Source organism: Zingiber officinale, chromosome 11A, assembly GCF_018446385.1.
Source record: "Zingiber officinale cultivar Zhangliang chromosome 11A, Zo_v1.1, whole genome shotgun sequence".
NCBI classification, from domain to species: domain Eukaryota; kingdom Viridiplantae; phylum Streptophyta; class Magnoliopsida; order Zingiberales; family Zingiberaceae; genus Zingiber; species Zingiber officinale.
Window position 1 is genome coordinate 11,703,281 of NC_056006.1, and position 72,089 is coordinate 11,775,369.

Genomic DNA, 72,089 nt, shown 5'->3' on the forward strand with positions numbered 1-72,089 from the left:
CCAAATAATAGTTAAATCATAAGGTTATTTGATAAATAATCTTATAAAAATTTTTAGGAATTTTTAGAAATTTTCTGGGAATTTTTCGGAGCTCTTTTGACATATTTTAAGGGGATCAATTATTGGGTTTAGAGAAAGCCTGTTTGGAATACCCTTTAGTGGGAGTTGATTGAGGAAACCAACTTAGGGTTTAATTGATTAACCCTAAGTTTAAAACCTCACCTATTCCTAACCCGTGCCCTAATTTCACGCCGACCACCTCACTTCTCGATTCCTCCCCCCTCCTCTCTCGCGTCGCTGCCGACCACCTCAGCCCGACGCCGATCGCCAGCAACCTGTGCTCCGAACCACTCCTCTTTCGTCTCTGCCAAGCGTCGCCGATTCCATATCCCTTACGCACCGCCTTCTCCCAATCCTCCATCACTGACGCCTGATCGACGTTCATTGTACCCCTCGGCGTTGAGCCCTCGCGACTTCACCGCAAGTCGACGCTCCTGCTAAGCTTGTGTTCCGATTTCCCTTCTATCTCACTCTCCTCTGCCGACACGAGTCACTTGCAGAGCGATCTCGACGTCGTAGCTGCGCCGACACAATTTCTCCATCGACTGTGCCCTAGATCCCTTAAATTGACCTCCGGTAACCTCTATCTGTGCCCTAATCCGATTCAGTGAGGTGTTTAGTCTTGGCCGAGACCAACAGTGCGGGAAGCCGACTACGACTGAGAGATAGCTTGGTTCTGTACCCCTTGCGCGGCTGAGCTATTAGCTTGAGATCCATTGCCCTTCGAGTTTGGAGAAAAGGATAACCATCGGTGATACTCTCCTTGTCAGATCTGAAGTGGAGGGTTCTTTCTTCCTCGCAATTGCATCTGGATCTCTTCATCGAGTAGTGTTGGATCAGATTAAGGTAAGGTATGTTCAGTAGTTAATTAATAGAGGATTTGTTCTGTTGTTGTATTGGATTGATTCTTGGAAGGAATTGAATCTTTGCTAGGGTTGATTTAAATTGAACAATGTTTGGCTGAGGGATAGGCATCTGATCGCTGTTCGCACATCAGGGTAAGTGTGTTTCTTCTGATCTGTTATTGATATGTTTTGTTAGGATTGCTAATGGCTATTAGATTTTGTCTAATTTAGATTACATAGAAGCATGTGGAAGGACTATGTCGATTAAGGATTATTGGAGTTTTTGGATGGTGTAATGAGTTTTGATTAGTAGTTAATTTGTGGGAATTAAAGAATTAATCTGTGGAGTAAGGATGGAATTATCAACTAATTGGGTTTGGATTAAGTGGAATTAAATAGGATTATCTAATCGAATTAGGATTGAGTTTTGAATTTAACAAGTTGTCGTATACGTGATTAGCTAAACTGTATATCATGTGATTTGCAGGGCGTTAGTTCGAGACGAGCGTCTCAACGGGGGATTGTTTAGCTCGATCTACATTTAAGGCGGGTACTTCTTGTCTTATCTCTTTAGTACATTGATCTTAGCGCATGAGTTATATTTTTAGATAGCTCCTATATTTATCTTGACTCCACTCATATTTTTCTAGCGTTTGATACTTCCACTCAATCTTTGAGCTACTCGTTTCTGTATCTATACAGTCTCTCGTTGCTATTCATGATATGTAGCAGATACCGGACACCAGATGCTAGTTACTAGATATTGGATATATAGATACTAGATACCATGTTTACTTGCTTAGACTGCTATTTATTCATGTTTCTTATTGAGCATGCTGGCTTCATGTAGCATACCTGTTTCTGTTTATATATATATGATGACTACTGCATTGTTTGCATCATGTCATTGCATGCATTGCCGGCGACTTTGGCTCCCTTGTGGTTGAGATGGTCGTTGGCCTGGGCCACACGCTCGACCACTCATGGGTAGTGGTAGCTGGAGCGTGCCGCTTGTCCTGTCGTGCCCCCCACTCGCACACTCATGGGTAGTGATAGCTGGAGTCGCGGGCAGGAGGGACCCTCGTCGCAGACGTAGCTATTCAGCTACTATGCACCTGTCCATCCGGTCACTCGAGAGTAGTGGCGGCCTTTGGGTGGTACAGTTGTCATCGATCCGGCCTCTCGACCATACAAGGGTCATGGTGCAGAGAGGTGGGCGGGGTGACCATTCGTGCATACGATGTTATTATTATATTCGTTGGTTGCTTGTTTATGCTGCTGTTATTTATGCTATTATTGCTAGTTTATGGTGCTGTTGTTTATGTTGTTATGCTTACATATGTTGAGATATACATCAGTTGTATGTGTGTTTAGACACTGACTCACTTATTGGTATTATGTATATACCTCACATGTTATCCTTGTAGTATGAGCAGTATGGTAGCAGATCTTTGCTACTTGTGACCTGTTACTAGCCTAGGATATGGTTTCAGATTGGACACTTATTATGATATCACTGTAGTATCTGCTATTTCCATATGAGACTGTATACCTTTGTATCTCTAGTTCTTTACTATACTCATGTACTATCAGTCTATTACCTGCTGAGTCTTTATACTCACCACCCCGTATATTGGTAATTTCACTAGGTAGCAGGTAAATGATTATGGAGTCGCCTGGAGACCCTGTCCGCCAGTCCCACATCACACTCGAGGATGATATTATGTTTTTTTTGTATACCGTACGTTGTGTTTTGGTTTTGTTTCTTGTTCTTGTATTTGTGTATCTTGTATTGGGTTTGATATTATTGTGTCAAGCCGAGCCGGCTCGCAGTTAGTTGATTTGTATTTTGTGATCGTTGTTTGTGATTTCTGCTGTGTTGGTTTCTAGTACAGCCGTGTGAGTTGATTAATATATTTATATAACTGTGTGGTTGTGTTTATTTCTGTTTCAGCCAAGTGGCCTGATTATATAACTGTGTGGTTGTGTAAATATATTCCAACCGTATGTGGCTGATGTATTTTGTATGTATGTATGTCTCAGATTGTCACCGATACAGGGGAGATGCTGTCGAAATTTTTCGGTAGGAACTCCTTTGGGGGCGTGATAATTTCTGTTTCTTTTCCGTTTACTGCTTTAATTACTTTACTGTTTTATTTACTATTGCACTAATTGAGTTGAAAGAACGAGGAGGGTATAGTTTATTTTTGTTTTAAGCAATTCACCCCCCCTCTTGCCAGCCTCCGCTTCACCTATAATCATAAAAACTAGAAGAACCCATAAGATTTGGTTTCACTTCATTCGGAACTCTCTAAGTCTATCAACTGATTTTGATCGAATGAACCTATATTGATTTTATTTAGGTTCATTCGGCTATAGTTTCAAAAAAATCACTGCTCTTAATATATTGCGTCAAATTGATATTTGATAGTACTTTTATAATCAAGAGAAATAGACGAATACATAAGAATTGATTCATGTCATCCCGAGGTCTTTAGGTTGGTCGAAACTGATTGATAGATTTTTTTTTAAATAGAATAAAATTAATTCGATAGGAAAATAAATTAATCGACTGATTTATTTTTTTAGTCGAATTTATTTGAGGATGAAGGTAAAATAGAAAATAGGTATATTGTTTGGTAATTTTAAAATTACGTTGTGATTTAGATTTTTTGGAAAGTTATCTATTAGGTTTCAGTAAAAGCTGAATAAAATATGAATTGTCTTTTTTTTATTACAATTCTAATAATTACTTGCTGACTAGAAAGAAACGGCTTATCCAATACGCCCGCGTCATATTCCTTTGTGATTCGACGAATTATCCACCGTTGGTTTACCATCCAACGGCATCAGTGAACTCCTGGGTCATATTTTTTTCTCCACGGCTCTCCAGTCTCTCCGTCCCTCTCTAGTTCACCAGCTTTCCCTTTCAGTGCGCTCTCGCCTCGCCCGCTTCCATGGCTTCCTCCACCTTGAATCGCTGGGTGAGGCCCGAGGTATGTGATCTTTCCTTTCACAGATCTTTGCAGGTCTCTCTCCCTTGTGGCTTCTTCTCATCGCGTCGCTTGCAGATGTTTTTGTGCGTTTTTTTTTAAATTTTTGTATCGGTGCTGTCGATCTTTTCGTTGTGATCAGGTGCTCCCTCTCTTTGCTGCGGTCGGTGTAGCGGTGGGGATCTGCGGATTCCAGCTTGTTCGCAACATATGCATCAACCCGGAAGTGAGGTACTTTGTAGATCTGAACTTCTAGTCCAGTTTATCTTGATGGAATTGAATTTTCCAACCTCTGGATCGACATAGGGTTAATACTCATGAATCAATTGTAGCCTATACGAGCAAAGAAATTTGAGGAAAAAACGGCATATAAAAATTCTTTAGGCGAAAGGGAAAAGGAATTAATGCTTGCCGAAGGTTGATGATCACAAACAGAAGAATCTTTGTCCCAAAAGAGGAATATATGAACCCAACATAATTTAAGAAAAGTATTAGAAATTAAGAAGAAATAGATTGAGAATAATCAGCGTTTTCATAAATACTTGTGTGAAATTTCAGATAAATTTTGGGTTGAACTTCTGTGGCATTTATTGCTTGTAGATGAAACTTGGTCGTCATTGATTTCATGCAGGAACATAAATGAGTAATCTCAAGATTCTCCACTGGTAAATAGTTGCGATTTATGCAAATCCTTGCATGGAAGGTTGATTTTAATATAAATTACGAACTAAAACTAATCCATTTTAGGAGCTCAAAAGATGAATAGTGCACAATACTGTTAATTCTTGTATTTCCTATTTATTTTTCTTGAATTTTTGAAATGTATCATTGCATGTTTCTTCTTCCCATAATTTTGAAAAACTTGCATTCGTTAATACGTATGACTCTAGTAGCTGTTTCACACTAGTTTCTCCCTGACTAGAATTTGTTGCTTGTTTTCTGTAGAAAGGAAAGGCTGTTTTTAGTTTTTTTTACAATGTTTCCTTGTATAGATGTTTTTGTATAGAGAGTTCAAGACGTCTCATGAATATCATTTATATTAATAGAACTCACATCTGACTTTATGTATATTTCACTCCTTACAACAAGTTGCTAAATCTCATGTGCTAAAAGATTGCAAATGTAATGTTAGTTCAAACTAAATGCTTTTATTGGTCAGTTATGTTCTTTTGAGGATTATCTTTCCGATGAAGGCAGTTGTTTTCCTTCCACAGATCATTAACGCAGTATGATGGTCCTGAAACTATGGTACTTTGGGGATTTTGGAAGAAATGGGACTTGCTTGTAGTAACATCATGATACACCGAAGTGTAGGATTTAACTTGCACCTTAGTTTCTACGACATCTGACTGTTAGAAATCTCTAAAGCATGAATTGTTCTCTGTACATGAATCTAAATAACTCATATAATTCTACACAGGATCTTTTCATCGATATGTAGCAAAATCGTGAAAACAGATAAATGCGGAAGCAAAATAAACTGTAAATCCGAACCTGAATCGAGGTTCTAAGCCATGATCTTGAAGTTGCCGAATCAACCCAATGATCAATAAGCAAACCAAAAGCGAGCTTGATCTTCCGTAGGGGTTAAGGTGAGCGTATCTCTTTTCCGGATGGAATGAAAAGGAGAGTCAAGATTCTCATAACCCTGTATATAATTTTAGACCTTGAATCTGTTATTAGCCCAACAACAATAATAGAAAAGTGAGTTAACGGATTTCTACCCATAATATCCACATCCAATAAACCAAACCCATAATGAATACATCCATTCGATCATTTGTTAGGTCTATCTGTAATGATGAGTTCATATGTTACAAAATAACATGTAACCCTACGGAATGGAGAAACAAAATCCAACACTGATTTGATAGTCCTGCTTCTAGATGTGAATAGTTTCTCTTTCTTGATCTGTTGGTAGCTGATGAGAACAGTAGATTCATCTTCAGCTTCAGTTTTTATTTCACATGTACTAATGAATGTGCTATTGTTGACCTGCAGGGTTAACAAGGAAGGAAGAACAGCTGGAGTTCTGGAGAACTATGCCGAAGGAGAAAGATACGCAGAGCATGGTCTTCGTAAACTTGTGCGCAAAAGGGCCCCTGAGATCATGCCCAAACTTAACAGTTTCTTCACTAATCCATCCAAATGAGGTATGCCAGAGAAAGCAGCTTGGAATGTCAATACAACTCTAGTTATGCAAACTTGATGCTTGTTGTTGTGGCTTTGAAGGCTATGGTTGGGTCATCTATCTATCTTTCCTTAGTTGTCCGCAAGCACTGTGTATTTTCACATGGTTCTTCAGAACTTCTTGGATCTTAGCATCAATCTTGTACTTAATGGTGCGAAGTTTTTCTTTTGATTTATATTCCATCTCGTCTGGGCCTACAAAGATTGCTCCAGCGATCAGCCTTCTGGTGCATCGCCGCGGAGACTCCACACTAAGTCCTTCAGCCTGCCAGGTTCGCAGCTAGCATGGAGTCCACTTAGGCTCTTGCAAGGCTGAAGATTTCCTTAGTGCTCATCCGACCCATAGTGTATGTAGTTCTAAGAGGAGCCAATCCATGTGTGAAATGACTCTTAATTTATAAATAATTAATTTATTTTTTGTTACCGGATGATTTTGTGATGAAAACAATCTCTTACCATGGAAGATAAAATTACGTATAATAGATTTAAATCTGATCGGACTCTTATTTCAAATCTCGTATCTATGGGAGTTTTGTGTTTCGAGTTATTTTTTATTCCTTCCTTATCAAAATAATACATTTTTGTTTTTTATCAAATAAAAATTAATTCTAATAACTCTCTTATTCTAAATACAATAGTGCAATTTGAACTAATATAAAAAAATATGATTATAAATTTAAGGAGTAATCTGAATAATGTATAATTTTATTTTAAAATTGCAAAATGTATTCTGACAACTATTGACAAGGTAAATTCAATTTGTCAGTGTATAAGTAATTTAACATATATTTGGTATCGAAATGTAAAAGGGCCGAACAGAGCCAATAATATCGTATCCTTATCAAAAGAATAGTACGATCGGAGGAGAGAAGAAGGCAGAGGAATCGACCGAGGGAAGGACGATGAAGAGATCCGCGACCGACGGATCAGCGGACGACGGGAAGCAAAAGCGGCTCAGATCAGCCGGAGGAGAGGCGGATCGGGATCGGGATCGGGATAGGGCCGTTCCGGTGCCGGAGCTTGGCGAGGACCTGGTGCTCGAGGTGCTCAAGCGGGCGGACGCGCATACGGTGGGGAGGGCGGCGTGCGTGTGCCGGATCTGGAGGCGTCTCGCGGAGGACGATCGGCTCTGGGAGGCGGTGTGCACCCGCGACTGGGTCAGTCTCCCCTACAGCGAGATGCAGCTCCGCTCCGTAGTGCTCGGCCTCGGCGGCTTCCGCCGCCTCCACTCTCTCTTCATCCTTCCTCTCCTAGGGCATCGCCCAGCGGCCGCTTCCCCTTCTCTCGCCCCACCTTCTGCGTCGCCCATATCCCGCCGGCCTAATTCGCGAACGGGCAAGGATGAGGTCCAGCTCTCGCTGGCTCTCCTCTCCCTCAACTTCTTCGGAAAGCTAAATTCTAAAGGCAACCGAGGCGGCGGCGGCGGCCGAGGTAGCTGAATTCGCTCCAATCCCCTTCTAAAAATCTGTTTTTTATGGCTTTTTAATGTTACGACTGGATCTTTAATTTATCAAGTTCTTCTAATTGTTGCGTTTAATCGTTCCTACTCATCTCGCCGTTGTTTTTGTCTCACTGTTCAAATATCATCGCCCAAAAACTGGTTGCAAATTGTTGATGAGAATTCCTGGAACTCGAGGAATCGTTGAGAGAAGATAAAGGTCAGTGGATGTGCGAAGAGGAAGGAAACGTGAGAAGAAAAAAAAAGGTTTTTTTTCCTTCTTTCTTTATTCGTTGCAGTTGCAGTGTTGCAGAGTGGTGGTCCGGACAGGGGGGTTTGCAGTGGCATTGCGTGGTTGGGTTGTAGTGCTTGCTGAGGACAAAACAGGTCGACACAAACGACAAACACTTGGTAGCTTGCATTGCGAGTCCAATGTATTTAGGTAAAAAATCTTTTTGGTTTTTTTTAATATTGAAGGATGATGAATAAGTTGGAGCAGCGTTGGTTAATCTTATTAGGGGTTGTTCTTATTTGATAAGATAGATCTGATCATGTCAAGTTAAGTTGAACCTATTTTAAAGTTGAACCTAAAATGAATCTGATATTGTAAATAAAGTGGATCCTTTAGTCGGGTTAAAGTCTAGGAAATCAGTTGATATGATAGCTAAAATCAAGAAGGGGTCAAAGTTAGGGTGTATGTGGATAGGCGAATCATTCTCATCAAGACTCAACTCCTCACTTAGCTAATGCAAGTCTTAGTATACAGTCGGTCGGATACAGAGTCGGTCAGACTTAAGAGACTTAGTTTCTGGCTCTTTATTACAAGTTTCTCAGTATACACCCGGTTGGACTCAGAGTCGGTCAAGTTTAAGGGATTTAGCTCCTCAGCTCTCTAATGCAAGTCTCAGTATACACTCGATCAGACTTAGAGCCAGTCGGGCTTATAAGACTTAGCTCCTCAGCTCTCCAATGCAAGTCTCAGTACACAATCAGTCAGACACAGAACTAGTCGGGTTTAAGGAACTTAGCTCCTCAACTCTCCAATACAAGTTTCTTAGTATACATATGATCGGGCTCAGAGTTGGTCGAGCGTAAGGGACTAGCTTCTCAGCTCTCCAATATAAGTTTCTCAATACATAGTCGGTCGACCCCAGCGCCGATCAAATTTACGGGGCTTAGTTCTCCACTTCTCATATGCAAGTCTCACAACATATAGTCGGTCCACTACAAGGCATGTCGAACTGCCTCCAGGAGACAACATTGTCAGAAAATTATAACAATCTGTCAGAGAATATTTCGTTACCGGGGCATATGCAATGGAACCTTCCTCTGGGATGGTCGTACAACTTCCATTAGTTGATGTTACTTGACACATTCTGACATCAGACATTCTCAATTATCGTCTCATTAATACGAAGGTTATGAAAATCCATATGCATGTAACAAAACCTTCCTCGAAGGATGGTCGAATATCTTCTGTTACTTGACATATTTTGATACCATACATTCTTTTATGTCTCATTATTACATAAGTTATGAGTGTCAGTACAAAAAGGAGTCCTCTTCGTTGGCCATGCACGTTTTTTAGGGAATACGCATCTACGCCACTATTCATCTTCTTCTTCGTTTTTTGCTCGGCTATTGTATTGACTTGAGCGTCAGAGTGCTTGTGCTAGGGGCCCCCTCCCTAGTTCTCGCCCTAACGTTTTTCTTTGTTCTCTTTGCAGTGTGCGTAGGAAGGAGTGTCATGTGTCATTTTTTCCTCCATCTGAGAGTCTTCTCCTAGTTAGGGATGACAATTTTCCCCACGGGTTTAGGGCCCCGCAAGGAAAACCCGAAATGGGGATGGGGATTACCAATTTTTCTGGGATGGGGTGGGTTCAGGGCGGGTATGGGAATACTATCCTCATCCCCGAACCCGCCCCAAATATTATTATTATTATTAATAAATAATAATATGATTTTTTTAAAAAATATTAATAATAGTGTTAATATTAATATTAAAATTTTTGAAAATATTATTAATAATTATATTATTATTATTGATATTAATATTAAAATTATCATTAATAATAATTATTAAATAATAATAATAATATAAATTAAATTTGGGAATGAGACGGGGATGGGGATTTGATCCGAGTGGGTTTGGGTTCGGGGAATCCCCGAACCCGAAAAAATAAGAACGGGGCGGGGATGGGAATGGCAAACCCGCCCCCGCCCCGCCCCATTGTCATCCCTACTCCTAGTCAACAACAGAGTCATCTGTTTAGCACGTCATCTTCATTAATTTTAGACAGGATCAAAATCAAACTATTGAAATGATTGTTTAAAGTTGATTTTATTATTATTTTTTTATGAGTTTCAGTTTGATTTAAGTTTGATACATTTAGATATTATCGAATTCTAAATTTAAATTTATTAGATTATTTTAAAAAAATTATAATTTTAAATTAGATAATATTAACTCGTTTATTCTTTTTGAAAATCTCGTTTATTTAGTATATTGATTAAAATTTTATTTATGAATAGAATTTATAAATTTTATTTGTGAATATTGAGAATTGGAATTTATGAATATGAACATTAATAAATTGAATATGCATATATTAAAATTGATTATTTTTTATTTAAATGTATTTATTTAATTAACTATATATATATTCAACGAATATAAATAAATTTTTATCAAATAAAATATAAATAAATATACTATAAAATTTTCACATGAATTGATTTATAGTCTTAAATTTTATATTATATTATAATATTTTTAATGAAAAATATTAAAATTATTATATTGAACTTGGTATATCAAAATGCTATAATATTATTAGAATAATAATATTTTGAGAATGAAAAAAAAAAACGAGACACCTTTATAATATTGAATGATAATAAATTAAGAGGTGTTTTAAAAAAATAAATTATTTTATTTTATTGTTGAGTAAAAGCATTAATATATTTTATGAGAACACCATAATACAAAATAAGTGACATTAGACTTAAAATATATTCATTTGTCATAGAAATCAGTATTATTAAGATGCTTTGAGTTAAAATAATTGACACTAAATAAAAAGGATGTTTTTTTATTATCGTCATTATTAAAAGAGTATTTTAATTGAAAAAATAATATTTTATTTATAATTTTCAATCTAAAATATTTTTTATTCACATTTGGTTAAATTATAGAAATATAAATTGTCAATTTAATCTTTAGTTAAAATAACTAGTTAAATAAGTTGAAGTTTTGATCAAACAAACTAGTTCAATGAGTTCTAAGACACACAAGAGCCCTGGATTACGATGCAGCAGAAAGATTAATTATTATATAAGTATTTAATCTCTAGCTGATGTATTTATAGAATAATCATGAGATGCTGATGTTTTAGGATGTCTATGGTAAAAACATCTCAATTTACATGACCCATGAACAAATTCGGATCGATCGCCCATGTTTAACACTACCTGGTTCATCTGTTTTGAATCCACCGACTGAGGCGTACAAGGATATTTTGGTTAAAAAAAAAACTATAGGTGAGGTATTATTTTAATATTTTTTAAAGTAGGACATTTCCTTTTTATAATAATATTATGTCAAAATAATTTAATAATTCAAAAATAACATATTACAATTTCAAATATGAATATTTGTGAAATTATAAATTGCTTTATTTATATTTTATAAATTTTATATTTTAATTTATTTTAAATTTTATATTTTATATTAGAAAATCTTTACGTTCAGTTATTCTATATATTCTTTAAATTTAGATTTAATAGTACTTTTCTCAATTTAATAAATGAAACTTATTCTTTAAATATTAAAATATTATTTAATTTAGAAGAGATAAAAAATAATAAAAATAAATTATATAATGAAAAGTAGATATTATGGCATCTCCAATGTAAGATTTGTTAAACATTTATTGCATCTCGGGTTATGGTATAGTGGAAAGGCGTTCAGTTGTCACCTAAGCACCCACGATGACTTATGGGTTGTCTGTCGTGAGTGTTTCTTAATTTACCCTAGCGATATGTGGAAAACTTTCATGGGACCGGGTTGATTGTCTTAGGTTCGATATTACCCGATATGATTAATTATTTTTTTTGTCAAAGGTTTGTAAAAATTAAAAGACCACAATAAAAAAAAGATTTTATTGATGGTGTAGGTGAGGTTTAAAATTTTTAGTTCAAGAGTAATTTTTTAAATTCATTTTTTTTTCTCTTTAACGTGGAGCCAATAATTAATAATAAGATAATATTATATGTTTGCCCCTTCCAAAATATTTTAAAATGTATTATTTTATGAAATATTTAATTTTAATATTTTATTTCATTAATAATTATTTTTCCTTTTGGAAATAAATATATTCAAAATAAGTTAAAAATATACAATTGTCTCTAATTAAAATAAAAATCATAAGTTTATTAAATATTAAATGAAAATTATAAATTAAATTAAATTAAAAGTTATTAATTAATTAATTAATTATAAATAAATTAAATTAAAGATTATAATTAATTAAAATATTAAATGAAAATTATATAGAGATATTAAATAAAAAATAAAAAATAAAAATATGTGATTTGTAATATAGGACACATATATTACTTGTAATATATAATTTTATACTTGTACTGTAACATTGATGATCCGATCGATAAAATTTTTCTATTGAACATCAGGGTAAATCAGGAAGCATGATAGGTAGCCTAGGACCCTAGCATCTTTTGATTGTGCGCCTTATTAGGAGAAAAAATTTCTACAAATATACTATAGCTGAGGATCAAATCGTAAATGACTGAGTGACAACCTAAATATCCTACCATGACACCATAGCCCTAAGAACGTGTAATGTGGCATTGATGTAGCACATTGGGGAGTAAAAAAAAGCTCATTGAGAAATTTAACCATTAGAGATGCCCTCATATAAGAGAGAGAAAAAATAAAAAAAATAAAAAAAGAAGAAAATAATAAAAAAATATATATAATATAAAGTTTAGGATAAATGATGTAATGTGTAATGAAAAATAATTATCTAAATTTAAGTGGTGTTTGGTTCTTTCCTAGAAATCAGAATGAGAATGAGAATCATAGTATTATGGAATGAGAATGAGTCTTACTCTTAAAAAATAATGTTTAGTTAGTTGAATTTTTTTTATCGGAATGAACCTAAATTTTCTTTTTTACCTTTATAGAAAAATAAGAGAAAAAAATTAGATGTGAGAGAAAAATATGATAAAAGATAATGATGAAAGAGAAAATGTGATGAGAGAAAAAATGTGATGGGAAAAAAATAAAGAGAGAGAAAGTGTGATGAGAGAAAGTGAGAAAAGAGAATGTGATGGGAGAGAGCATGATAAGAGAAAATATGATAAGAGAAAAAATATGGTGGCAACACCTCATGTACTAGCCACTAGACCATGCCGAGGGGACGATAAGAGAGAAAGTATGATAAGAGAGAATGAAGAGATAGAAAGTATAATGAGAGAAAACGAGGAGAGAGAGAGTGTGTGTGATGGGAGCAATTAAGGAGAGAGAAAGTATGATGAGAGAGAAAGTGTGATGAGAAAAAAAGATGAAAAAAAGTGTGATGGGAGAGAAATCATAGTGGTACTAGGCGAGTACGCTCACCCGCAACACCCCTGCCAACTCGTCCCAAGACCAACATGGAAGAAGTAAATCACGGGTGATTAGTAGCCTTTGGAATAGTTACAAAAAGGTGGAACCGCCACCCTAGCGGCCCTCCAGGATTCCAGAGGGAGTAAATCACGGCTAATGCTGGGCAAGAGAGGTGACTGAGGGTTGCAGGAATTTTTGGCACAGCAGACCAGGATTTTAACCCCGTGTGCAACTGACGACCTTTGACCCCAGAACCTTAGCTGCAAGAATCAGGTACCTCTCCAGCTGATCCAGCCCGTGGGGGCTTTAGTAGCCTTTGGAATAGTAATTGAAGAGGATGAGGAGAAAGAAAGTATAATGATGAGAGGATGAAGAGAGAGAAAATGTGATGAGAGAAAATGAGGAGAGAGTGTGTGATGGGAGAGAGAAAATATGATAAGAGAGAAAATATGATAAAAAAAATAATAAAAGAAAGTGTGATGGGAGAGAAAAAAGTATGGTTAGAGAGGATGAGGAGAGAGAAAGTATGATGAGAGAGAATGAAGAGAGAAAGTGTGATGAGAGAAAATGAGTAGTGAGAGTCTATGTGGAATCGCCACATCAGTGGCCCCTCTAGTGCCGGTCCCATGGATATGGAGAGAAGTAAATGCAGGTATACAGTTGAAAGCGCATGGTAGAGATGTTAACTCCTAGCCGTGACACCCCGGGGATCGAACGCTGGACCTCTCGACCACAAAACCTTGTGCCCCCAATTGTGCTACACCCTAGGGATAAGGAGCGAGAGTGTATGATGGAAGAGATTGAGGAGAGAAAAAGTATGATAAGAGATAAAATGTGATGATAGAATGAGGAAAGAGAAAGTATGATGAGAGACAACAAGGAGAGAAAAAGTAATATGAAAAAAATTGAACAAATATATTAAATGTATTTTCGTCCAAAACTTAATTCTTATTTTTATTCTTATCAAAGCCCAGGGGAGGAGGTGAGTTTCATCAAAATCTAAGGGTGCGTTTGGTTTGTCCATTTTCATTTTCATTTTCTGAAAAACGCACGTTTTTCGTTTTTTAGAAAATGACTTTTCCGTATTTTTCGTTTTCTTAGAAAACACTTTCTCATTTTCTTAAAAATGAACGTGGAAAACACAAACCAAACGCGTTTTCCATTTTCTCAGAAAATGAAAACAGAAAATAGCGTGGAAAACACAAACCAAATGCCCCCTAAGTTTTTAGATTTCATTTCAAAATTTTAATTCCATTTCAATCAATCAAATACAAGATTTGGAAATAAATTTATTCACATCAATCAAATATAAAGGAGGAAGTGAGTAATCTATATTAAATTATAAAAATATTAATGACTGTTTAGAATGATCCCACATATTTTAAAATAGAATAGGGATATCATAATTGACATAATAATCAAATTTTCCACTAGGTTGGCCAAGAGTATCCTATCTTCCTGTCTTATATTTTGATTTTTGTTCCTCATAGTAATCATCAGCTTCTCCATCATAATAAACATAGACTCCAGGTTTTGTTTCTATCAGAACTGTTAGTATTTCTTCATCTTTGCCATTATATTTTGGTTGTTCCGGTGTTGGGGCAGCAGTATAATTGTTGAAACTTAGTAAAATTCTTCCGTCTATTATGATTTGACTATTTATCTCTACGGGTTACATTGGTATTAAAATTTGAGTTAGATTTATTACCAATGAGAGATATTTATCCTAATTCAGTCTCCACTTACGACGAATGAGATCAAACACTATATTTTTGCATCGTTTAAAATTTGACTTCAAAATCCCTGGCCAATTGTTTAATTTTAGTGGGCTTTAGGGTTGTTGTGGATTAATTATCCGGTTGAGACGTTTCGACCTGTGAGTGGTTGAGACTCTGCATCGTGACTGGGATCAAATAGGTGAAAATAAATATTCGTCTCGTCGTAGAGTGCCACCGAAGCCGCCTTTGCGCTCATGTTCGAACTCGTCCGCCTGTGGCGGCGGGGCTGCTCCACGGCGCCTTCGGTCCCCGCCAATCTCCTCTCTTCCGTTCTTTTGCGCTCATCGCACTCCGCGAGCGCTGCGTCTCCCACCACTGATGCGGACGAGCGTACGAGGCCGAAGAGGGAATGGCGCACCCTCCCCCCATTTGTGCCTCCTGTCGACGCCGCTGCGGTCGGGAAAGAGCTATCCGGCCTCCGACCTCCCGCCGCGACCGAATCCATGACGGCCTTGAAGTGGGTCCGCCGCTGCTGCCCGGACCTCCCGATGTCCCTTGTCCAGAAGCTCTTCCGGCTGAGACAGGTCGCCCGCCCTCCTCCTCCCGTTTGATCAAATGCCTAACTGAGTTCGTGATATTGTATTTCCCGGCTGAAAAAATTGCCTTTGTTGCAGGTCAGGAAAAGGGTGTCTTCTGAAATTGAACCTCTTAGTAATGCTGATCATCCTGAACAGGGCCGATTTAAAAGGGTCAGATTATTACCTTCTCAATTTGTATTCTGTTAGTTTTCATTGCTAAAGAATTCATTCTTTAACTTTTTTCAAGGTCTCAGCCAAAGAATCTATGATCCTCGGAGAAGTTATCCAAATAACTGTAACCTTGCAAAAGCTTACCAACGAGAGAAGTGGCAGGCTCAAGTATAATGATGTTGAAAATAGCTTTGTTCGTAGTCTTGAGCTATACAAGGTTCAATTTTTTTTTGTTGCTTTGATCTAGTGAGGTACTATTTTACTTCAAACTACTTGAATTGTATTATTATGAGACTTGCAGGATGAAGCTATTATTGTGATAAATAAACCTCCTGGTTTGCCTACACAGGTAGGTAATTTTGATTCTAAATTCCTAATCCTCAATGACGATTATGCTTAGTATGTCATATCCTTGTTTCATAAAGGGCGGTGTAGGAATTAAATATAGTGTGGATGAACTTGCTGCAAATTGCTTGGAATATGAGGGTTCTGAACCACCTAGACTGGTGAGTCTCAAATTGCTTAGAGTAAACTACTACTCAGATGACTGAACTTGGTTTACTTGTATAGATATTATCAAGAATACCAATCTCCTTAAAAATGTTAAGCACTTCGGTTCACTGTTTTATTTAAGTCATAGGGTACTTTGTCTATTTTTTTAATTCTAAATCAGGAAGTTATGTGATGCTTAAATAGTATATAAACATAGCAGTGAAATTCATTTATTCAAACGAGTCTGATATTTAACAGTCTTTCCTGAGCAAGGAATGATCTTAGAAAGGAACAAATGGAGTAAGGATCTGAAAGACAACAACTGGGTTATAGGTGAATAAAGAATGTTACTTCCAGGATATTCGTAGGAAAGCTTGCTGCTGGTGTTAAGTGATGCTGGATTAGAATTTTGAAGCATATGAGTTATTACAACAAACATGTGAAAACAAACTAAAGATCAAAATTGCAAATCTGATATTGATGTGGTTAAGTGTCGTGTCCCAGATTGACTAAATCCAGTATATCATTCTTCAGCATTTTATATCTTCATTCATACAAATAGTCAATGTTTTTGAACCTCCAATCCATGATTGTTAATACAGATCTTTACTTGCTATTATTTCTTCACTTGCATTTCTAGATAAGGGAAGATTGTTCTTGAGTCTAGTTGGTACATGCTCATTAGTCTTTTGTACATTGTGTTGTGCATTTTGTTCCATGTCACTTAATGCTTATTGTTTCAGTACAGTTAGATGTGTGTTTCTACAAAGTTGCAGAAATGCCCATATTGAGCACAAAAATAAGTTGTAAATACAGAATCAGTGATTTAATGCAACCTATTTTAATAATGCAACCATGCTTACAGGAGAGCTTTCAATTACTGCAATGTTCTCTATGCAGGTACATAGACTTGACAGAGATAGTAGCGGTGTTCTTGTCCTTGGTAGAACTCAAAGTAGCACAGCTGTTCTCCATTCTCTCTTCCGCGAGAAAACTTCTGGAGCATTGTCTAATGTAAGCAAACTTCCCTGATACATTCAAATAAAGGATGTCCATGGAAACAAATATTGGATTTTTGGTTTAGGTTTAATTCTAAGAGGAATTTCTAACCGAGCTTAACTTCTGTGCCTCAAGGATATCACTGGTACCCAAAGAGCAATCCAAAGGAAGTACTTGGCTCTTGTTATTGGAACTCCAAGACACCCACGGGGCTTGATATCTGCTTCACTAGCAAAGGTTAAATTGTAGATTAGAAAGTTTACTTGGCCTTTTCCATTATTGGCTAAAATTTTGAAAACAAACATAATAGATTTTTTGTTAAATTATTTTTAATATGGTTGTCTTGAATTATCAGTTGAGAATATGGGCATACCATAAAGACTAATGGTAATACCAGCATAAATGCCTTTGAAGACATTAAAATCCCAATTTCAAAACTTGATGAAATGATCATCTGCTTCTATCATATATTATTGTGATGCCTTTATAATATGGTGCTCGATAGAAGATGATGAAATGGCTTACTTGAAATTTAAATAGTAAATATATTTTTGTGAAACCTGTTTCATAAGCTCCTTGCTTTGTATTGTATGTTAAATAGATGCTAGTCTAGACAATCTTAGATCTTTGGTTTGTTTCAGATAGTACTGGAAGATGGCAAGTCAGAGAGGATAATCATTGCAGATAATAGAAGGTCCACATCTTCACTTCATGCTTTGACAGAGTATAAAATGATTGGCTCTTCAAGTCAAGGTAGAGATTGACTTTCCAAAACTTCTACAAGCTTATATTACCTTCCTTCTTACTTTAGTTACGATCTGGTATAGGTTATGTAAAATGGTTATGAATTCCATGCATGTACTTCATTGCTTGCATTAATGCATCGTAAAGTAAAATCGATTAAGAAGATTTATGTTTGATTGCCTGGTTGATGGAATACCTCAATGTGTATGAATAGATGGTACTTATTTCTAGGGAAATAGTTACTGAAGTCTCAATTATTTTCTTTAGAAGTGAACACATATAATCCGAGTCCTAAGCCCATAGTAGTGCTTGTTGTAAAAGTTTCTGTAGTTGAATGTAACCGATTGCCCTTTGATTTATTGTAGAAGAAGAGTAGCTTTAACTGAAGTGATGTATTCCATTTGAATAAAGCTGAAATTCTAATGACAAATAATGAAATGCTCTTGTGGAACTTATTTTCCTCTATATAGTGCCGAAGACATGGATGTTTCTCGTGTTCTCTGATCAAAGTATGTTTATGTTCCATCAATCATACTGTTACTCGCTTGTATGCAGGCTTTACATGGCTGGAGCTCTTTCCCCTAACTGGAAGAAAGCATCAGGTAGAGAGTTGTATGCTAAAAAATTGATATTTGTGAATGTAACTAATTCGTTGTTTGTCGTAGCTGCGCGTTCACTGTGCCGATATCTTAGGAACGCCCATAGTTGGAGATGACAAGTACGGGAGGCGAGAAAACATGAAGTTGGAACCCATTCACTTGCCTCAGTCAGTTACTAAGTCTGAAGATATCCCCAAAGAAAAGCTTCCATTTGGCCTCAATTTGAATGGTGGAAGCATCTCTGACAAATGGCCTCGAATGCATCTGCACTGCAAACAAATGGTGTTACCTAATGTTTCAATCGCATTGCAGCAGCTGCAATCTAAAGATCACGATTTCTCACAAGTCGAGAAGCTTAATCTAGTTGCTCCATTGCCACCACATATGCAAAAGAGTTGGGAAATTTTGAATTCGTTGTAACTTTTCCAGTTAAAGATGCATAAGTTATGAAGAATTTAGGATCTGAAAGAAAGAGAATTTGCTTCTTTAGACTAGCCAAGGATGTTTAGGTGGAATTCTTTCATCAATTACAGATGAAAATCAGTTCCAAAAAACAGAATGCTTTCAGCTTAGTTTCTGAAGCTAAGAGATTGGCAAACACTAGAAGGTAGATATAGACAGAAAGATTGGGAATTGCAATGTATTCATTGTTTTTGTATGAGCAATGGAGCTTGATATACATTTTTAGATTCCTCGAAACTCTTAAATAAAACTTTATATATGATTTTCACCTGGAGGAAAGTTAGCAATTAGATTAGTGGTGGATCGATGTGGCCACGGAAGGTATTGTTTTCGAAAGAAATTGCCACTGTTTTTCCACACCGTCATCCATCTATGTCCCACTGATTTTCCTCACCGTTGTCGGTCCATATTGTTATAGTTTTTTCCTAAGGGTATCAAGTTAGATGGGTCGAGTCAAGAATATTATAAAAAAATTTCAATCTCAATACAATTTGAAAATTCTAAACTTGAATTCGAATAATTGATCTAATTTTTTTATTATTTTTTTTATAAATTTTATATTTATCCCAATACTTCATCATTATCATAATCTTATATATATACAGGAGCTCTCGCCTACGGTGTTTTGGTGCGGTTTTGGTGTGGCAACGATAACCTGGACACCACGTCAAGCGAGTTAAAGCACAGAGGAAACAAGCCATGTCAAAACAAAAACATCTCATCGCCGTGGTGCTCAACTCTCCAAAAAAAAAAAAAAAAAACCTAGCAGTCTCGCCTGCAATCTCCCCGCGTTGCGATCTAGCCTCTCTCGTTCCGGTCAGCTTGTGAGATCTCCCTCCCTCGCCGTGCCTCTCTCGCCGCGATCAGCCCGCAAGATCTCCCTCCCTTGCTCGCCTCTCTCGCTAGAACCCTAGCTGCGGCCTCCCTCCCTCGATCGCTCGCCTCTCTCGTCGCGATCAGCCCGCGAGAGCCCTAGCTCCTCTCTCCCCGCGCCTGGGTTCCTCGCCTCCACGAAGTCGACGAAGCCTCACAGGCGCCCTTCCATCCCTACTCAGTTGCTGGTGGAAACGAGGTAATTTCCCAAAAATTATGCTGAAGCTTTCCTTAACTTGTTTTTTTGTACTTATGTTGTGGAACTATGATTTCATTAGATGATCTTTTCTTGATAACCCTTATTAATTTTCTACAATTGCTTGTTACCTATTATCCTTATGGAATTTTAAAAAATATATTAGAGTTTGGTACCTGGTTAATGGTATCATGAATTCTTTGTCGGATATACAAAAAAAAAAAAATATTAGATGACAATTGCTCACTATATTGTAGGATTGAGCTTAAGGTGCTATTTTGAGGATTTTGTTGATATTCCTCAATTGTTACATAGGTATTACCAGAAAACCTGTAAATTTGGGGAAATTAACTTGATCATAATTGTGGGGGGAAAAAAATGCTCATACGCTTGTAAATTTGGGGGAATTAACTTGATCTTTTCTGATTTGTCGTTCTCATTTTCCAAGGTATCTATTCTTTATTTCATTACAATTTGTACATTAATTGATCAAGATTAACTTCTTTATGTAAAACAAACATATATAGATGCTGAGATCATGACCATGCAACTTAAGTTTGTTGGAAACAATATCAAGTTTAGAGTTTAGAGGTTATAATGAACTACTATTGGATGATCCATCCATTGATTTACTTGGTGAGTTACATGCTTCTTTGGTTTTATGACTACTTGAATATAGTTCATGTTTTAAGTTATTTTATGTATAATGTTAAGTAATGAAAATTTGATTATTAGGTTGTTATTTTATGGCATCATCAAGTTTTGGCAGCATCAAAAATACAAGATTTCAACCTGTAACATGTAGAGACTGCGGATAAAGAACATTGGTGTGTGTTTCTAGATCTACCAAGAATCTTAGAAGATAGTATTACAATTGTAGGCAACATGGATGACAAAAGTGAATGACGACCGATACTAGTTTATCTGGCAATATTGAAAGTGAACACAATGCTTCTCATGGACATAATCTGGGAATAATCCAAATACCGAAATTCATTTGGATATCAATGATGGTGAATTTAATTCTCTTAGCTATGATCCTGATTGTGTTGTTAGTTCATTTTGTTAGTTAGTGTTAAGTAATGTTCTTGCTGCCAATCAAAACACCAATCTCAGATCCTTTCTGATTCAGGTGGTTTAAGCCGACCTCCATTGCCACAATTCTTAGCACTTTTAGATGCTTTTAATATTATAATATTATCCCCTTGTGATGTGGTTATTGCATTATCAGGCTCTCGAAAATGTTTCATGGATAGCAAATTGGGATCTTGGAGATGTTCTAGGAAGATATCCTTGCTTGAATCTGGGAAATCAAGTATATGATTAAACATTGAAACCTCTAAGTGTATAATAGCCAAACTTGTAAAGCAACCTATAGATTAGCTCTTATTTTCCGGATTTATTTGTCTAAATGTCACTCCAAAATAATCAACCTATAGTATCATGTGCAAATGCCACTCCAAAAGAAGTGGACACACTACAAAATTGTTGTTTTTTGTATAACCTAAACATGCAAATTGTCGTGATGAAAGTTTGAAGCCCAACTTCAAATTGTCATCTGGTTATGTGCTGCAGACTTCCAACATTCTGTTACATGACAGCATGACACACACCATTTCAAATCTCTCCAGGGATTTGAAAGAGCACTTGAGAAGATTGCGGCAACAATCTGATTCCAGAAGGTGCGTAGTAGTGATGGAGATGATGCGACAACGGGCAGCTGAGGTTGCAGGGAGCACTTGACAAAGAAAAACGAACTGTATATAAACGTTTTTTTCTTACACAGATTTGACAATAGTGCAAGTTGAGTTGATAATCTTTCACACACACACACACACACACACACACACATACACAAATGTGAAAAGAACAAACAACATTAAGTTTTGACCTTACCCTGATAATGTATGGAAGATAAACTTACCAAGTGCAGTAAAATCAGGTTCAACTTTAGCTCAAACAGACAGGGTTCTAATTACCTCCTTTTTATTCATATACAGTTGCAAACAATGTTCTATTAGATTCTAGACTTGAGAAATAATTGATAATTGGGGATTATTGCAAAAAGACAAGTCACAACCAATGTGTGCATATGCGTTATCCTACATTGAATTAACCATAAGGATTAACATAGAAAAATACAGCAGGTAGCAAATTGAATTTGTTCCATGAGAATAAAAATGGTAGCAAAAGCAAACAATTATCTTCTGAGTAATATAATATAAAATAATTATCTTTCTCTTCACGCATACAACTGAAAATACATGAACAACTATCCATTCTAAATCAATAGGCTTGAGTCCTTGAGTTCTAGAAAGGATTAATAGCCACGTCATCCTTGGTGTTGCCTCTGTTAATTAAATGCTACGATAAGTTGAAGCAAGTGACCTGAAATTAGTAAGAAGCTAATGATTATTCTTCTTAAATGTTTCATCAGTAAGAAGCAAGAGACATGATAATATAATAGAAAACAATTATCTTTCTCTTCACATGAACAAATATCGGTCCCTTACTATCCATTCTAAATCAATATGCATGAGTCCTAGAGAGGATTAACAGCTGTGTATACCTTTGACAGCTGCGTCATCCTTGGTGTTGCATCTGTTAATTAAATGCTATGAATCCTGTTAAAACCAGTGCTATTTCCAAATTCTTTATATTTCAGTCTCAGGTAACTAAATTCACATTTAAATACAAACAAACAAGATAGAATTGTTAAACAAATTCAGAGTGCTCTAATAATAGATGTTTCATCAAGACCTTACCAAAAGAGAGCTCGTCCAATAAGTTGAAGCAAGTGACCTGAAATCAGTAAGAAGCTAATGATTATTATTCTTAAATGTTTCATCAGTAAGAAGCAAGAGGCATGATAATAGATGTTTCATCAACAAGTTTCTAAAACATCAGTAAGTTACCTAAAACATCAGTAAGCTAATGATACAGTTGTCCATCATCAAAAGTGCATGTTGTTAGAGCCTGCAATAATAAAGACAATTTATTAATTTCATTTATTCAATAAAAAATAAACCACTATAATTTAACAAAATAAAACTTTGATAGTATCAGCTATAGATCCCAAATCAGGTTCATATGTGTCGTCAAGACTGATATGATTATTATCTTCAATTGATCTGATAATTGACACATTGTCATATACAAAATATAATAAAAATATAAATTTAATCGACACATACCCTTGCTGTAAATTGGGACAGTTACGCTTGTCATGTGACACTCCTCGATATCCGCATCCATGACAAAGCCTAGAATTTGAGGTTGATTTCTCCTTTGATGATCTTAATCTCTTCCCACATCCCTTAGTTCTTACTGTAGAAAGATCAATAATACCAAGACCCTCATCAATGGATTTCTTTCTTTGACTTCTATCACTGCATGCTGTACTAATGGACATCTCTTGAATTTTATTGTAGATATAATCAAATTGTTCATCCAAGAAGGTTGTCCTCTGATTACTCAAAAATACATCATCAACTAATACTAAAGCTTTATAGGATAACCTCGAGTGCCTCGACATCAAATACCTTTCCGAATCTGGATCATCAATGACATTTTACTCCCCTAAAGCATATATTGCTCCAACTTTTGCATCTCGTGTCCATCGTTTGAGTATATACGTATCAGGCAAAAGAAACACTTGGTTGATACGAAAAAAAACTAACATATGTCTGTATGGAATGCCCTCGAACTCAAATTTCGTGCAGCTACATGATATGTAATCCCTTTGTTTGTCATGTGTGAGCACTCTTGATTTTGAGGAAGAAGAACTTTGAAATTTCATCACATGGTAAACCGCTGAGGCAACTCCTGTAAATGTCTGTTGCACATAATAACTATGACTCTCGGTCATTTCGCTTTGAAACTCTAGCCGTTTCTTTTTTGTGTATATCTTAACCATTTGAGTTTCCATTGGCCATGTTGTCTTAACCTTGGGATGCTCATTTATATCAATATGGTCTGCAACTAACTCATTGTGTCATTGGTGTCTCAGTGCTCTATTAAAACGGGTGATAAAATCCATTAATGAGTTTTTACTTGAGACATATTTATTGAAAAATGCATGTGAGCTTTTAGATCTTTGACTACTTGACATTCCTGCATAAAATACATGACTAAAATATACTGGAACCCATCTGTGTCGCAATTCATACATCAAGGATAACCAATCATTTTTCTATAAGTTAGCACATTTGATAGTTTCTTCTAATGATTTCTCAAAATCATCAGCTGTTGTAGAATTTGTAATGACATTCTTTATGCTGTGATAGTAGTTTCAAAAATTCAAATGGTCTAATTTATATGAGAATTTGTTCAATATGTGCCACAAACAATATCGATGCACTGTTTGAGGGAAACACTGTGCAATAGCTTTTGTCATAGCAGGATCTTGATCAATGATGATAACGTTTGATGCACCTTTAGGCATGACTTCTAAGAACTTTGTAAGCAACCAAACAAAAGACTCAGTTTTCTCATCACTAAGAAACCCGCAACCAAAAAAAATTGTCTGATGATGATGGTTAATTCCTACAAATGATGTCAAAATCAACTCATATCTGTTGGTGTTATATGTAGTATCAAATACCACTACATCACCAAATACACTGTATGCCCTTCTTGATACATGATCAACCCAAAAGCACCTACTAAATTTTTTATCTGAATCAGTCTCGTAATCAAAGAAAAAACCTGAATTCTTTTCTTGCTCAGATGTAAAAAACTCAATCAATGTTTCAGCATCAATGACCTTTTGTTTATCTCTAAGATTTCTCTCAAAGTTTCTAATATCTTTTTTTGTGCAACCTACCAGTTCAGGGCCTCCATACTCTATCTCCAATAAACGTATTTGTTGACAAATTGGTACATTGGCTTCTGAAAACTGTTTTGTCAATGCTTTCTTAGCTACCGAAACACTACGATGTGAGCGTAGCAAATGCACCTTTGATGGAGTCGAGAGCGGATGCTTATGGGTTTCTACGAAGTTACACATAACCCAATTAGGCCCCGTTTGTTTCTTGGCAAATGCAATATTTGACTTACAACCCGTTCTAACTGCGCCACGTGTTCTTTCCCTTGTTAGTTGATTATGGTTTGGATGTTTATTGTTCTGCATTAGATCTGTATGCCCTTCTTTAAAGTAGACAATTTGTTTCCATGTCACTTCATTTGTCATCTTGTTTTTCCTGCTCGTGCTATTCCTTGAACTAAGTCCGGCTTTTCGTGCATATTGGTTATAGAAAGAATATGCATCCTCCAGTGATGAAAATTCCATTCTAATTTTTTGCTTTCGATCATCTGCAACTTGGGGAATGAAGTCCTAATCATCAACTCTATTTTCTTCCATTTCTGTGCCCCTCATATTATATTAGACAATAGATAAATAAATAAATGAATAAACACTACATCTTATTTCAGAATAAATAATAAACTTAAGTTTTTTCAATTAACTTAACAGAGACACTAAACTCTAAACTTGATATTGTTTCCAACAAACTTAAGTTGCATGATCATGATCTCAACATCTATATATGTTTGTTTTCCACATACCTTGCAGAGACATATTCTGCAAACAGGACCGAATTATGCAAACAGAACAATATTCAGAAGTTAACTTCGATCAATTCATGTACGAATTGTGATGAAATAAAGAACAGATGACTTGGAAAATGAGAACGGCAAATCAGAAAACATCAGCTAATGAAACCATAGTTGTTCGCATCAGAGTAAACCCTAGCTTCTTCATAGTTCCACAACATAAGTACAAAAAAACAAGTTAAGGAAAGCTTCAACATAATTTTTGGGAAATTACCTCATTTCCACCGGCAACTGAGTAGGGATGGAAGGGCGCCTATGAGGCTTCGTGGCGGCGAGGAACCCAGGCACGGGGAGAGAGGAGCTAGGGCTCTCGCGTGCTGATTGCGGTGATAGAGGCGAGTGATCGAGGGAGGGAGGTCGCAACTAGGGTTCTAACGAGAGAGGCGAGCGAGGGAGGGAGATCTCGTGGGCTGATCGCGGTGAGAGAGGCGCGGCGAGGGAGGGAGATCTCACGGGCTGACCGCGGCGAGAGAGGCGAGATCGCGACGAGAGAGGCGCGGCGCGGGGAGATCGCAGGAGAGACTGCTAGGGTTTTTTTTTGGATAGTTGAGCACCGCGGCGAGGAGATATTTTTGTTTTGACACGACTTGTTTCCTCTGTGCTTTAACTCGCTTGACGTGGCGTCCAAGTCATCGTTGCCGCACCAAAACACCACAGGCGAGAGCTCCTATATATATATATATAGATTGAATTGATGAGTTATATTCATTTTTAACACCTTTAATATTTGCCCGCTCTGTCCATTTATAAGACCATTGTCTTTTTTATTTAAATTGTAAAAAATGAAATTTATTTTTCCTTTATTACAAATGATGTTTCATTTTATTTTTGAAACTATTTTTTTTTATTATCATAACTATAAAGTTATAATTACTACATAATTATAATAAGTGTTGTGCAATTATAATAGTTACGATAACTATTACAATTATGTAACTATGATCCCGTAATTCTTATAGTATAATATTGACTAATATTGATTAAAAAAAATATAATGTTACAGTAACTGCTCTAATTTGATGTTGACCAATCAATATTGATTAGTGTGACCAATGATAAAACAACAATATTATTAGTATTGATTAAAATCAAAATGTTACTCATGATACTTAATTATTTTATGAGCACCTCATCTTGATGCTTGGATATTATAGCCGTCAATTTGTGTTAATCCTATCAAGTTAGCTCGTCTTGCTAAATAATTTAAGTGGATTGCGTAAAAATTTTATCATCCCAAGCCTGTCGCGGGCTGACCCACCGCAAGCCGACCCGCCTAGGCTTGTGACTCACTCGGTTCGACCCACGACAGGCTTGGGTTGGTCCGTGCGCTGAGAAACCCATGTAAGCTAAGTTTTATGTAGAGACATCAATTTAGGTTGGGTTCGTCAAGTTGTCCCGCCCCGCCAAATAATTTAATTGGCTTAGGTTAGAATTTTATTAACCCAAGCATGCCGCGGGCTAACCCGCCTAGGTCCACAACCTTGCACTGGTTAGCCAGCAACAGGCTTGGATTAATTTGCGGGTTGAGAAACACCTATAAGCTAAGGGGCTGCTTGTTTGGGGGGTTTGGAATGAGAATGGAATGAAACTTGGTGCTTGGTTTGGGGAAATGATGGTGGAACCTACAGATTCATTCCTCTAAATATAGGAATGGACCATTACTGAGTAATATGGGAGGGTGGGGGGGGGGGGGGGGGTATGGGAATCATTCCCATTTCACAATTTCATTAATATTTGCAATCATTCCTATTCTCATTCCCATTCCCTTACCCGAACCAAGCGCCCCCTAAGTTTTATGTCAATTTATTATCTTTCTTTTTTATAATTTTGAAATAAAAATAGTATTTTTTATCAAACATATACTCATTTGCGTCCATTTACATTTAAAATATTTGTTTCTGGAAATATTTGATTGATAAAATCTTTCCAAAGTAAACGTTGAAAATATTAAATTAGTTTTTTTTTAAAAAATTTTGAAAAAATTTTAATGGGTCCGCGGGTTGACCCGTCTAGCATACAATCCGCCTTGGATTGAGTTGAGTTGGGGGTTTCCCAATCTGCTAAGTTGACGGATCGGCCAACCCCACCCTGCTCCACCAAATGGCTGACCTGTGGCCTACCACGGGCCGATCCATCCTGCCACGAGTTGATCCGTTTAATAACTCTATCAGATAATAACTTTCATCAAGCATCTCACCTTAATGCTCAAATATTAGCTCCTACCGAACACTTGGACTTAGTGCTCGAATACCAGCTTCTACTGAGCACTTGGACTTAGTGCTCAGATACTAGCTCCTACTTAGTACTTAGACTCAATGCTTAGATACTAGCTTCTATCGAGCACTCGGACTTAGCACTCAAATACCAACTTTCACCCAACATCTCACCTTAGTGCTCGAATATTCTAACGAGCACCTGTACTCAATATTCAAACCTAATTCCATGATCACCTGCTAATGAATATATGACATCTTTTGAATGGAGAAATTAATAATGATTGTCAAATCTGGTTCCTTAATTACCTTTCTATTAATATATGGTGCCCGACGAATGGAAAGATAATTAACAGTTGTCATATCTGATTCCTTGATTATCTTTCTATTAATAGATGACGATTGATGAATGGAGAGGATCGGATTTTCTCATCGAATTTTACGAGTGACATGGAGATATTCTTTTGATAGTTATATAACCACTAAAGAGAATAGTAATTTTTCTTCTTGCCCATTGAGGCGACCCTTCTCCACGGGTGCGTTTGGTTTGCACCGTTTTCATTTTCATTTTCTAGAAAATGCGCATTTTCTAGAAAACAGAAAACGACTTTTTGTCATTATCTGTTTTTCTAGAAAACGATAGCCAATTTTTTAGAAAACGCACGCAGAAAACGTAAACCAAACACCGTTTTTCAAAAAACGTGCGTTTTCCAGAAAATGAAAATGGAAAACGCGCGTATGCGTTTGGTTTGCACCGTTTTCATTTTCATTTTCTGGAAAACACGCGTTTTCTAGAAAACAGAAAACAACTTTTTGTCATTCTCTGTTTTTCTAGAAAACGATAACCAATTTTTTAGAAAACGCACGCGGAAAACACAAACCAAATACTATTTTTCAGAAAACGCACGTTTTCCAGAAAATGAAAATGAAAATTGGAAGTCTTTCCAATTTTCTCTTTCTTCTTCTCATTTCACGTATCTTCAAATCCTAGATCTCTACTATCGGTGACTAACATTTGCCAACTCCTAATTAATCTGTGTTACTTTTCAGGTGACTAGATCTCACGAGTTCAGAGGACGATCTATTTTTATTTTATTTTATAAAAAAGAGTATAGAATAATTTATTTGTTTCGACAGATAAAAAAAATATGATGGGATGAAATACCCTTTTTAACAATAAATTAAAAAGACCTTTCGATAAAAAATTAAAAAGAAGGTTACGACTGCAATTAAAATGGGACGACTACTAATACGAAGGGAACTTCTCAACTGAATCGAGCGAGTCTATTTCATCAACTTGTTGGCATTGACGAGCACAGCAGTCAAGTCACAACACGAGTCGCGACCAATTACGGGGTGGTGCCGTGCATGTGGGCCCGATGTCAAGTCGTGGAGTGATTCGCTACGTAGACCCGAAGGGGGTAAAATGCCGGATTTCAGCAGCATTCCTGTTCTTGATTGGAATTCCACTTGGAGTCCGCTTCTTCGTCTCGGTGTTGGACGGTGTGGCCGCATCGGATCCCCATCGGCACCGCCTTTTCCCCTTTCCGGCCGACCTGAATGGGCCAATCCGCCTCCAAGAAATCCAGTAAATCTCTCTCCTGTTCCTGTTCCTGTTCCTCTTCATCCTCGGGCCTCCGTGCGAGGTTTGCATCTGTCTCCGTCGGCCAACCGGCGGCGATGACCAAAGAAGAATTGGCCTCATGCGAGGATTCCACCGCTTATTCCTCCAGAGATTGTACCGTCGACCTTCCAGACGAATGCTTAGCCCTCGTCTTCCAGTCCCTTGGCTCCGCCGACCGAAAGCAGTGCTCGCTGGTGTGCCAGCGATGGTTAACGATCGACGGCCAGAACCGACATCGTATTTCCCTCGACGCGAGGGCTGAACTCCAGGATGCCGTGCCGGGCATCTTCGCCCGATTTGACGCCGTCACTAAGCTTGCCCTAAAGTCTGAACGCCGAGCCGAGAGCATCGGCGATGAAGCGCTTGCGCTGATCGCCGCTCGGTGCCCGAACCTCACGCGCCTCAAGCTGCGCTCTTGCCGTGCCATTACTGATGCCGGTATGGTTGCCGTCGCCGAACAATGTTCAGTCCTCCGCAAGCTCTCCGTCGGGTCTTGCACTTTCGGCTTCAAGGGCATTGAAGCCGTTGTCCGTGGCTGTTCTGTTCTAGAGGAGCTCTCCATCAAGAGGCTGCGTGGCCTACCTTTCGCCATCGGCGCTAGTACGTCTGGCGACGAAATCATTGGCTCTGCCTCCCTCCGATCTCTCTGTCTGAAAGAACTTATCCATGGTCTGTGCTTTGCACCACTCATCTCTGGATCCTCCAACCTCAAAACCCTAAAACTAAACCGGTGTTCAGGTGACTGGGACTGGATTCTAGAGGACATAGCCGATAAAGTCCTTGGGATCACCGAGGTCCACCTTGAGAAGCTTCAGGTCAGTGACCGTGGCCTTGCTTCCCTCTCCTCTTGTGTCAATCTTGAGATCCTTCACCTTGTAAAGACCCCGGAGTGCACTGATATCAGCCTCACCGCCATCGCAGAACGCTGTCACCTACTCCGTAAGATCCATATTGATGGATGGAAGACCAACAGGATGGGCGATGAGGGCCTCATAGCTATTGCAAAGCAGTGCCCTAACCTGCAGGAACTGGTACTTATTTCAGTGAATCCAACTGTTCGAAGCTTAGGGCATATAGCGAGCAACTGCCAGAACTTGGAGCGCCTTGCCATCTGTAGCAGCGACACCTTCGGGGATGCCGAAATTTCTTGCATTGCCTCCAAATGCATGGCTTTGAAGAAGCTCTGCATTAAGGGCTGCCCAGTGTCTGATCAGGGGATGGAGGCCCTGGCCAAAGGTTGCCCCAAGCTAGTTAAAGTCAAGGTAAAGAAGTGCCAAGGTGTGACACCGGAATTTGCAGGCTGGTTGATGGCATGCAAGGAGGGGATGGTGGCAGTGAATTTGGACACAGCAGCACCAACTGAACAGGCAGAGCCCAGTGTTACTGAGAGTGTGGCGCTTGAAAACAATGAACAGTCAATCGATCAAATTGGGGCTGTCAATCTTCACTCATCAAGCTGTAGTTCTAGGCCGTCTCCATGGAAGGCACAGATGGGACTTTTTGCCGGTAAGAACTTTGTAGTGTCTGCTATCCGGAGATGGTCTCATGGGAGTAGTAACTCCAGTCATACATGAAAGGGAAGGACAAGCTCTTACTTCTGTTGCATTTCATCTGGCTAAGTATTTTAAGGTGTATGTCATCAGTTAGCACTTCAAATCTAATGTGCCTATTTGCTTGATATTGTTACTTCTGTTGCTGGTCCTTATGCTTTCCATCTCCATGTTTATCTACAAAATCTTCGACTTTGTTGCTGATAGGTTCATATTCATATTACTGATGCATGCTCCTCGGATACATTATGGATTTATCACTTCAGAATTGCTAAAATGTTTTGAAGGATGCAAAAGGTTTTTGAAACAAAATCGTAAAGATTGCCTGATGCTGTTTGATATACAAAATATTATCTATATTGATATATTCTGAATCTTTAGACACTTTGTCACTCTCTAGTAATGTAGCTTGATTTTTTAAGTTAGGGCTCGCTGGCTCAGCATTGATTCTTCTTTGTATCTATTTATGCATGTAGTTTGAATACATTTGTGTGGCTTAGACTTGTTAATAGTTTGTTATGAAGTTAAGATTATTGCACTGAAAAAAGTTTGTGAATCGAAACTAGGATATGATACATTATGGAGTAAGATTTGTATTGAAGGAAACACCTGAGCTGATCTTCCACCAGGATGTATGACATATCCTGTTACTAAACTTAAATCTGTCAAATGTATAGATGCTTGATAACCTAATTTTATTAGAAGTCTAATAAGGGATGTATTCCAGATGCTTGACATATTCTGATAAGGTAGTCATGTAACTCTTGCTTTGAGCTAATTGGATCTCTAAGGATCATACTATGGACAAGTGTTTGCTTAATCATAATACTGTTTTGAAAAGGTTGATTTAAGGTAATCATTTTACTTGGTGATTTAGAGAATCAAATTGGTGTTAAGGATAATCTTTGATGAGAACTTAGAGAACCCTCTGTTGATGATCCCTATTGGCGTTTATTAGATGATTTTTATACTCATTTTTTTTTTTGACTATAAAATCCTGTTTAGCTAATTGCCTTCATTACTTTTCATTTTCTGGAGGTATAAAAGATTATGATCAAAGGGTGAATCCCTTTCATTTGGTTTTAGAATACGCAGCATCTACATGCATTGGCAGGGAGAGCCAAGCTTTAAGCATAATGGCATGAGATCGATAGGGATATAAACGATCAAGTTAAGTTTTGTATTGTTTAAATTTGAGTCAAGACCAACGGAGTCTAAAATAAATCAAGTGGTTGAAATGGATTTTCAAACTTGAATGATTTTTTTTTAGGAGTTGTTTAGATATTATTGAGTCCTCAAGTTTATTTGATTATTTAAATTTTTTATATTTTAAAGTTTGTTAAGTTGGTTAATGAATTTGATATTATAAATTTATTTATTTATTTATAAATTCGATATAAGATTTTATTAGGGATGTAATCGAGTCGAATTCTTGAATGTTTGAGCTTGATTTGTTTATAATCGAGCCGAATTCAAGTTTTATTTAACGAATATATTCATGGTTCACGAGTTTATTCGAGTTTTTATCGAGCCTAAACGAGTTTAATAAATATAAATTATAAATTTAAATATTTATTAAAAATTAAATTATATATTTAGAGAAAATTATAATATTATTATTAAAATTTATAATTTTATTCTAATAAATAAATTTAATATATTTATTTATATTTTTCATAATAGAGTATAAAATTTATAAATTCAATATCAAAATTATTATTATTTTTATTTAAAAGTTACTTAATGAGCTTAACGAACGTGTTCACGAGTTAACGAGTCGAATATTGTGAAATTTGAGCTTCGTTTGTTTATCTTAACGAGTTTCATTAAATGAGTTCAAATAAATTTTTATCGAATCGAGCTTCGAATAGTTCACGAGTAGTTTGGCTCATTTATATCCCTAAATTTAATGATGAATGTAGTCTGTAAATTTGTTTATGAATATTATTAGGTAAAATCAACGGGCGTTTCAAATTTTACAAAATATAAAAGGAAGTTTCTCTTTAAAAAAAAGTAAAATTGATTGTATTTAAAAATACCCTTTATTCCATCATTATTCTAACTTAACAGCTCGGAACAGATATTACAAGAATATTAATTTATCAAAATTATTAAAATCTTATTAAAATTATTTTAAATTAATTAAAATAATTTTATAACGTTATAAAAATTATTAAATAGCTGCTATGTATTATCATAGTATTGTATTCGGTGTTATATGATAGTTGCATAATAATTTTTATATATTATATTATAGTAAAAGTTTATTATATTTATTTTGAATATTTTTTACGGTTCCTCTACTGATTATGTAAAAGAAGATAAATTATTGGATCAATTTATGATTAAACTTTAATATATTATAAAAATTGATGAACTAGGCAATATTGATCTTGGACGATCTGCTCTACTCTATAAAAATTTGTTACGTAGTTGAGGATTGAATCATAAATATTTAGATAATAATTTAACATCCTTCTATTATATCATAGTCCTGAGGTAACTTTCTCCGTGTTAATCCTGAGACGGATTGACAGGGGTATTGGGGACGAGCATACTCATTTTTTTTTCCACCAATAGTCCTGAGGTAGCTGTCACTTTTATACTAGTTGTTACACTAGTATGGAAAAAAATATTATAACAGTTATATAGTGATTTCGATACAAATGCTGAAATGGAAAGTATTATGGGATAATATATGAGGCATCCTTTTTGTTTTTTGTTTTTTGTTTTTTTAAAAGAGACATCATTTTCCTTTAATTTCGGATGTCTTTTTTTTTACCTAATATTATTTATGAATAATTTATAATTTTTATTTATGTATATCAGGGAATTAAATATATATGTATTAAATTTATTCATTTAATTTATAAATTAAATAAACATAAATAAATTCTTATGGAAGTTAAAGACAAAACGCCCTAGTCAGTTTCAGTTTTCCAACCAATATCCAATAATAAACTCTATCCTTCATCCCCCACCTTCCCCCCTACGTAGCTTCAAGGCCATACCTCTATTTATTTTATTTCTGTTACTCTGTTTCTGGAATACTTTGAAGTCTTCTGTTATTCAAAGCAGCGTTCTGTTCACCCAACGCCCATGCTTCTGCGCTGCTCTTATCGCATCCCCGCTCCATGATTCACCTCGAACCTCCCTCCCCGTTTCCATTTCCAAAACTATCAAATTGGATAATCATTTAATTCAAATTAAGAACATAAGTTTATTGTCTTTTGATTTATCAGAATTGGAATTGGAGCTCTATCAACCCATTTTTCTATCAATTGATACGGGAGTAATTTATTTTCAATTCTTAAAAAGTTATCTATGTTGGTTGTCGTATGCCTGCTATTTTGTCTTTCCGTCGCTCGTTCAGGGTGATTGTTGGCATGGACAGAATCAATCACCACGTTTGGTTTTTTTTTTTTTTTTTTTTTTTTTTCAAGTTTTCGAATTTCCAATTTTATTTCGTTTTAAAATTGGGGAAATTTAATTTTTTGGTATGGGATGCCGGAATAAGATATGCAACGGCCGATTTCCTGTAGTATAAGGTGACCCAGGATGAGTGACTGCTGGAACTGGCCGCCGGAAAGATTTCAGTTTTAGATCTTGCGACGCGATGATTTGAAAAAAAAAAACCCGGCTCCAACAATTTTCGGGCAGATTGGAGGCTAGAGATGGCACGACGGTGATTGTATCCTTATTGGCTGATGTCGGTTGGCGTTGGTTCAGCTAGAGGGAAGGTGGCTGCGATTGGGAGGAACGATTGCATCAGTTGAAGTGATGAACATTAGTGAGATGATGAATGAATGTAGGTCTTGTAAAATATGAATCAGAAGATGGATCATTTTTTATCATTGATGGAGAGTGATGACCTCTACTTATTTTACGCATAGAGTCATTACTTTTCATCAATGATAAAAAATGATCTATCTCCTAATCTATATTTTAAATTAAGGATTAAAGGATCTGGACGATGAAATTGTTTGAGAAAGTTACTTCTTTTGAGAATTTTTTATATTTAAAATAATGGTATCGGTTTCACAAAGAGGAGGTTTCAAATTGGGAATTTTGATATATAACTTGTCCTTATAAGTCACCTTTAATAACAATTCATTAATTTTAATCATTTGGATAAAATAATTTATTTTAATTAATTAAATTATTTTATAATATTGATTTAAAATTTTAATTGGTTTGGATTGTTAGGTTCTATTAATATCTATTATTTTAAATTAAGTTAAAATTATTATTTCAAATTAAGTTAAAAATAAATTATATGTCGTCAAAGTAATATCTATTTTTTAAAATTTAATTTTATTTGAAATATTAAAATATTATTGAGGTATTAAATAAAATATAAATATGTATATTTATATGAGTATTAATCGATTTAAAGGAAGATTTATATCTAATAAAATTATATATTTACTTATGATAATAAACACTTTATAATTATAAAGGTTTTATTTATTATTTTTTTATGAATATAATAAATCGATCCAAACATATATTTATTATTTAGTATTTGATTATTACAATCAAAGTACCCGTTACAAATAATATTACTGTCCAAATACTTAATAATTTAATTTATTTGGTATCTGATCATGAAATTTACCATTTATTTAAATTTATTTGAAATGAATATGTTATTATGTTATTATTCTTATGTTCTCTTTTCAACAAATATTGCTATTGTTTCTACTAACTTAAGTTCAGTGTCAATTCTTAATGAGACAAATTTTAAAGATGAGAAGGAGAACATTCTTATTGTTCTTAGCTGCATAGATTCAGATATTGCGATTAGGACAAAGCAACCCATTGCTCCTACAGATTCTAGTTCCTTTGAACAAATGACTAAATATGAGAAGTGAGATTGCTCAAACTGCATGAATTTTATGATCATCCAGCACGGCATACCTGAGGCTTTTAGGGGTGCAGTGTCTAATAGATGTTGGAGCAATCTAGGTGCCCTAGGTTTTGATGTTTGAGTAAAGATTTAAGTTAGGTTTATTTTTGTATTTGATATGCATTGTGAGTGTGCAGGATACAGGTACAACAAGAAAAGTCCAAGTGCGATCTTGACAAAGGAGAAAAATCCAAGAGGAGTCTTGGCAGTGTAAGTCCAAGTATGTAGACTTGGCAACATAAGTCCAAGTATGACTTGGCAATAGTTGAAGTCCCGGAGGTGAGAAGCCTCTTGGCAAAGGAAGACCCGACAACAAAGACAAGGTCGAAGGAAGCTCCAGAAGATAATGTGTGAAGGATGGGGAGACATCTGAGGGATGTGAGACTGATGGAGGAGGCTAGAAGGCTATGTCTAGGTTTGTCGGGTCAGGACGAGTGCTGAGTGAATATACTCGGGGGTCAAATCTTAGGGTTAGGGTTTGACTAGTTGACTGGGTTAGGGTATAGAATATTTCTGTTGTCGATGACCAAGAAAATAGTAAAATATACTGCAGCAGCATTGTAGCAGTTATTGTAGCGGTACTACAGCAGTATTGTAGCAATCGACTGGTATTTTCATCAGTCAATTGGTATCGAGGTATTAGCATGTAACAGTCGAATTCCACAGAGGACCAGTCGACTAGTGATTGTACCAGTCGACTATGTTGGTGCGGGTAGCACTAACGGTCTAACTCAGGTTTTGATGAATGACAAATCAGGTTAAGTTAGTTTGTTGTTGTCTAACACTTTGATCGAGTGTGCAGAAGAAGTCCAGACAGGTCGACGGGCTGACCAGATGTCTGGCACGAAGCCCAGCTAGGTCGACGGGCTGACCGGATAGCTGGCACGAAGTCCAAGCGGGTCGACGGGCTGACCGGACGCTTAGGCACGAAGTCCAGCTAGGTCGACGGGCTGACCGGATAGCTGGCACGAAGTCCAGACGGGTCGACGGGCTGATCGGACGTCTGGCAGGTAAGTGAGGTAAGTCACTGGAGGTGAGTGACTGCGAGGACGCGTTCCCGGGAAGGGAACATTAGGCGTCGATCCGGCTTAGATCCATTTCGGATATCTAAGTCGAGATCGTGACTAGATTCCGGTCTTGGAAAGACGGAATCTAAGTCATACTCTTTTTGCTAAATTCATACTCATTTTGCTTTTCTATAAAACTGTGCTAACAGTCTGTGTTGCAGGGTATATTTGCCTCGGACTAACCTTTTTTTGTAGGAGAAGGACTTTCTGGAGAAGAGGGGTCCGGGCGCCCGGAGGTCCGGGCGCCCGGAGGTGAATTTTATCCAAGCTGAGTCATCGCCATGTGGAGTTCGCTGATTAGACTTGCCACGTCGCACCAGGGCGCCCGGAAGGGATCCAGGAGGCCGGAGCAGCATATAAAAGAAGCCCCAGGGGCGGAGCTTAAAAACAACTGAAAATCTACTGCTTGCTCTGCTGCTCTACGCTCCTGCGACGCCGCGAGGCTATTCCGACAAAGCGCTTTCTTAATTCTAATTCTTCTTCTCTTGTCGGTATTTTATTTCTTTCAATTCTTGTACTTAATTATTTTGTAATCATCATTCGAATTGATAGTGATTGCCCAACGAAAGTATTCACAGAGTACGGGCCTTCAAGTAGGAGTCGTCACAGGCTCCGAACGAAGTAAAATTACTGTGTCTGTTCTTTTAAATTCCGCTGCGCTTAACTCTTTTCAACATTGTTTTTCAAATCGATATTAACCCTCCCCTCTATCGACACTTCACGATCCAACAGACTGGTGGTGGGAAAATAACTTGATGTTTTCCTCCCGAGCTCTATTTAATAGAGCTCGGGGTGCTTGGGTATGGTTGACAAAATTAGTGGTGGTTAACCCTAATTAGAGTCTCTAAGCGCTCAAGTGATCTAATGTGGTCTTGTGCGAGTTATGGTAAGGTTTCTCCACCCACAAGGAGCTATACGAGCTAGTCGGAAGTTCTCTGGGGAATCATCCACCAATAGATTGGGATCGACCACATTACGGATAGTCATAGAGTAGGAGCTTTATCTCCGAACCATGTAAATTACCGTGTTAGAGGTTTGATTGTTTTGTTTATTGCCTCTAGGATTTAGTTTTCCTTTGTTTGTTTTGGTATTCTGCTGCGCTAACAAGCGTAGGAAGAGAACAACGTGGGTGAGACGCTATTCACCATTCTTTAACAGACATCAAAGTCCCAACAATTTTGTCACCAAAGCTAAAGAATATTTTGATGAGATTGAGAAGCGCTTTGCCAAAAGCAATAAGGTGGAAACAAACACAATTCTAAAGATCTTGATTTCCATGGAGATAAAGGTAAGGGAAATGTTCAAGAATATATCATGGAAATGTCCCACCCTACTTCAAAGTTGAAGGCACTTAACCTTAAATTGTCGGACGACATGCTTGTGAATTTAGTGCTTATTTCTCTTCCAAACTAGTTCAGTCAATTCCAGATTAATTATAACTGTCAAAAGGTGAAATAGAGTACTCTTAATGAGCTCATTTCATACCGTGTTCAAGAGAAAGAGAGGTTGACGTAAAACAAGGTTGAAAGTGCTTATTTGGCAAGCACCCCTAAATATAAGAGAAAGAAAAGAAAGAATGAGGCTACTAAAGGTCTATATGTGAAGAAACAAAAATAGGATAATAACAATAAATATTGTCTTCTGTAACAAGCCTGATCATGTCAAGAAAGAATGTTCTAAGTATTATGCCTAGCATGTGAAAAAGGGTACATTTTTAAAAGGTTTGTTCTGAAGTAAATTTAGTTTCATTACCTAGAAATACTTTGTGGTTAGACACTGGTATTACTATTAACGTAAGTGTTTCAATGTAGTGTTACCCTAATTGTCAAAAGCCAAGTGATGCTGAAAGATGTATTTAGGACAAATCTCTAGAAATAGAGTTGAACGATCTAATAGAATTTTACACTCTATTGATTTTACAGACCTAAATATTTGTGTTGAATGCATTAAGGGAATACCAAAAGAAAGAAAGAGAGTGTATATAGAGCTACAAAAGTATTGGAATCAATACAAACAGATGTTTGTGGACTATTTCCAACATCTTCTTGGAAATAATATTTTGTATCATTCATTGATGATTATTTTAGATATGCATACATGTTCTTATTTATGAAAAAGGCTCAAACATTAGATGTTTTCAAATCATTTAAAATTGAAGTCGAGAATCAACTCGATAAAAGAATTAACAAAGTTAGATCTGATTATGGTGGTGAATACTACGATAAATATGATTGTTTAGGTGAGCAACGTTCAGGATCTTTTGCTCAATACCTAGAGGAGTGTGAAATTTGTAGGATCAATGCACGTGAGAGAGAGGTGAATCATGTGATTTTAAAACTTTTCTTTCTATTTTGAAATGAAGTATGCAGTGGAAAATCGAAATAGAAATAAACAACAAGAACTCAAGCGATTACTTGGTTCAGAGCCTTCAGCGACTCCTACTCCAAGACTCATGATCCCTTGGATAGTAGATAGGTTATTCTACGTGTGATTCGAGCAGCCGAATGATGAAACGATTGCGTAGAGAGGTTATTCTGAGGTTGTTGGTCGAGGGTCCCTTTAGCCATCTTCGAGCGCCCATACCACTCCGAGCACTTAGATTGAAGACTATCTGATCCTACTTCATCATTGATTTATCCATGTCCAGGCTCCTGGACCTAGTCCGGGCACTTAGATCGCTGACGTGTCTGTGCCTTGTCGAAGCTTTATCTCTGAATATTTATCCATCTCTAGGCGCTCGGACTGGTCCGGACACTTGAACTCTGACGTGTGCCGACTAATCCGAGTGTGCCACTTTAACTAGTTGCCTTCCTAGCGTCGGGCCAATCTAGGCACCTAGACTCAGTCAGAGCGCCTGAACCTCCAAGCGCCCGAACCCTTCTCGGGTGCCTGGAGACCCTTTTTTCAGCCAACTAATTTCCTGCACAACAAGGTTAACACAACAAAGTATAACCTACAAAATTAAGTTAGCACAATATAGAGATAGCATTATTAATTAGATCCTTTCTTTCCAAGACCAGAATCTAGTCATGGTCTCAACTTAGACATCCTAAATGGCTCTGAGCTAGATCACACCTATAGTTCCACCAGGACTCATCTTCATTAGATCTCTCTCCTCCAGTGACTTACCTCACTTATCATTTGTAGTCAATTGACTTACCTTTTGACCCATTAGGTTTTCTCGCCAATTTTCAGGTCCGTAGATCCAATTGGACTTCGGCCAACTTCAGGTATCGTAGACCCAATTGGACTTACCATTAGATATTGGATCACTTCTTGACCTATCTGGACTTCGTGTCAGTTATCAGGTCCTCAAACCTAACTAGACTTCGGCCTGGTGTTAGATCTTCTAGACTCGACAATTCCTGCACACTCGGTAACAAGGTTAGATAATACAATATCTAACTTTAATCTATTTGTCATTCATCAAAATCTAAGTTTGACCATTAGTGCTAACTACATGAATAAAATCATCCCACAATACACCATGCTAGGCTCACCAAGCATGAATGATATAGCTAAATGATAAAATCAAACTCTTAAGTGTTGGTGCAACATCCCTCAGGTCAAGGTTGACCTGGGTGACCAAGCTGAGTCTTGGTTTGAGTTTAGATGTTTGACAATAAGAAATTGAATGAAGAAGAGTCAAGTAGGTCAAGGTTGACCGGATACTTGACAGGGAAGTCCTGGTGAGTGAAGCCAGGCAGAAGGAAAACCCTAGTGAGTGAAGCTAGGTGAAAGTCCTAGTGAGTGAAGCAAGGTGAAAGTCCTGGTGAGTGAAACCAGGTGAAAACCCTAGTGAGTGAAGCTAGGTGAAAGTCCTGGTGAGTGAAGCCAGGCAGAAGGAAAACCCTAGTGAATGAAGCTAGGTGAAAGTCCTAGTGAGTGAAGCTAGGTGAAAGTCCTGGTGAGTGAAACCAGGTGAAAACCCTAGTGAGTGAAGCTAGGTGAAAGTCCTGGTGAGTGAAGCCAGGCAGAAGGAAAACCCTAGTGAGTGAAGCTAGGTGAAAGTCCTGGTGAGTGAAGCCAGGTGAAAGCCCTAGTGAGTGAAGCTAGGCAGATGGAAAACCCTAGTGAGTGAAGCTGGGTGAAAGTCCTGGTGAGTGAAGCCAGGCATATGGAAATCCAGATGGATCAAGGATGATCGGACACCTGGTGTTGGGAAGTCCAAGTAGGTCATGGAGGACCAGACACTTGACATGAGACGGTAAGTCCAAGTAGGTCAAGGGTGACCAGATACTTGGCATGACTAGAAAAGTCTAAGTGGGTCAAAAGGATTGACCAGACACTTGGTGGGAAGTCCTAGCAGGTCAAAGGAGTGACCAGATGCTAGGCATGATGTACCAACAGGTCAAGGTTGACCGGATGTTGGTTTGAGAGGCTTGGAACTTGGTTTTGGGCAAAAACCAAGTGTTGGATCGATCCAGGAGCTGGATCGATCAGTGGATCGATCCAGGCTTCTCCTAAGCGAACAGAGAGCCTCTGGATCGATCCGTGGATCGATCCAGATGTTCCAATCGATCAGTGGATCGATTGGGACGCGGCTGCTTCGCGCGATAAGCGCTGGATCGATCCGTGGATCGATCCAGGCGCTTTTCCAGAGCACAGAGGCGCTCTGGATCGATACGTGGATCGATCCAAAGCCTCCCCGATCGATTGGGAACATTTGAATCGATCGGGATCCGACCGTTGGCGTCGATAAAGGCCGCAGGCGTTCATTTCCTTCGGCATCTCTTCTCCGATTCACTCCAGATTTCTCGCCAGCTCCTCCACAGCACTCACAAAGCTCAGATCGCCAGTTCTTGCAGGATCTTGGAAGTTTTCCAAGTCAAGAGGCGGATCAAAGCCAAGAAGAGAAGCTAGGGTTAGGGTTTATACTCATTGTAAGCTTGTAAGCTTGTATTTCTTGTATCCTTTCCCTCTCTTCTTGTATTGAGTCTTGTAGGGCTTCTCTTCCCTTGGTAGTTACCATAAAGGAGAGTTTTATTTAGTGGAGGGTGTGTGTGTTGGTGTGGATCCTTGGATTAGTCACCTCTTGTGAGGTGGATACCAAGTAAACCAACCGTGTTAGCGTTGTGTGATTGTTTCTTTGTATTTCCGCTGCACATCTTTGAAGGAACAAGCAACGCCGAGCACCGAGCGAACGCGACGAGCTATTCACCCCCCCTCTAGCTACTTTTGGTCCTAACAAGTGGTATCAGAGCGAGGCCGCTCTTCACCGGAATCATCGCCGGAAGGGTCAAGCATAACAAGAAGAGCTAGAGGGTGAAGAAGTTGAAGCAAAGTTGTCAAAGTCAAAGAAATTCAAAAGCTCAACTTCTACAATGGAATTCCGAGATGGGCTCGGATTTGACACGAGGGTGGCTCCTCCATACACTTCCATGAGCTTCGATTCTTGGAAATCAAGAATCGAAAATTTTCTTATGATGGAGATAGAGCAATGGTTTGCTCTTATGGAAGGCTTCAAGACTCCAACAAACTCAAAGGGCAAAGTTCTCAAGAGGAGCAAGTGGAGCCAAGAGCAAGTCCAAAGGTGCGAGGCCAATGACAAAGTGACCAAGCTTTTGGTCAATTTATTGCCAAGCACCATCCTTTGCAAAATTGGAGAATTTGAAGATGCAAAGGAACTATGGAGCAAATTGGCCAAGCTTCATGAAGAGATCCCCTCCACTGTACAAGATCATGAAGAATCCGGAGAGGGTGACTCTTTGGAGCAAGATCAAGAGGAGGACTCCAAGGTTGAGAGATGCTCAACCTCCGAAGAAGAAGAAATCCAAGAAGCTTCATCCTCAAGGGAATGCAACCAAGGGAACAAGGAGGGAGTATACTCCTTGTTTCATATTCAAGATGATGAAGCCTCCACCTCTAGGATTGAGGGGGAGCAATCCTTGGTGACGCCGGATCAAGAAGAAGGAGAAGCTTCTACATCCGGGTCAAGAGATGAAGAGATTGAAGAAGCTTCTATCTCCACGAGTCAAGAAAAATCAAATGGAGGAGAATCAAGATCGGATCAAGAGGAAGCTTCTACCTCCGGATCCAAAGGGAAAGATGCCACCCCTACAAGCAAAGGTATAAATATTTCAATTAAAAATAAAAATCATATTATATGCTTTGAGTGTAGGGAACATGGGCACTACAAGAGCAAGTGCCCTAAATTGGCCAAGAAGAAGGGCCAAGTGGCACAAAAGGGCAAGGCGAAGCCCAAGGAGACCATCCCCGGAATAAAAAGGAGCAAGGAGCACATTGTGTGCTTTTCTTGCAACCAAAAAGGGCATTACCGAAGTCAATGCCCCAAGGGGAAGAAGATGGTCAAGGCTCAAGGAGGCATTCGTCAAGGGGGAGCCTCCAAGGTAAAGAAGAAGGTAACATTTATTGAGCCTACCCCTTTACATTATGGTAAAAAGCATGATAGTTCTAACTTATATCATTTTAATGCTATTTACCATGAAAATAGAAAGCATGATAGCGTTAAAGAAAAACATATAGCTTTTCATGCTAAAACTACTACACCTAAGGCTAGGAATGTAAGTAAAAGTCTAGGCAAGAACTCTAAGGATTGTATCTACAAGCCTAGGCACAAAAATGCTCATGAACTTAATGGAAAACCAAAAACTAAGGACTTAGTGATGGAAAATCAAGTCTTGAGGTCAAGACTTGATAAAATGGAAAAGACCCTAAAAAGGATGGAAAATATCCTATTAGGGCAAAATGAGCATAACCTAGGTTTAGGGGTACAAAAGTCATCCAATGGCCATAGAGGTTTGGGATACAAACCAAAGGCTAAGAAGGATGTGCCCTCTTACCATAGAGTTCCATATAGTTATGGAACAAACCCTAGGTCTAGTGGTCAAGCCAAAAATACTAGGGAAGTCATCCCTAAGAGTATTTTTGCAATAAATGTGACTAAGACTTCTAAGAAGTCTAAGAAAGTCACAAACAAGGTCACAAGGGAGGTTATCCCTAGAGTTGACCTAGAAAATGTGACCAAGGCTTCTAAGAAGCCCAACAAGGTCACTAGGAAGGTATCTAGGGAAGTTATCCCTAGTGAGTACCTAGAGCATCCAAGGAGCACCAATAGGTGTTGGGTTCCTAGGAGCATCTTCTCTACCCCATAGATGGGTTAGAGAGTGTCAACTCCGATTAGAAGGGTAGTTAACCCAACTTTGAGGAAATTGACACTCAAGGAGCATTTTCAAGGTTTTAGTTAACCTTTGAAAATGAAATGGACCTATTGATTACTCCTTGAAAGAGTAAAATGTGTCTAATGGTGAAAAATTGATTTTATCTTAAAATGGCACAAATTGGGAAAACCTTGAGAAATACCAAGTTGGGATTTTGGTATTCTCTTGGAAATTTAAGGCAATCCGGGCCTTGATTTATGTAATCACTCTTGAGGAAAAATGGAATATGCCAACATTTGAGGACATGTTTATTTTCAATTGGCATACATTAAATCAAGGAAATTAGAAATGCCAATTTAGGCTTTGGCATTCTCTTGAAGCACTTTAGGGCAATCTAGGTTTAAGTTGTAAGTTTAGCTAAGACTTTAAGGATACTTAGATAGTTAATCTAGGTATATTTTATTTATGTTAAATCTTGCCATGATTGTTTGCCCATCATATGCCATGACATCATGTCTATTTTTGAATTCATTGTTTTATTATGAAAACTCCAAAAATACCATGTCATGACATTCATACATCATGTAGTAATAGGATATTTTCTTTTGAAAATTATTTTCTTTTGATGTATGTCATAACATAATCATGCATTAAGTTTAATTCCTTGTAATTAAGGACGAATGACATTTAACAACAATTATTGACAAGTGACATCCTAGGTGGATGTCTAATATCTCTAGAATGCCTAGATAGATATGCATGATCCCTAGAGTAGGGAAAAATCAAAATCCCACATCTCACAAGGACCATAAGGTGACTTGTCCGTGTTTTAGTGTACATTAGATACAAGTGAGATGTTAGGAAGATGAACAAAACTCAAGATGTTGATTTAGTACATTCTTTTGAGTTTTAGGTTCATCAAAACACATAGTTATGTGTTTTCACATCATTGGGAAAGCTAATGTACAAGTCATGTGCATTATGCCCAAGGAACATGATGGGATATTGGTTTTGAAAATGTTTTAAAATGTTTTTGGAAAACCTTGGTGAAGGCTATCTTTTGATAGTAATCACCATTGAATAGTTAGACACAAACTTGAAGAAAAAAACACTAAAGTTTTTGCAAGTTTTCAAGTTTGTGTCAATCTTTGAAAATATGATGTATTTTCATAGAAAGCTATTTTTCCATGATTAAGTATGCCCTAAATAATGTCTACACGAAATTTCATGATTTTTGGATTTTTGTAGAATTTTCTAGGGGTTTCTGAAGTTGACTGAAATGGAATTTCAGCAACTATCAGAGCTCCGATCGATCCATGGATCGATTGGAGTGCCCGAATCGATCCGTGGATCGATTCAGAAGGCAAGTCTCCCGCGAGCAATAAGCGCTGGATCGATCAGCCGATCGATCCAGGTAGTCTGAATCGATCAGTGGATCGATTCAGAAAGGTTCAATCGATTGGAACCCAACTCCAATCGATCCAAGTTGCTGATTTTGGCTGGGAAGGCTTGATTTCAGCATCTTTGAACCTCTTTGAGTCTAGGTAACCATTCCAAACCCCTAAAATACATTTGTATACATACAAAGGGTGTTTTCATGTGAAAACAAGGATGGATTGGTTAAGGAAGGCTTCATTGAAGTTAAGGTTGAGGTTTGTTTCAAATTTTGAGTATTTGAACCTCAAAACTTCTAAATTTGGGTTTCCTAAAGGTTTAGGGATTCCAAGTCATTGTTGGTGCAATGACAGAAGTCACCACCATGTCTTTAGGGGGAGGGACTCTTTAAAGACATGAAAATTACTTTTCATGAACCTTGGAAGGTGGTTAACCTTCTGTAAAGAAAATGCTCATGTATGAGCTTTTGAACTTGAAATGGGGAGTGGATATCCTCATTATTTCAAGTGGGAACTCAAGTGGTTAGATAATGCTCAAGGTTGGGTATTTGTCTACATTGAGAGAGAAGTTAAGGATAAATGAAGGGTATGAGACCTTCATTATCGTGTTGATCACAACGAGTGATGTTGTGAACAATGATGAGTAACTCTTCAGGGGGAGAGTCGTCAACAAATGGATTTGTTGATGTGTACCCAAAATTGGGGCATGGGTTGATGTGTGCCCAAAGATGGGTTGATGTGTGCCAATAGGGGGAGAATGAAAGGACCTATGAATGGGTGTAAGTTAGGCTTTCATTACCTAGAGGGAGTGTGCCCTCGTAGGGGGAGAATGAAGAGCTTAATTTATATGTTCATTACCTAGTGGCATGAAGATTGAGGCTATAGGATTAGCCTAACTTACATGTGGTATTGTAAGTGTTATTGTGGTATTGTCAAACATCAAAAAGGGGGAGATTGTTGGTGCAACATCCCTCAGGTCAAGGTTGACCTGGGTGACCAAGCTGAGTCTTGGTTTGAGTTTAGATGTTTGACAATAAGAAATTGAATGAAGAAGAGTCAAGTAGGTCAAGGTTGACCGGATACTTGGCAGGGAAGTCCTGGTGAGTGAAGCCAGGCAGAAGGAAAACCCTAGTGAGTGAAGCTAGGTGAAAGTCCTAGTGAGTGAAGCTAGGTGAAAGTCCTGGTGAGTGAAACCAGGTGAAAACCCTAGTGAGTGAAGCTAGGTGAAAGTCCTGGTGAGTGAAGCCAGGCAGAAGGAAAACCCTAGTGAGTGAAGCTAGGTGAAAGTCCTAGTGAGTGAAGCTAGGTGAAAGTCCTGGTGAGTGAAACCAGGTGAAAACCCTAGTGAGTGAAGCTAGGTGAAAGTCCTGGTGAGTGAAGCCAGGCAGAAGGAAAACCCTAGTGAGTGAAGCTAGGTGAAAGCCCTGGTGAGTGAAGCCAGGTGAAAGCCCTAGTGAGTGAAGCTAGGCAGATGGAAAACCCTAGTGAGTGAAGTTAGGTGAAAGTCCTGGTGAGTGAAGCCAGGCAAGGGAAAATCCAGATGGATCAAGGATGATCGGACATCTGGTGTTGGGAAGTCCAAGTAGGTCAAAGGATTGACTGGATACTTGGCACGAGGAAATACAGATAGGTCAAAGGGATTGACCAGACATCTGATGGAAGTCCAAGTAGGTCAAGGGAGTGACCAGATACTTGGCATGAATAGAAAAGTCTAAGTGGGTCAAAGGGATTGACCAGACACTTGGTGGAAAGTCCTAGCAGGTCAAAGGAGTGACCAGATGCTAGGCATGATGTACCAACAGGTCAAGGTTGACCGGATGTTGGTTTGAGAGGCTTGGAACTTGGTTTTGGGCAAAAACCAAGTGTTGGATCGATCAGTGGATCGATCCAGGAGCTGGATCGATCAGTGGATCGATCCAGGCTTCTCCTAAGCGAACAGAGAGCCTCTGGATCGATCCGTGGATCGATCCAGATGTTCCAATCGATCAGTGGATCGATTGGGACGCGGCTGCTTCGCGCGATAAGCGCTGGATCGATCCGTGGATCGATCCAGGCGCTTTTCCAGAGCACAGAGGCGCTCTGGATCGATCCGTGAATCGATCCAAAGCCTCCCCGATCGATTGGGAACATTCGAATCGATCGGGATCCGACCGTTGGCGTCGATAAAGGCCGCATGCGTTCTTTTCCTTCGGCATCTCTTCTCCGATTCACTCCAGATTTCTCTCCAGCTCCTCCACAGCACTCACAAAGCTCAGATCGCCAGTTCTTGAAGGATCTTGGAAGTTTTCCAAGTCAAGAGGCGGATCAAAGCCAAGAAGAGAAGCTAGGGTTAGGGTTTATACTCATTGTAAGCTTGTAAGCTTGTATTTCTTGTATCCTTTCCCTCTCTTCTTGTATTGAGTCTTGTAGGGCTTCTCTGCCCTTGGTAGTTACCATAAAGGAGAGTTTTATTTAGTGGAGGGTGTGTGTGTTGGTGTGGATCCTTGGATTAGTCACCTCTTGTGAGGTGGATACCAAGTAAACCAACCGTGTTAGCGTTGTGTGATTGTTTCTTTGTATTTCCGCTGCACATCTTTGAAGGAACAAGCAACGCCGAGCAACGAGCGAACGCGACGAGCTATTCCCCCCCCCCCCCCCCCCCCTAGCTACTTTTGGTCCTAACATTAAGGATATGGTAAGGAGTATAGTTAGTCATTCAACCTTACCAGAGTCATTCTGGGGAGAAGCTTTAAAGACAACAACTTACATTTTAAATTGAGTACCCACTAAAGTAGCTACTAAAACACTTTTTGAGTGACAAGGCAAAATCCAAGTCTGAAACATTTTCATATTTGGGAATGTCCAGCTGAAGCTAGACCGTATCAGCCACATGAAAAGAAATTAGACTCCCAAATAATAAGCAACTACTTTATTGGATATTCTGAGCGATCACATGGATATAAGTTTTATAATCCCAAAGTAAATACCATTTTTGAGATGGGAACTACAACATTCTTTGAGAATATTGAGTTTGGGGGAAAGAATAAAGCAACAAACTTTGTCTTTAAGGAGGAATGTATTCCTACTACCTTTCAATTGGAAATGATTTATATTCCAATGATTACTTCTAATAATGACCAGGATTTTATTCCTATCAATGGTCAGGATGCAATACAAGAATAATAAGACATTGTCAATCAACTTTCAGAAAAACAAATTCAATAGCTTAAGGAACTAGTGTATGAAGAACAAGTGCCTTTACATAGGTTCGCTAGAGAAAAGATGAGTGTTATTTTGGATGACTACAAAGTACTACTCCAAGAGCATAAGGAAAATAATGGTATGATGGAGGATGATCCAATCAACTTTCGCCAAGTCATACAAGAATCAAATTCTTAAAAGTGGATTGAGACAATGAATGAGGAGTATAAGTCAATGCAAGACAATAAAATTTGAGAACTTCGTATTATCAGAAGGTGTGAAACCCATTGGTTGTAAGTGAATTTTTAAAACCAATGGGATTCAAATAATAATGTGGAAAGGTATAAAGCACATCTTGTAGCTAAAGACTATACTAAAAAATATGAGATTGACTTTAAGGAAAACTTTTCTCCCGTTTGAACGGAGGACTCTTTTATGACGATCATGATACTTGTCGCACACTTTGACATGGAACTCCATCAGATGAATATCAAGACAGCTTTTCTTAATGGAGATATTGAGGAAACAATCTATATAATGCAACTAGAATACTTTATATCAGGAGATCGAAAGAATATGATTTGCAAACATAAGAAGTTCATTTATGGGTTAAAGCAAGCTTCTCGTCAATGGTACCATAAATTTCATCAAATAGTCATCTCATTTGGTTTTGAGATAAACATAGTAGATGATTGTGTGTATCATAAGTTCAGTAGGAGTAAGCATATCTTCTTGGTTATATATATTAACAACATATTGCTTACCACAAATGATATAAGTATGTTAAATGATACAAAGAGATTTTTAACTAGATATTTTGAAATAAAAGATCTTGGTAACACATCTTTTATACTAAGAATTCAAATACATTGAGATCATTCTCGAGGTATTCTTAGATTATCACAAAGGAACTATATTGATAAGGTGTTGAAAAGATTTAGCATGTAAGATTTCAAATAGGTAACACCCCGGTCACTAAAGGAGAGAAGTTTAATCTTAAACAGTGCCCTAAAGGAAGCCTCAAGACTCAAGAAATGGAAAAAGTTCCCTATGCTTCGGTTGTAAGAAGTCTTATATATGCTCAAGTTTGTATGCGTTCGGATATTACGTACTTTATTGGAGTGTTGGATAGATATTTAAGCAACCTAGGAATGGATCATTGTAAAGCAGCAAAGAGCATAATGAGCTATTTAAAAAGAATTAGTGATTACATACTCACATATAAGAGGCTAGATACTCTTGAGACCATTGAATATTCTGACATTGATTTTATGGAATGCCAATATAGCATGAGATCCACTTCAAGCTATGCTTTTCTGTTTGTCGATGAAGCTATCTCTTGGAGAAGTGTCAAACATGCACTGACAACTTCTTCCACCATGACAACAAAGTTTATAGCATGTTACAAGACATCTAATCATGGAATATGGCTAAAAAATTATCTCTGGGTTGCGTATTTTGGGAAGGGTTGAGAGACCACTAAAGTTATTTTATGACAATAAATTAGCTGTATTGTATTATCACAATAATAGGAACTTGGCAAAATCAAAACACATCGATATCAAGTTCTTTGTTATGAAAGAGAGAGTACAAAGTAGACATATTTCGATAGATCATAAAGGTATAAACTTTTATGATTACAGATCCTTTTATGAATGTTTTCTATGAGCATACCACTTACATGAGTGTTATTCAATTTGGTGAAGTCTAGATCTAATGGGAGTTTGTACTATATATATTTTCTATATATGTTTAATTTTGTTATTGAAACTTATGTATTTAGATATTTTATGATAAAATATAAGGTTCAATATTTACGTCATTACACTTTGTATAACTTAAGTTAAAGTTTTGATCTTTAAGGAGGATCAATTGAAAATTGATATGAATAAATCACCTTTCATGTAATTTTCATGCTGGTGGGAAACTTTTGTGGGGTCGGACGAATCACCCCAGGTTCGACGTTACTTGACATGATTAATCATTTTTCATGTCATACTTTCATGATTTATCTATGTTATTTGATTATATTGATGTACGTGACTTAGTTGTGAAAGATACAACAAAGACTACATTGATCCTAGGTCTATATAATTAATGAATGAGATTGTTAAGGAAGTCATATGGTTACGATGACAAAAGTTTTGAACCCATTAAAGTTAACATATTTATAAATTTACACATATGATTTGAGAGATTATTATATTTTTTTGGCCATAATTATAATTATAATTATCTAATGTCATCAATTAAAAAAGTCATAAATTAATAAATTAATGTGATCAAATTTAAAATTTAAAAATTTGACTTAAGGACTTAATTGTTATGAATATAATAGTGTGGATACCACATGTATAATTTCTGAGTTGTTAAGGGGTTAAATTAGAAATAAGCAAACTTAGATAATTATAAATATATATTATAATTCCAGTTCGATGATTATTTTATAAATATGGGTTATGATCTCAGTTTGTAAAATAACTATTGTATTTTGTAACCAATTGACAAAACTCTAAATATTAAAGGAAATACCAAATCCTAGTATATTTTTACAATTCTAATTATTATGTCATGTTTTCTTAGAATTGAACGGATTTAGAGTTTTAGGCTGAGATTACATTTTTTTTATCAGGTTGTGGACAGTCGGGCGCACGATGCTCTGGGAGAGAGGAAGCACCGGTTCGAGGTCTTCTAGGACAACCTCCACTTCATCGATTCCCATAATGCCGGTGCGCACGCATATCACCTCAGCCTTAACTAATTATCCAACCTCACGAACAAGGAGTTCAGAGCGGCGTACCTGGACACCTAGCCCCGCGATTCCTCCCATCGACCAAGGGCGAGGGAGGTGAGCGATCGGTACCGATTCCATATGGGCAAGGAGCTACCCGAGTCCGTTGATTGGAGGAAGAAGGGTGTCATCATCTCAGTCAAGAACCAAGGGAGATGTGGTTAATCTCTTTCCTTTCCTCTCCAAATTCTGTAGCCCTAATAATAGATAATGATCCCACTCAAAAGCTGAGGAGAGTGGACTGCTGTGATGTGGCTGAAATGCGGGCTGGGTTTGTAGGATCCTTGGCAGCCGACTAGAGGGGCGTGAATAGCCTTGCAAAAATAACATGAACCTTCCTCGAACGTTATAGATTAAGTAAACTAACACTTTCATAAATTAAATAAGGAACTAGAAAAAAGAGGAACAATGAGGTTTATTTGGTTATAACCAGGGAGGCTGTTAATCCAAGGAAGTTGAATCTCACTATCAAAGTCTCCTTTAGGCAGAGAAGCCTCTTATAATAGTTAAAGCACTCAAAATGTAAAGTTAGACAAAGGAAATTATTTTCAAGTATTCTTTTGAACCATTCAGACCAGGGCTGTATTTGTAGCCTTGGTCGGGGCGCTTGGAAGGGTTCCAGACACCTCTAGGGGATAAAACTTTATCCCCATCGCAATGAATCGCATCAAACATGATCTGGATAAAACTCATGGTCTGGGTGCCCGGATCGTTCAAGCGCATGGACTCAGTCCAGGGACCTGGACCTAAGTTAACTTTATGCTAACTGTTTGGTTTGGGTTCTTACTCCGGCTCCACTCGCTTAGGTCCAGGTCTTCCGCTCCAGCTCCTTTTGCTTGGGTGATCTCAACCATCTGGAATAAGACTCACCCGAATGTTGGTTGGTCCTAGGAAGACCGTATCGGTTCCACTGTATAAAAATTTTGTACAAGTGTCGAATCTTTCCTAACAACCTATTGTGTTCTTTAGAAATTAAATTCGGAATCGTAAACGGAACTTAACATTATTGATTCCAAATTTAACTTATCTGTTCTTAGTGGTTTAGACTTGGATCACAAACGATACTTAACATTATAGATCTAAATCCACCTAAGTTCGAAAATCAGCTCCTAGGTCAAACATGGAGAGACACTTGGCCTTCTTGGGTATGGAAGCATCCACCACTGCCTCGACAAAACCTCTTAACGAAATTCAATATTTAATTTCCTTATATAACCTTAGGTTTAACCAAAAAGAACAATCGAATCATAAGATCGACAAATAAAATAAAAGAAACACAACTTCGAATTACAAATATGAAAATCTAGAATCTCTAGCCTCTTGTGTTTGATATTTCAAATCTATACAAAGGAAACTAGTATGATGCGGAATAAAATTACTAGTTATACCTTTCTTTGTAAGCAACAACCTCTTGATCTTCTATCGTATTCCTCTTCTTATTTCGGACGTTGTGTGGGCAACAATCTACCGAGATGAGAACCACCAAGAGACCTTCCTTCTAGCAAGTTTCGGCCACCAACCTTGAAGCTCCAAGGGATGCAAAAGCAAAGCCTCCTTTCTCTCCTTCTTCTCCTAGCTAGAACCGGCCACCAAGGACTCCTCTAGTGTTGATGCCGCCGCCACCAAGGAGGAAGAGAAAAGGAGAAGAGCAAGAAACTAGGGCCGACCACCACCAAGGAAGAGAGGAGAGGAAAATAGAATAGAGTTGTCTAAGGTGAGGCACCTCTACCCCCTCTTTTATATTCCTTGGCCTTGGCAAATAAGGAAATTTAATTATAATTAAAATTCCCTTATTCTCCTAGCCATTGGTTAATAAGGAAAATTTAATTAAACTTTCCTTTTAACCCTCATCATGGTCGGCCACATCACAAGCTCCAAATAAGGCAAGTTTTAAACACAAAATTAAAACTTTCTTATTTGTTTCCAGAAATTTTAAAATAAAAATTTCTCTATTAAATTTTCCCTTCATGGTTGGTTATAAAATAAAATTTTATAAATTAAAATCTCTCTATTAAAACATGTGGATGATTTCCAAAAAGGAAAGTTTTCTCTAAAATTAAAATTTTTCTTTCAATCTACAAATAAGGAAAGATATCAAATCTTTTCTTAATCTTTTGTAGAAACTTATAAAAGGAAATATTTAATTTTAAAACTCTCTTTTTAAATCATGAACATGGTTACAAAAAAGAAAAGTTTTAGCAAAAAATTAAAATCTTCCTTTTAACTATAAATAAGGAAAGATATCAAATCTTTCACTTAATCTTTTGTAGAAACTTATAAAAGGAAATATTTAATTTTAAAACTCTCTTTTAAAAACCATGATATCCACATAAGAAAAGATTTTAAAATAAAATTCTTTTAATTTTATTAGGGTCGGCCACAACAAGCTTGGGCTCCAAGCTATGACTGACCCCCTTGACTTGACTCATCCCTTGGCTTGGCCGGCCCAAGCTTGGACTCCAAGCTTGCTTGGCCGACCACCTAAGGGTGGGTAAGAAGTGAGTATGCGGTGGGTATAATTCTTTATATACAAGAGGCTATGATAGGGACCAAGAGGAGGAATTGGTTTTGGTCTCCCGATGAAATTAAGCTTCCCGTGTTAGCCCTGAACACCCAACTTAATTTCATCAATAATAATTCATACCACTAAAGAATTATTATTGAACTACCACACCAATCTCAAATTACATTTTGGACTCCTTCTTATCATGAATGTGCTAGTCTCCCTATGTTTAAGATGTCGAATGTCCACTAATTAAATGAGTTATTGACAACTCTCTTTAATTAATATTTTAGTCCAAGAGTAGTACCACTCAACCTTATTGTCGTGTCGGACTAAGTCCACCTGCAGGTTTTAACATGAAAATCCTTATGAGCTCCTCTTGGGGGCATTACCAACCTAGATTTCTAGGACACAGTTTCCTTCTATAATCAACAACACACACTATAAGTAATATCATTTCCCAACTTATCGGGCCTATTGATTTATCGAGCTAAATCTCACCCTTTGATAAGTTAAATAAATGAATACTAAATATATGTGCTTGTTATTATATTAGGATTAAGAGCACACACTTCTATAATAACTAAGGTCTTGTTTTTTTATTAAGTCAGTATAAAAAGAACTTACCTTAAATGATCCTGCTCAATACACTTAGAGTGCACTAGTATAATTTTATAGTTAAGATAAACTAATACCAAATTATACTACGACTATTCTAATGGTTTGTTCCTATCCATCTTAGTCGTGAGCTACTATTTATAATTTATAAAGAACCGATAACATGATCTTCTGTGTGTGACACCATACGCCATGTTATCTACAATATAAATTAATTGAACAACTACACTTAGTATATAAATGTAGACATTTTTTACCAATGCAATTCTTTATTTCAAAATAAATGTTTACAAAAGTTAGGCTTTTAGTATACACTCTAACACCAAACCCAACTTCCAGCCTTCGATCAATCTTCCGCTCTGGCTTCTTATCCCTCGGCAACACCGCCCGCCTCCTTCTCGTCCACCCGCATACTATTCTGCAGCACCTCGTCCCTCAGACGCACTAAGCCCGTTGGTTTTCTTCCATGTCGTCCTTCCCACTAGTTGCGTATTTTGCTCAACTTCCTGTGCTCCTAAGTTTCAGTACACTTAGACACAGGGGTTAAATACCAACAAGACCTAACATGATTTGGTTGATTATATCAAAACTACCTTATGATACTTACAATCTCCCTTTTTTTTATGTGAGCAACCCAAGTTAAGTTAGGGTAAACAAATATAAAGAAATAATAACAAGGTAATAAATTTGTAACTCAATAATGTGCAAAAATAAATTAAATTACCCTCCCCCTAGACTTAATCTTCCCTTCTCTCCCTTTTGATCACATTAAATAGGGTACTTTTAAAATGACTTTGGAAAATCTAAAATTAAATCTAAAGAAAAATCAAAATAAATTTCAAAAAAGTTGAATTTAAAATAAATTTTTAAAAGTTTGTATTTGGATAACTATTTCATAGAAAATTTTCTAATAGATTGTTTAAATAAAGTCTCATAGAAAACAAATTTACTAAAAGAAGTTTAACAAATATGATTTTTGTTAAACAAATTTTAACGATCAAAATTTTTCTTACAGAAATTTTGACAAACAATTTAAAACATTTAGTTAAAATAATTAAATACTTTACAGTTAGTCGATTAAATATTTATTTTAGTAATCAACTTCTAGGTTGTGGCGAGGCACTATGCCTTCTTGGATATTGGAACAACAACCATTTTCTAGACAAAGTCTTTTAAAGAAATAAATATTTAACTTTCTCTCTATAAGCTAAAAAAATAATTAACTTAAGTATGTTTTTGGAATCCAATATAGGTTCTTTCCTACTAGGTTAATTAAAAATTTCTGAGAAATATATTTTCTAGATAATTTTATAATTTTCCCCTTGTAATATCTAAATTGCTAATTTAATCTTTTATAGTTCCTGAAAGTTGAAGTAGACAAATTTAAACATACAGAATTTTTTAAGTTTTCTATTTGATACTTTAAATTTATATTCTCAATTTTTAATTTCTCAAGATCCTCTATTTCTATTTTCAATTTTTCATTTTAAATTTTAATCTTGTTAAGATCTTCTAATCGACAAGATATAGCTAAGGTTGATTTTAACTCTTTATTTTCTTATTCGATAATAGTTTTATAAATTGAAATGACTTGTCAGGAGAAAGAGACCGTACCTGACTTACCTTGTCGATCTCTCAATCTAAAGCTCCCCCTAAAGTGTTGCTTTTTTCTAATGTCGCTCCCCCTTCACCGATGCTCTCGATGCTCATTTCAAACGAGTTTGCTTCATCTTCGTCTTCTTGGTGACTTGCCACTAGCGTAAGTCCGGTGATTGCTTCAATCTCTGATTCAGACGATGTTTCGCCTCATGTTGCCTTTAGAGTCGTATACTTGTTCTGGGCTGCCGTCTTGTTCTTTCCTTGCCCTTGTCATTGTTCTTCAAGTTTGGGCAGTTATCTTTCACGTGTCCTTCTTCATTACAGTGGTAGCACTTTACCCTTCTTTTTTTTTGTACTCTGCACTTGATTAAATCTTTTAGATTTAAATAATTTTTTAAATCTACTTACCATGAATGCCATTTTATCATCCTCGAGAGAAGATTCAGAATCTTGTTCGTCCATCTTTGTCTTAATATTGTGCTTTGGCTCATTCTTCAGATTTGCACATCTCGTTTCATGGACTTCAAAAATTGAAAACATTTCTTCTAAAGTACTTGATTCTAAATCCTTAGATATATAATAAGTATCTACTAATATGCTCATTCAGTAGTTCTAGGAAATACGTTAAGCGGGTACCTTAGTGAATCTCAGTTACTTACCTTTTCTTCGAGATTCGTGAATCCGGTGATAAGTGTTGGTTGGTCCTAGGAGGATCGTACCGGTTCCACTGTATAAAAATTTTATACAAGTGTCGAACCTTTTCCTAAACAACCTATTGTGTTCTTTAGAAGTTAAATTAGGAATCGCAAACGGAACTTAACATTATTGATTCCAAATTTAACTTATTTGTTCTTAATGGTTTAGACTTGGATCGCAAGTGGAACTTAAAACTATTGATCCAAATCAACCTATGTTACAAATTCAATTAAATATTAATTTTCAAAATTGGCTTCCAGGACTGCATAGCGAGGCACATGACCTTCTTGGATATAGGAGCATCCACCACTGCCTAGACAAAGCCTTTTAAGGAAAGCTAATATTTAATTTCCTTATATAACTCTAGGTTTAACCAAAAAGAACAATCGAATCATAAATTTGAAAAATAAAGAAAAACACAAACTTGAATTACAATTCGAAAAACTAGAATCTAATGTCTCTTGTGTTTGGAATTCATACAAAAGAAAAACTAGTATGATGTGGAAAATAATTACTAGTTATACCTTCCTTTGTATGCAACGACCTCTTGATTTTCTACCGTATTCCTATTCTTATCCCGGATGTTGTGTGGGCAACAATATACCGAGATAAGAACCACCCAAAGCCTTCTTCTCCTTGCAAGGTTCGGCCACCACAAGTACTCCAAGAATAGATGAGGTTCGGCCACCACCACCAAACTCCAAGAGATGCTTCCTTTCTCTCCTTCTTCTCCAAGCTAGAATCCGGCCAACTTCAAGCTCTAAGAGATGATGAGGTTCGGCCAATGAAGAAGAAAGAAAGGAAGAGGGAAAAGCAATAGGGTCGGCCACCACCAAGGAGGAGAAGAGAGGAAGAAATAGAATAGAGTTGTCATCTCTTGAAGGCACCTCTACCCCCTCTTTTATAATCCTTGGTCTTGGCAAATAAGGAAATTTAAATAAAAAACTTCCTTAATTCCTTTGCCATGAAAAAGAAAATTTATTTAATTAAAAAACAATTTCCTTTTCATTATTAACATGGTCGGCCATCTATAAGCTCCAAACAAGGAAAGTTTAATTCACACAAGAATTAAAACTTCCTAATTTGTTTCCGGAAATTTATAAAAAATTTCTCTAATAATTTTTCCCTTCATGGTGGGTTATAAAAGGAAATTTTATAAATTAAAATCTTTCTTTTAAACATGTGGATGATTTCCAAAAAGGAAAGTTTTCTCTAAAATTAAAATCTCCTTTCAATCTACAAATAAGGAAAGATATCAAATCTTTTCTTAATCTTTTGTAGAAACTTATAAAAGGAAATATTTAATTTTTAAACTCTCTTTTAAAATCATGAACATGGTTACAAAAAAGGAAAGTTTTATCAAAATTAAAATCTTCCTATCAATCTACAAATAAGGAAAGATATCAAATCTTTTCTTAATCCTTTGTAGAAAGCTATAAAAGGAAAGATTTAAATTTTAAACTCTCTTTTAAAACCATGGAATCCACATAAGAAAATTTTTAAAAAATAAAATCCTTTTAATTAATTATAGCCAGTCACACCAAGCTTGGACTCAAGCTAGGGTCGGCCACCTCACACCTTGGTTTGGTTGGCCCTATCTTGGGCTCCAAGCTAGGCTTGGCCGACCACCTTAAGGTAGGTAAGAAGGTGGGTATGAGTGGGTATAAATTTCTATATACAAGAGGCTACGATATGGACCGAGAGGAGGAATTGGTTTTGGTCTCCCGATGAAATTAAGCTTCCCGTGTTTGCCCCGAACACCCAACTTAATTTCATCAATAATAATTCATACCACTAAAGAATTATTATTGAACTACCATACCAATCCCAAATTACGTTTTGGGCTCCTTCTTATTATGAGTGTGTTAATCTCCTTGTGTTTAAGATGTCGAATGCCCACTAATTAAATGAGTTACTGACAACTCACTTTAATTAATTTCTTAGTCCAAGAGTAGTACCACTCAACCTCATCATCATGTCGAACTAAGTCCACCTGCAGGGTTTAACATGACAATCCTTATGAGCTCCTCTTGGGGACATTCTCAACCTAGATTACTAGGACACAGTTTCCTTCTATAATCAACAACACACACTATAAGTAATATCATTTCCCAACTTATCAGGCTTATTGATTTATTGAGCTAAATCTCACCCATTGATAAGTCAAAGAAATAAATACTAAATATATGTGCTTGTTATTATATTAGGATTAAGAGCACACACTTCCATAATAACTAAAGTTTTATTTTTTTATTAAATCAGTATAAAAAGAACTTACCTTAAATGGTTCTACTCAATACACTTGGAGTGTACTTAGTGTAATTTATTAGTCAAGATAAACTAATACCTAATTACACTACGACTATTCCAATGGTTTATTCCTATCCATCTTAGTCGTGAGCTACTGTTTATAATTTATAAAGAACCGATAACACGATCTTCTGTGTGTGACACCACACACCATGTTATCTACAATATAAATTAATTGAACAACTACACTTAGCAGTAAATGTAGATAATTTGACTAATGTGATTCTTAAATGTTTATACAAAAAGCTAGACTTTTAGTATACACTCTAACAATCTCCCACTTATACTAAAAGATTATGCTGTCATATATCTGATTCCCAACCCTTCATCATGTCCATCAAAAGCTCTTGCCTTAAGGGTCTTAGTGAAAGGATCTCTTAGGTTATCACCTGATGCAATCTAGGCGGCAACAACTTCTCCTCGTTATACGATGTCTCGTATTGGGTGGTACTTGCTCTCTATTATCTTTACTTGCCTTATGGACTTATGATTTCTTCAAGTTTGCTACTGCACCACTGTTATTACAATAAATTGTAATAATTTTTGGGCAAACCAAAAATCATGTCTAAGTCCATCATGGTTTCTGAGCCATATAACTTCTATGGCTGCCTCAGAGGCTGCCATATACTCAGCCTCTATGGTGGAGCCCGAAAAACACCTATGCTTAACACTCCTCCATACTTATGACTTCACCTCATAAAGTAAACACAAAACCCTGAGGTCAACGAACTTACTATTGCCCCTATCTGATTGGAAGCCAGAATCCGTGTAACCCACAGGGAGCAAATCATTTGCTTGGTAAACCAGCATATAATTTCTAGTCCCTCTAAGGTACTTTAATATATGTTTTACTGCAGTCTAATGTCCTTGTCCAGGGTTACTTTGATATCTGCTAACCATGCCCATGGCAAAACAGATATCCGGTCTCGTACACAGCATTGCATACATTAGGCTTCCTACAGCCGAAGCGTAAGGAACTGCCTTCATGCCCTCTATCTCCTTTGATGTCTTCGGAGACATCTCTTTAGATATAGCTACTCCATACCGAAAATGTAAGGAACCTTTCTTAGAGTTTTGCATACTTAAACGAGCAAGGATTGTATCGATATATGAAGTTTGGGATAAACACAACATTCTTTTCTTGTGATCTCATGATCCCAAGAATATGTGCATATTCTCCCAAGTCCTTTATATCGAATTGCTTGGACAACCATACCCTTACATCCGACAACACTTTTATATTGTTTCCAACTACCAAAAATGTCATCTACATATAGTACAAGAAATACCACCACGTTTCCTATCACACTTCTTGTATACACAAGATTTATCCGGACACTGAATAAATCCATAGGTCTGGATTACTTCATTAAACCGGATGTTCCAAGACCTTGAAGCTTTGCTTCAGTCCATAAATAGACCGATTGAGCTTACATGCTAGATGCTCTTTGCCTTTTGCAATGAACCCCTCTGGTAGCTTCATATGGATGTTTTCTTCAAGACTTCCGTTAAGGAAAGCTGTCTTGACATCCACTTGCCAAATCTCATGAGCAGCAATAGATAAAAGAATCCGAATAGACTTTAAACATGGCTACCGGTAAAGGTTTCTCTTTTTCAACAAGCCTTGCTTTGAAAGTTTACACCTTCCCGTTTGTCCTTCCTTTTCTATTGTAGACCTAATTACACCCAATGGCTTTTACACCATCTGGTGGTTCTACAAGCTCCCAGACTTTATTAGAATACATATATTCTAATTATGTATTCATTGCTCTTTGCCAAGATGTTGCATCTTTATCTTGGAGTGTTTCGTCATATGTCCGGGAATTAGGTTCATGTTCACTAGGGTTCAAGTCTGAAGACTCTCCCAAAACATGAATCTCTCAGGTTGCCTTCCAACCCTCCCACTACGACGAGCCACTATCTGTGATTATGTATCATTTGTGATACGTGTTGCAGTTTCTTGTGATATTTCATCTTGTACAGTTGGTACTAGATTAGACGTGTCCTTTATTTTCTTAAGAACAAATTTACTGATGGGTTTGTGGTTCATTACCTAGTCGTCTTCTAAAATCGGTCATTGGTGCTAACAATGACCCTCTGATTTTAAGGACTATAAACCTCCTTTCGTTTCTCTAGAATAACGCACAAACAAGTGAACTCCTATTCCAACTTATCAGTGTCTCCCTTCAGCACATGTGCTGGACTACCCCAAATCTGAATATGCTTTAGACTATACTTAAGTTCATTCTACAATTCTATGGGAGTAGAGAGTTCTGACTTAGAAGGTACTATGTTCACTTCCGTTTTTAGTGTATATCCTTAAAACGAATTTGGTAATTCTGAATAACTCATCATTAATCTAACTATTTCCATAAGAGACTTATTCCTTCGTTTTACTACACCATTCTGTTGGGGTATACCAGGTGCAGTCAGTTGGGATTGAATCCCGACTTCTGATAAGTGATTCCTAATTGTTTTCAAGTGATCTTCTGAATCATTGGGACTAGGGCTGTATTTATAGCCCTGGCCGAGGCACTTGGAAGGGTTCTAGGCACCTCTAAGGGGATAAACTTTATCCCCGTCATAACAGATCACGTCAAACACGATCTGGATAAAACTCATGGTCCAGGCGCCTGGACCTAAGTTAACTTTATGTTAATTGTTTGGTCCGGATTCTTACTCTGGCTCCTCTCACTTGGGTCTGAATCTTTCGCTCCGGTTCCTTTCACTTAGGTGATCTCGGTCATCCAGAATAGGGCTCACCCGAACCCAACTTCTGGCCTTCGATCAATCTTCCGCTCTGGCTTCTTATCCCTCAGAAACGCCGCGCGCCTCCTTCTCGTCCACTTGTGTACTCTTCCTTAGCACTTTATCCCTCGGATGTACAGAGCTCGTCGACTCTCTCCCGTGCCATCCTTCTTGCTAGTTGTATCTTTCACTCGACTTCTTGTGCTCCTAAGTTCCTGTACACTTAGATACAAGAGTTAAATATCAACAGGATCTAACCTGACTTGGTTGATTATATCAAAACTACCTTGGGATACTTACAGGGACACCATGACCCAGAGGGAGGAGGCCAATGAGTGGTCTTCTAGGTTGACTGAGTCACAGGGCACCTAAAAAAGAGCTAAGAACAAGAGACCAAAGCTGTCAAAAAGTCTCCCGTCAATAGTGCCTGTAAAACTGCTAGAAGATAGAAAAATGTAGACGGAGCTTTAGGGGAACTCCGGGTTGCCCGACATTCTATTTTGACGCTCAAGTCAATATATGAAGCAGATACATAGTATTGTAATGAAAGAACTGAATGTAAAAACATATCAGACCCATAAAAATGAGCCGAAGGCGCTGGCACAGATCTAGAGGATGACGTAGAGTCGTTGGGCAGTGCGGAGCTAGACAACAACACAGAGTCGGAGGGTGGTGTAGACCTAGCGACCAGAATCTAATACTGACACACAAGCAGGAACATGACACACAGGCTAGAACATAGCAGTGGTACAAAGGCCAAAAACAACAACACACAAGCTAGAATAGAGCAATGACACACAAGCCGACACACAACTGTAGCTCGCAAGCTAGAATATAACAGCAACACGCAATCCAGAAGGCATGAAGGCCAGAAACAACTGCACGTAGGCTGGAGGGTACAAAGACCAGAACACAACAATAATAGCTCAAAGTACGAAGATAATGACAAGATATCATAAGGCAATAGTGCCACACTGTGTGAGACACAAGATTGCAAACGGGGCTAAGAGGTCAGCTAATAGAGAGTTGGCCAATATTGATATGATGCTAGTGTGGCCGACAGCAAGGGAAAAGAGACGACGGGAGGCGGCTGATGGGGATCTAGTGTCGGCGTGGCTAGCATCGATGGAGGATGGGATTAAAGAGGGATAATCGATGGCGGAGTTAATAGGTGACGGTGAGACTAGCCAAGGCGGTAATGTCGACGCTAGAGAAGGAGAGCATATATTCGCTATAGGAGAGGGAAGCTGCTTTCGAAGTGGGTGTGCTGCTGGCGGTAGGCAGTGGTGATTGTTGTGGCATGCATGGGGGAGGTAGAGATCCTATTCGACCATGAAGAAATGGAGAAAAAGAAGGGTCAGCGAGAGGAGTCCCTCGCATGAGGGGGACTGACGATCGAGTGCGACGGAGGAGTCGACAGTGAGGGAGGAGTCGACGACGAGGGAGGAAAGAAGGCGACGGTTGGCCGACGACGGCAGCAACGTCACAATGAGGGAGGTCCTGGGAGGTAGATTGTGTGAGGGAGAGAGCCGACCAAATGGAGTTGTCCCCGTGCAAGAGAAAGAGGAAGGAGGGTCTGGCGGCATGTGTTAGGCCTTGTGCGTGAGAGCAACAAGTTTCTGATGGGGGATCTCATAAGCCTATCGAAGCAAGAGCTCGTGGAATGTGACAATGCCTACAACCAGGGTTGCAACGACGATCTCATGGACTATGACTTCTAATTCATCATCGACAACAACGACTTCGACTCTGACATCAATTACCCTTACAGGGCCCGCGATGGGGCGTGCGGCCAACACCGAGTAATTTCCCTTGACCATTTGCCCTAACTGCTTGTCTCTCTCCCTCGCTGAGTTCATGATGCTATTGTTGCAAAAAAGAAGCTAAAGTCATAGGAATACAATAAAAGTCGTATATTGGAAAGATATAAAAAAGATCATGGATTTAAAAGGATATAAGATATCTCTAACAAAGTATGAGGTTTTTTGGGTAGAGCTTAAAAGTAAAGTCATAAGAGCCTAGGTTTAAAGTGGATAATATCATGCAATTGTAGCAATATGTGAATATCCTTTGGGCACAACAAATAATATTAGAGTCATGGTCCAGACTAGATGCTATGTGGGGTAGCCTAGAAAGAAATTGAGGGTGGGCCCAAAGCTAGTCAGGATGACTGGATACTTGTAGGGAGACCTGGGGTAAGTAAGGAGTGACCGGATACGGATGCTCACGGGGAGGCCTGGAGTAGGTCAAGGTGACTGGATGCTCTTGGGGAAGACTTAGAGAAGGTTAGGGTGATTGGATGCTCGCGGGGAGGACCGAAGTAGGTTAGGATGATTGGATGCTTATGGGGACATTTGAAGTCGGTCAGGATGACCGGATGCTTGCGGGAAAGGCCCAGGCAAGTCAAGAGTGATCAAATACTTATGAGGAGGCCCAAACTATAAGAGTAATTATTGTCCTTTGTTTGAGGGGAGGATTATTGAGATACAATCAAATTCCCACTTGGAAATACATGAAAAAAATTATGGATTTAATAGGATATAAGATATCTCCATTGACATGAGACCTTTTGGGTAAAGTCCAAGAGTAATGCCATGAGGACTTATGCTCAAAATGGATAATATCATTCCATTATAAAGATATGTGAATATCCTTTGGGTACAATAAATGCGCAAAGAGGTGGGGGCAACCGTTTCAGGGAATGACGAGCAAGCCTTGAAGAAGGCCATTGCTCACCAACTTGTTAGTGTCGTCGTTAAAGCTGGTGGTAGGGAATTCTAGCTCTACGAATCAAAAAGATCTCTCCTTCTAAATGAGCAATCTTCAATCACCAAGAACTGCCTTGTTGCAGGGTGTCTTCACTTGAATCTATGGAGCTGATTAGGGAGAGGGTGGGTACAATAGGGTGGAACAAAATGTCGAAGCTTCCTGCGGCAAATGTGGCATTACAATGGAGACTTCTTACCCGACCAAGAATCTCGGGCCTTATCTTCCTCCTCCCTCGGTTGTGAATTTATCGGTTGCCTACAACAAACACTTCTCCTGCCCTTCGAGTTCCACTTGTTGTTGTGCCTTTTGATATCTGCCCTCTCGAAGGTGTGATATGCTATGATGATCGCCGCAATTGCTTCCCTGCTAACTACCCCATTTGCAATCTTCGAGCTAAGACTTATTAAATGGTAAACTCAAATCTTCATTTTTGTTCAAATCATCAACATTATCTTGTTGTTGTTCCATTCATGTGAACTTGAATCTTTTCATTTGATGCAAATGGCAGAGCAAAGGGAATCCTCTAGGAATAAAAGATCTTCACTGCACCCAGGCAAGGCCTCATCGGCATACAACAAGACCAAGGAGATCTTTGTCTGATGGCTTGCGTTGCACTTGGAGCTGGGAGAAGATCGCGATACCTCTAGTGGCCAAATTCTTACTTCTATCCTTTCTATTTGACAAGCATTAAATTCTCAGCTCATTCTTTGCTGCTTTGGGTGATCAAGTTGCCATTGCTAGGTTTCCAAAGAATGCTATGAATTTGGATTCCAAATCGCTTTTCATGTGCTTCAAAAGTTTACGAATGATTCGATATGAGTTGTTCTTTCAGGCTAAGTTCAATATCGATAAAGTGTGGTGCAGTGATAAAACACCTAGTGAGTGAAACATCCGAAGGAATGAATATTTTTAGATGTTGGTTTTTAAGTGTGTATAAAAGAAAATAGATTCAATTTACAAATAAGAAATTATTGGTTTGGTTTAGCCCAACCTCATCGACTTCTACAAAACTTAGGATACACTGGCACCTTCCCCTCACTTGACCTCCTCTACCTAATACTTTCTCTTCAAAACTATGCATCACGTGATAATAAAGGAATTAGGTGCATTGTGAGAACCCTATTTCTTATCCCTTGGTTGAGAAGAAGAGATTAACTCATCTTGATCTTCCTCCTACTTACAACTCTTCTCAAGTAAAACTCCTTCATTTACTTGAGGTGCATTGTTCATATGAGGCATATTGTTCGCCTTGATGGAAAATGGAAACACATGACTATCAATTGTTAAGATTGGTATGCTTGCCTAACTCTAACTCTAATCCAATTCATGTGGACCAAATATATCTATGAGCTTTAGTTGTGCTAACTTAATTGATCCAATACATAAGGCAATCTGGTATAATTATAGGTTTGTTATATTTTAATTTAAAATGTGGACACAAACCAAACATTTTAATCTTACAAATCGAATAATCTTGAACAGATGTGATACGACGATTGGGGTGGACCCTTGAGTCCGATCAAAGTACAGGAGGTCAGTTGACATGACGATCAAAGTCAAAGAAGGGTCAACCTTAGAAGGCTACGTTGTTGGCTCCTTTGGATGAGAGATAGTCGTCATGTCGACCAGACTGAGGGGTTGGTTAGACTTTAGTCGAGTATTATGCTTGGTTCAAGAATAGCATAGTTAACCAACTCGACAGAGTGATCTAGCCAATCAGATCATACGTCCGATCGGATTAGTTAGATACTCAATCTCTCCGAACTTCCTGACTCAATAAAGAGGTTGAGCGAAGGTTGAGTGTTTGGCTATAGTTCTCTAATCCAACCAGGCAGTACCCCCGAGTGGCAGTCGATCGAGACACTTGAGAGCCTCAGTTAGATTATCAGCTTCACACATAGTGGGTCCCTCAATCCAACGATCTCATATTACTTTTTTGTCATTTTGTGCCATAGAGGATAAAGAATATTCTTTAGGAAAACTGTATATTAGAAGCTTCCTCTCTACCATGCATAGAAATTACGAGTTCATTAGAAAAGGTGTCAGAGCATCTTTATAGTCTGTCATTTTTTGAAAATACTTTGAGATTTGTGAATAAACAGTGACATTATAAAAAAGTGTTTCCATTTACAGATGCAAGTACGCTCACAAGATGCGATCCATTAGCTATTGTTCACTATTCATTCATTTTACTCGACTCGATTTGATCACTGACTTGAGCGTCGGAGGGCCAACGTCAAGAACCCCTTCCCTGCCCCAGCAACTAACGCTCTTTTTGAGACGTAGGTGCATTTCAGATGCATCTTGGTGTTGGTTGCTACTCGAAAAACCTAATGGTTCCACTGTACAAAAATTTTGTACAAAGGTCTGAACCTTTTCCTAGCTACCATGTGTTCTTTTAAATTAAACTTGGATCGCCTGAGGAACTTAACACGTTTGATCCAAAGTTTAATCTATTTGTTCTTTTAGGTTTAGACTTGGATCTCCTACGGAACTTAACACGTTCGATCCAAATCACCTAGGTTATTAATTCCATTAAATATTAATTTCCAAAATTGGCTTCCAGGATTGCATGGCGAGGCACATGACCTTCTTGGATATGGGAACAACCACCACCGCCTAGACAAAGCCTTTTAAGGAAAGCTAATATTTAATTTCCTTAAATAACTTTAGGTCAACCGAAAAGAACAATCAAATCACAAGAAAAAGAAAAAAAAACACAACATCGAAAACAAATTCGAAATACTAGAATCGCATGCCTCTTGTATTTGGTATTTTTACATGAAGATAAAACTAGTATGATGCGGAAATAAAATACTAGTATACCTTTTCTTTTGCAAGCAAAAACCTCTAGGTCTTCTATCGTATTCCTCTTCTAACCTCGAACGTTGTGTGGGCAACGATCTTCCGAGATGGGAAACCACCAAAGCACCTTCTTCTCCTCCTTGCAAGGTTCGGCCAAATCAAGTGCACCTCCAAGGAAGAAGAGAAACCACCACCAATGCTCCAAGGGATGAAAGCTTTCTCTCCTTCTTCTCCAAGCTAGAAACCGGCCACCACTTGATCTCCAAGATGAAGGAAGTTTCGGCCACAAGGATGGAGAGAAGAGAAAGGATGAGGCCGACCACACCAAGGAAGAAAAGAGGGAGAAAATAATAGAGGTTGTTCACATTCAAGGCTCCCAAAACCCCCTCTTTTATAATCCTTAGCTTTGGCAAATAAGGAAATTTAATTACAATAAAATTTCCTTAACTTTCCTTGACATGAATTAATTAAGAAAAATTAAACAAAATTTCCTATTCCTTCATGTCATGGCCGGCCACATCATTAAGAGCAAACAAGGCTATTTCAATCAACAATTAAAATTCCTTATTTGTCTTTGGAAATTTAAAAAAATAAAATTTCCCTTTAAAATCCCTTCATGGTTGATAAAAAGAAATTTCTATAATTTTAATTTTTCTACATGTGAATAATTTACAAAGAAGAAAAATAAAATATCTTTCCTATCTACAAATAAGGAAAGAGATCTAATCTCTTTTCTTAATCTTTTGTAGAAGAGATATTTTAATTTTTAATCTCTCCAATAAATTATATCTTTCATATAAGAAAATTTTAAAATTAAAATTCCTTTTTAATTTAATAGGGCCGGCCTCCTTAGCTTGGGTTCAAGCTAGGGCCGGCCACCCATGGACCAAGGCTTGGCCGACCCTAGCTTGATCCACAAGCTAGCTTGGCCGGCCCCTACACCATGGGTATGAAGGTGGGTATAGGTGGGTATAGTACTCTATAAATAAGAGGCTACGATAGGGACCGAGAGGAGGAATTGGTTTTGGTCTCCCGATAAAATTAAGCATCCCGTGTTCGCCCCGAACACACAACTTAATTTTATCAATAATAATTCATTCCACTAGAGAACTATTATTGAACTACCGCACCAATCCCAAATTACATTTTTGGGCTCCTTCTTATTATGAGTGTGTTAGTCTCCCTGTGTTTAAGATGTCGAATGTCCACTAATTAAGTGAGTTACTGACAACTCATTTAATTAATATCTTAATCCAAGAATAGTACCACTCAACCTTATCGTCATGTTGGACTAAGTCCACCTGCAGGGTTTAATATGACAATCCTTATGAGCTCATCTTGGGGACATTATCAACTTAGATCACTAGGACACAGTTTCCTTCTATAATCAACAACACACACTATAAGTGATATCATTTCCCAACTTATCAGGCTTATTGATTTATCGAACTAAATCTCACCCATTGATAAATTAAAGAAATAAATATCAAATATATGTGCTTGTTATTACATTAGGATTAAGAGCACACACTTCTACAATAACTGAGGTCTTTGTTCCTTTATAAAGTCAGTATAAAAGAAACGACCTCTAATGGTTCTACTCAATACACTCTAAGTGTACTAGTGTAATTATATAGTTAAGATAAATTAATTCCTAATTACACTACAACCTTCCAATGGTTTGTTATTTTCCATTTTGGTCGTGAGCTACTGTTTATAATTTATAAGGTACTGATAACATCATCTTCTGTATGTGACACCACATACTATGTTATCTACAATATAAATTAATTGAACAATTACAAACAAATGTAGATAATTTGACCAAATGTGATTCTTTATTCAAAATAAATGTTTACAAAAATTTAGGCTTTCAGTATACACTCTAACACTTGGGAGAATGAGGAGTCTTCATTTGGTCAACATCAAAGCCACCGTTCCCAGCCAACCATCTTCTCCACTTTCGTACAAGATCATATTTGACGTCATCTATGGGAACTTCACCTGTATTTAAAACGTGAAGATGGACAAGACTAGATGGCACACGACCGTAACCTTAATGCAGGAGGATTTAGAGCTATTGATAGAAGCTCGAGCATCTCAAATGGTGCAATAGCAACAACAAGCGACCGAGTGCCTTTTACTAAATGACCCCTACTATATCAAGAACTAGACAGCAAGCTAAATGTAGAAACTCGAGTAGAAGGCCCAACCAGGTGCCATCCAGTTCACCCACTCCCAATCACCTTCCCTCCAGCACCTGTGTCGCTGACCAACATGTTGGATCGAGAAGCGCTAGAGGGGGGGGGAGCGAATAACGCTCGTGGCTTTCACTATTTTCGAATTCGTAAATACGTTCGTAAATCATTCGAGTAATAAAGCAGCGGAATAAAGTAAAGAAGACAAACACACAAAAGCACACCAAGATTTACTTGGTTCGGAGCCTTGAGCGACTCCTACTCCAAGGCCCACGCTCGTTGAGCGTTTACGGTGGGCAACAACTATATTTCGTAAAATCTATTACAAGCTAAGTACAAATTAACTATAAATGAACTTTATACCGACAACAGAAAAATGGAAACTGAAGCTTCGGGTCGTCGGGATGTTGTTGCAGCACTTCGGGATCGTCTCGTAAGCAGCTTGCAACGTAAGGATTGCTTGGAATTCGTGTCTTTGTTGCTGCCTTCGAGACCTTATTTTATACTGTGCTGAAGGCACCTCCAAGCATGTCAGAGGCGCCTCCAACGCGTCAAGTCAGTCACACGGATCAAATCGAGCCAGGTTGCACCGTATCTGCTTGAAGGCACCTTCAAGGCTGGTCCAAGGCGCCTCTAATGCCTGGTCTAAGGCGCCTCCAGCCTGGTCCAAGGCGCCTCCAGGCCTGCTGCGCTGGCTTCTTCTGGATCGCACCCGAGGCGCCTCCAAGCTCCATGGAGGCGCCTCAGACACTGTTCATCCGAGACTTTCCTTGCTCATTTGTCCCTGCAAAGTGTTGGATCGAGACGCGCTAGAGGGGGGGGGGTGAATAGCGCTCGTGGCTATTTTGATCGTATCGGAATCGTAAAACTATCAAAGTAAATATACGCAGCGGAAATAACGAATGCAATCACAGAGGGACACAAGAAGTTTTACTTCGTTCGGAGCCTAAGGCGACTCCTACTCGAAGGCCCGTGATCCTTGATCACTTTCCGTGGACAACAACTATAAGCTCGTAAAATGTACAATAAGATATTACAATTGAAAGAACTAAAACAAATTATACCGACAACAATAAAGTAGCAGAATCTGAAGCTCCGGGTTGTCGGGGACTTGTAACAGCACTTCTGGGTGTTTCTAGAGCAGCTTGTAGCGTAAGGATTGCTTGGAGTTCGTTATTCTATTGCTGCTGCTCGAGACCCCTTATAAAGGGTGTTCAAGGCGCCTTGAAGCCCTTCAAGGCGCCTTAAACAGGCCGAGTCACCCGCGAAGATCAGCACAGACTTGGTCGAACTTCATCCAGTTCAAGGCGCCTTCAGCCTACCCAAGGCGCCTTCAACCTTCGACCCAAGGCGCCTTGAACTTCATCTAAGGCACCTCCAACCTTCTGCGCTGGCTTTTCCTGGTTCGCACCCGAGGCGCCTCCAAGCTCCATGGAGGCGCCTCGGACACTGTTCATCCGAGTTGTAACTTGCTCCTTTGTTCCTGCAAAATGTGTTAGTCCCAAACACATACCCTGCAAAACAAAGTTAACACATAATGAATGATAATAAATAAAATTTTGACAGTTTGGACTGTCCGGGTCCGACTTTGGGTTTCCTCCGGAAACCCTAGGTCGACCCGACGCCTACTGTTCCCTCTACAGGGAACACGTCCTCACCTACTCCACTCGAGATTTACTGTTGCCAGTGCGATCCTCCAGATCTACTGGACTTTTGCTCAGCACTCGACGCTTCCGGACTTTCTGCTGGACATCCGCTTCCCGGCTAGTCCAGTCTTTCACCTGGTTCGCGACACCAGGACTTTCCACCTAGGGTTACCACCCCCTAGGACTTTTACCTGAAGCCATCGACCTGCCAAGACTTTCCGCATAGGGTTACCACCCCCTATGACCTAGGGTTACCACCCCCTAGGGTTTTTCCCTTTGCCTAACCGCAGCTAGGACTTTTCTCCACCTAGGGTTACCACCCCCTAGGACCTAGGGTTACCACCCCCTAGGGTTTTCACCTGCCTAACCGCAGTTAGGACTTTCCTGAAACACTCAACAAAGCTGTTAGATCACAAAACCCCTTAACTTTGAATCCTTTGCCATTATCAAAACTCGGGTTTGATCGTTGGATGCTTCCCGCACCAACACAAAGCATGTTAGTTCACCCAACACACACATACCCTGCAAGACAAAGTTAGCACACATAAAATATGACAAATTAAGTGATTGACAGTCATCGGGCTATCCGGGTCTGACTTCGGATTTTCGACCAGAAACCCTAGGTCGACCCGACGCCTACTGTTCCCTCTACGGGGAACGCGCCCTTACCTACTCCCCTCAGGAGAGATTACCTGGTGTCAGTCTGGTCCTCCAAACCGACTGGACTTTTCACCTAGGGTTCCCACCC

The 72,089-nt window shown here is 38.0% G+C and overlaps 4 protein-coding genes across 4 annotated transcripts; all 4 read left to right on the plus strand.

Moving 5' to 3' along the window:
* Positions 1 to 3,744: 3,744 nt before the first annotated feature.
* LOC122032357 lies at positions 3,745 to 6,264 on the plus strand. The gene is made up of 4 exons (XM_042591640.1): positions 3,745 to 3,901; positions 4,041 to 4,129; positions 5,900 to 6,051; positions 6,131 to 6,264. The coding sequence occupies exons 1-3, from the start codon at positions 3,863 to 3,865 to the stop codon at positions 6,048 to 6,050; spliced, it is 279 nt and encodes a 92-aa protein (XP_042447574.1). The 5' UTR covers positions 3,745 to 3,862; the 3' UTR covers position 6,051; positions 6,131 to 6,264.
* Positions 6,265 to 6,923: 659 nt separating this feature from the next.
* Positions 6,924 to 7,625, plus strand: LOC122032935 (F-box protein GID2-like). Its single transcript, XM_042592249.1, has one exon. The coding sequence runs from the start codon at positions 6,991 to 6,993 to the stop codon at positions 7,525 to 7,527; it is 537 nt and encodes a 178-aa protein (XP_042448183.1). The 5' UTR covers positions 6,924 to 6,990; the 3' UTR covers positions 7,528 to 7,625.
* A 7,446-nt stretch (positions 7,626 to 15,071) lies between these two features.
* Positions 15,072 to 19,001, plus strand: LOC122032778 (RNA pseudouridine synthase 4, mitochondrial-like). The gene is made up of 10 exons (XM_042592088.1): positions 15,072 to 15,457; positions 15,548 to 15,622; positions 15,699 to 15,839; positions 15,924 to 15,971; positions 16,048 to 16,128; positions 17,015 to 17,128; positions 17,249 to 17,350; positions 17,755 to 17,866; positions 18,413 to 18,459; positions 18,523 to 19,001. Exons 1-10 carry the CDS (start codon positions 15,128 to 15,130, stop codon positions 18,874 to 18,876), a joined length of 1,404 nt encoding a protein of 467 aa, XP_042448022.1. The 5' UTR covers positions 15,072 to 15,127; the 3' UTR covers positions 18,877 to 19,001.
* Positions 19,002 to 29,241: 10,240 nt separating this feature from the next.
* Positions 29,242 to 31,115, plus strand: LOC122031963 (F-box protein SKIP2-like). Its single transcript, XM_042591194.1, has one exon. The coding sequence runs from the start codon at positions 29,374 to 29,376 to the stop codon at positions 31,009 to 31,011; it is 1,638 nt and encodes a 545-aa protein (XP_042447128.1). The 5' UTR covers positions 29,242 to 29,373; the 3' UTR covers positions 31,012 to 31,115.
* The last annotated feature ends 40,974 nt before the right edge of the window (positions 31,116 to 72,089 follow it).

Coding starts and splice junctions, on each gene's coding strand:
- LOC122032778 (XM_042592088.1), top strand. CDS start 15,128: ATGTTCGAACTCGTCCGCCTGTGGCGGCGGGGCTGCTCCACGGCGCCT. Junction 15,972..16,047: donor CTCCTGGTTTGCCTACACAG/GTAGGTAATTTT, acceptor TGTTTCATAAAG/GGCGGTGTAGGAATTAAATA. Junction 16,129..17,014: donor GTTCTGAACCACCTAGACTG/GTGAGTCTCAAA, acceptor TTCTCTATGCAG/GTACATAGACTTGACAGAGA.
- LOC122032357 (XM_042591640.1), top strand. CDS start 3,863: ATGGCTTCCTCCACCTTGAATCGCTGGGTGAGGCCCGAG. Junction 3,902..4,040: donor ATCGCTGGGTGAGGCCCGAG/GTATGTGATCTT, acceptor CGTTGTGATCAG/GTGCTCCCTCTCTTTGCTGC. Junction 4,130..5,899: donor TGCATCAACCCGGAAGTGAG/GTACTTTGTAGA, acceptor GTTGACCTGCAG/GGTTAACAAGGAAGGAAGAA.
- LOC122032935 (XM_042592249.1), top strand. CDS start 6,991: ATGAAGAGATCCGCGACCGACGGATCAGCGGACGACGGGAAGCAAAAG.
- LOC122031963 (XM_042591194.1), top strand. CDS start 29,374: ATGGGCCAATCCGCCTCCAAGAAATCCAGTAAATCTCTCTCCTGTTCC.